Source organism: Toxotes jaculatrix, chromosome 4, assembly GCF_017976425.1.
Source record: "Toxotes jaculatrix isolate fToxJac2 chromosome 4, fToxJac2.pri, whole genome shotgun sequence".
Lineage (NCBI taxonomy): Eukaryota > Metazoa > Chordata > Actinopteri > Toxotidae > Toxotes > Toxotes jaculatrix.
The window spans coordinates 20906606-20963225 of record NC_054397.1 but is presented as its reverse complement, the minus strand read 5'-3'; the positions used below and the strand labels follow the sequence as shown (position 1 = coordinate 20963225).

At 41.0% G+C, this 56620-nt stretch overlaps 2 protein-coding genes and 1 long non-coding RNA gene across 7 annotated transcripts; 1 reads left to right on the top strand and 2 right to left on the bottom strand.

Moving 5' to 3' along the window:
* Positions 1–5020: 5020 nt before the first annotated feature.
* LOC121181043 lies at positions 5021–15205 on the bottom strand. The gene is made up of 3 exons (XR_005893984.1): positions 15085–15205; positions 12179–12322; positions 5021–5228 (listed from the first exon to the last, which is right to left on the bottom strand). It is a non-coding gene; the product is annotated as an uncharacterized LOC121181043 (long non-coding RNA).
* A 4304-nt stretch (positions 15206–19509) lies between these two features.
* Positions 19510–38614, top strand: jupa (junction plakoglobin a). The gene is made up of 16 exons (XM_041036225.1): positions 19510–19627; positions 30000–30051; positions 30454–30621; positions 30704–30957; positions 31181–31419; positions 32065–32266; positions 32639–32783; positions 32966–33069; positions 33167–33505; positions 34011–34163; positions 34307–34426; positions 34550–34700; positions 35438–35559; positions 35829–35868; positions 36694–36829; positions 37545–38614. Exons 2-15 carry the CDS (start codon positions 30039–30041, stop codon positions 36825–36827), a joined length of 2184 nt encoding a protein of 727 aa, XP_040892159.1. The 5' UTR covers positions 19510–19627; positions 30000–30038; the 3' UTR covers positions 36828–36829; positions 37545–38614.
* Positions 38615–39179: 565 nt separating this feature from the next.
* LOC121180641 (Kv channel-interacting protein 2-like) lies at positions 39180–51153 on the bottom strand. Of its 5 annotated transcripts, XM_041036227.1 has the most exons (10): positions 51136–51153; positions 50364–50934; positions 43310–43408; positions 42957–43081; positions 42699–42768; positions 42284–42354; positions 41996–42103; positions 41799–41903; positions 41126–41188; positions 39180–40996 (listed from the first exon to the last, which is right to left on the bottom strand). In XM_041036227.1, the coding sequence occupies exons 2-10, from the start codon at positions 50434–50436 to the stop codon at positions 40949–40951; spliced, it is 762 nt and encodes a 253-aa protein (XP_040892161.1). In that variant the 5' UTR covers positions 50437–50934; positions 51136–51153; the 3' UTR covers positions 39180–40948. The 5 variants fall into 5 exon arrangements, with proteins under 5 accessions (XP_040892161.1, XP_040892162.1, XP_040892164.1 ...); XM_041036228.1 differs by lacking the exon at positions 51136–51153 and having other exon boundaries at positions 50512–50970; XM_041036230.1 differs by lacking the exons at positions 43310–43408; positions 51136–51153 and having other exon boundaries at positions 50512–50968.
* Between the last annotated feature and the right edge of the window lie 5467 nt (positions 51154–56620).

Sequence of the window (56620 nt, the reverse complement as noted above, 5' to 3'; positions counted from 1 at the left end):
AATATATTTCTACCTATGTTAAAAGAGTGATCCCTTTTGTGTAATAAATAAAGGTGAAGTCCATAATAGTTCCAAAGTAACTGCTTTATTGGGGCCAATGTTTGCACAATTTCTAGATTATAATCAATTTAATCTAAGTCATATGTTCTGAGGATAAGATGGTTTCTTTCTGACATTATCATGGAAATCCCGGAAGTTGTCCTTCACCTTCTCTCAGTTTGGTTTTTATTCAAATCAAGACCAAATCACTATAAAGCACTTGCAATGAATTTTGCAGTGAACTTTACTGCGCTACAACGATCCACAGTCATTCTACACCCCGTCATCATATTCACTGTCCTGTCTGTCTTCCCCATGTCTTTGCAGTTAGTAACTCCAGACACAGCATTTTCATACAATCAAATATTAACCTCCTCATTCATTTTTCAGCCACAAACTGACTCTTTCCAGGTCAAACGCTGCACGCAATAGACAGCGGAGACACAACTTTCGCCATCTGTGCTATCCCATCTCTTCCTCTGTCTGTGCAGGCATTTGTTAGGTCCTGTGGGACATAAAGTTTGAAGACGGCAAATGAAACACATATTGTTGATGTGGAAAACATATCTCCCTCAAGAGGGACTGTTCAGTAACTAGAAGTTAACAGGCCAGTAAAACAATATCATAAGTAAAAATGCTACAAAAGAATACAGGCTATAAGGAAGTAATGTCTCAAGCACTTTGCCCACAATAACAAGCAAGGACGTGACAAGTGCTTCATCTTTGAGTCACTGCCCAGTAATAAAGTCAACATTCCAGCCCAGCGCTTTGATTCAACTTTCTCTAAATATTTCACCAGGATTATTGTGATGAACCTTGTATTAACTAATTATTAACATCTACATTAAGGGCAGTTTGTAAAAACCTTGTCAAAAATCCTCCTGGTGAGGGTATAACGAGCACCATATCAGCAGTGCAAACTGAGAGCTGATATGACTGGTAAAATATTTGTCTGAGGGAACACCCTGAAAGGTCATTTGCTATTTACTCTAGTTTTGGCCAACAGCATCTACAAAGCACCTCACAACAATCACAAATTGCTCATATTGCTGGTCTAATATCTTAACAGTCACAGATTAGATATGTTCTACTCTCAGTGCGTAGCAGCTCCCCACAACAAGAGCAAAACATGCTGCAAGATGCTTTTCATTTAACCAGACAAGTGAGCTTCCTCTACTGCATTACACGCCTGAGTTCATTCACAGGTATTTCTTACGCTCTCCTTGCTGCAGATAAGTGGTTTATAGGTCATAAATATTATTAGGTGTGGTTTAAAAATGTCTTTGAAAGTTTCCTCGAAATACTGGCTGTGTTATCTGATGAGATGGGATTTGTGATTTATTGTCTTCATAACTACAATGACATTTGGTTATAAAACTATATGTAAATATGAGACTAAAGATTTTTTTTCCCCCACTTTATAAAGCTGAGTGTGGTGAAAATGTTAGCAAGCCATTTACACACACACACACAGCAGATGTGAAGCAACATTAGCATACATTTGGAGAGGGAGGGGACAGGTCGTGTATGGTGTGTTTATCAGGGTTTTCTCTCTGAAACCAGCTGCCTGCTGTAACTGGAAAGCTGATGAAAGTGGTAACAGTGAACCAAAATAATGACTTTGTGGGCCAACAAACCAAAAGAATAAGCTGTAAGGCATTAAAACACTCTGCAGGGGATGAGAAGAGCTGTAGAGCCGTGTGAGTTCCAACTACAACCAACCCCTTCCACATTATGTGCAGTCATTTGATTTTTTTTTCTTAATATAAAAACACTGATCATTGCAGCTTTAACTATCAATCGGTTGGTGTGCCACAGATTTTGAAGAGCACTTAGATATATGAAGATAGCTATATAACACTGGTGAATACTGAGGACGAGCTCAATTATTTCTAAAAAGACAAAGGACAGGGACAAAATCATAAGTAAAATGCAACCCAAAACTTGAATGAAACCACAAACAAGTAGAACAGAGAAGGAAGCAGTGAGCAACACCATATGTGACCTGCCAAAAAGACACTAACACTGCAGCATGGCACAGCACGGGACAATCTGCATGGACAGGTTTAGTCTATAACAACATGTGGCTTGGCATCGCCTGGGCACAGCCTACCTAGCATTATGAGGACAGCCAAACAATCTGATGAAATCCTATCACTATGAACCAAGGTCTTCATGAGTAAGGGAACTCTTGGAACAAGAAACTGTACAAGAAAAGTAGGTTAACCCAAATACTTGACATGTATTATTTACGCTTGTCCCACTGTTGAGCACTAAAAAAACAAAACTTTATAATGGTAGTTCAGTAGGGGAAAGGCAGAAAATAAACTGGAGGTTTTCTTGCACGAGCACAAGCTCCGGAGCCTGCACAGCTGAGTTCCTTAATCGTTTCTTTACTTTAAATATGACAGATATTTGTACATTCACACGTTTGCCAAATGTTATGTGTCAGTGGCCCAATCTTTGATTTACTGGCTTTGTATTTTGAATGTCAAGCTGTTCTTAAGTGAGGCTCTTCTAACAATCAAAACGTATACTCCATTACATACACCCCAAGACTCACTGATCAACCTTCATTTTAAATCTCAGAGCAGACCATAGAGACGTTACCAACAGTCATATAGGAGTTAAGGTGAGGATGCTACAACCCCCCATCAACCCACAGGTCTAGACAACCTATACATCTAATTATAAACCCTTTCCGGGTTGCGGCGGCAAATGACATCCCAAAATGTCATCATGACGTCAGAGTGGCCAACAGGACGTGCCATCTGCGGAAACTGTTAAGGAAGCCAAGTGACAATAGGTTAATCGGCTTGCTGACTTTTTACATCTGTGACTCACAAGTGTGGCGAGTGTTTGGAGGAGAGGGGAGGAGATGGTAGGCTCCACAGACTCAAACACACACACATACACAGGAAAAGGCGGTTTTATCCCACTGATCACCCAAACAAGTTAATAAAATGTAGTGATTTTTATTGAAATGTGATGATATATCTGTACATATATAAATCCCGGTGTATTCAGCTTTACCTTCGGACAAACTGACAGCAACTCTCAGACCAAATTTTATCATCCAAAAGTGATTATAACACTGTATTTCAAAACGCTACAGACAACAGAGCCAGCGGCAAATGAACATGCTGAGCGTGCAGAGACAGGACTGTCTTCAGACGACAGCGCACATTGACCGGCTGGTCATCTCAGGAGCACAGCCCACGAACTGCTGTGATGACCACCGGTCTCACCAGACAGGCAAGCCCTCACAAATTTCCAAACAGATGTTATCTGGATTAACTGACCACATGTTTAGTTGGGTACATAACTATCTGTGTGACATTACTGTTTCAACTAGAGCCCATCACACTTGTGACAGTGAAGCAAATCTTGTTGCATGTGTTTTCCGTATCTGTATGTGTTTCATGTTGCACTTGCTTTTCTGGATTTGGAGCATACTTCCTTTAATGTTTGTGCTTTCTCTTGTATGAGCTTTGGCCTTTGGGGCCTTTAACATAATGTGCCAAACCCCTAGATAGGCTTTACAAATATTTCACATGTATTTTTTCTACCTGTGAATATATTTTGATATATCAGCAAAGATCCCTATTTCTTACATAAAGTGCAGAAAGTTGATCACTAGTTAAAAGGACTGTCCTCCTTCTATCCTACTCAAGCAAAAAAAAAAAACAACACAAAAAAAAAAAAAAACTGGTTTGCAACTGGTTTTGTCAGTTCAAAAACAGCTGACATCTTGGAGATCGTTTTCACCCACCTATGATGATCGGCACACCCTCTCATTTATGTTCATACCTTGCTCTGAAAATTGTTGAAGAGTTTTCCAAAAGAAAGAGCTGCTGTCACACATTTCTTGACCAACCACCAAAAATGACACATTAACTTTCAACAAACCTTCCAACTTCACTTGTGCAAGTAACTGTTGGCTAAAAGGCTGAAATGAATACAAAGGAAAACCCCTACATTCTCAGATTCACTTCCCTGTAAAGATGAGTCGATTTTGTTGTTACGCCCACGAGATTCTACAGACAAGTATCACAACAAAGAGTTACAGTCTGTCCACTTATAGAGGATGAAGTAAAGAGGGTATTTGCTAAACAGTAAAACATCTATAACAGGGAGCCCAGTAAAAAGGCAACAATACAGCAAAAAGAAATGAATGCATGTATTAAAACACAGGCCGCTAGCAAATGTCTGTATATTTGCTCTAACATAAGGTCTAATAATTTAATGTAGAACAAAGGAGTCACCCATTCCCAAAACATGTCACATTATGTGAGAACACAGAGTGGTTTTATTTTAATTAAACCCAAGGAGCTTTGATATTGGCAAACCCATCACTAACACACTAAACAGTATGTTTCGTGGAAATAAAACAATACTCACAGAAGTACTTGAGCGTCTCTTCGATCTGCTCGTGTGTGAGTCCCAGAGCGACTTCTGGTGGCAGCAGAGGCGTGTGCAGCCAGTCATCGTTGTCGTACCCAAACACACTGTCTGCTCGAAGAGTGTAGTTGGGGCGAGCCTCTGATAACAGGCTCACTATCTCCAACTCTGGCAGATCTGAGCAAAGGTCTGAAGCACGGGGAGTGTTTGTGTTTGAGCGTGTGTTTGAAGATTCGTAAGTGTATGGATGAGGAAAGAAAAACACAGAGAGGAAGAATCATGTCAACAACCATTACTAGGCTGACACATCACCTACAATAGCACACTGCCCTCTACTGATAAATGTAAGAACCTACATTATTCTCTTTCTCAAGTGTATGTATTTAAATGAGCCACATGTATGCTTTATGACCAACCTGTTAAAGTTGATACATCGTGGCTGGGCCGTTGTCCCAGATCCCTGAGGTTCCCAGGTGAAGCAAGCTGAAGAGGCTGGGGGTCCACATCCAGGGCCCCCGACGCCTCCCCCCGCCCCTCATGGAGGGAGAAGGCTGACTGGGAGTCCAGGTGGGCCTCTAGCAGCCAGGAGGGACGAGAAAGATGAGTGGGAGGAGAAGGAGAGGATGGAGGGGAGGCAGGGTGGGACAGCTTGACTGGGGCTGGAGGGTTCAGGTTGAAGGCAAGCTCAGAGCTGGGTGTCCCACTGTGGGACTGAGGCCCCCTGGTGGTTCAGGGAGAAAACACAGGCTTCCAGGGCATCAGGCTCTGACTTGCTGAGTGGAATATGACTAGAAAGAGGAAAACAGAAAGAAGAAGAGACAGAAGAAAATAGAGAGGAAACAATATATCTATGATTTAACAAAATAGCAAAGAAGGTATCATATCATTATCGTGTAAAACAGCAACTCCACTGACATAATGTACTACACACCACTTTCAGTCATATGCATAATGCATTGCCTCTTCTCATGGTAAATTTTAAGGTTATTATTTTCTAAAAACCTTCCCCACAGTTAACAAAAGAAGTCACACACCATAAACAACATAGTGAAAATAAACACACAGAACAACACTGAAGTTGTTACCTAGGCTGCCATTTCTAATACATCTAATTACAGTATGTAACTGAATAAGATTCATTTATTTTTCAAAAGATCTGAACTCTTCCAACATCAAACCTTTTGTCTGATCAAAGAGCCTTTCACTAAAAACAAAGCAGGGCCTGGCCTCCTGTCTTTGTTTCGGGGTCACAAAGATACAGTTACCACAGCGTAAAGATACACACAGATCAGGTTCCCGAGCAGAACTGTAACACTCCCAAAAACACACACAGCACATGCTATATGAATTATACACAGAACCATAAACACTACAGCTACAGCCAACGAGTCAACCATACATGTGGTAATATACAACAATATGCTACACGGATTACAACAAAACATGCATATGGAAGATCACAATCATTTAAGTCAAAATACACAGGTATGCTTACAACAAAGATTTTATACTGTACTTTTTAATAATTAATAATAAATACTGTATCTACTGATTTATACATAGATTATTCTCACACAGTTCAAATAGCTGTGTGTTATTGTTGGAATAATGCCTTTCTCATAAAGTGAAGTCACAGAATGGCTTCAGGCTTTACCACAGCTGGTAACAAAAGGACACTTGATATCTCAACCCAGTTATTGCAGTCAATAAAACATGCTGGCCAGAGGGCAAAGGATTAGGCCCAATTAAAACAACAGCTACTAGATGGCCATGAAAAGTACATATGCCCATGACACACACAGCTGAAGACCGCTGCTGTGTACACATCAAAACACACCCACCTGATTACCCAGGAATGAAACCCCACCCCCACCCCCCTCCTCATTTCTCCACTGCACAGTCCATTCAATCAGCTGAGTGTTTTGGTTTGTAGCCAACACTTCGCCATAAATCCTCTCTCTCTCTCTTATAGATGTCAGTGGAATCCCACCACACACATACATTTAAGCTTTTATATTCACCCGCTTGAGACCAACCATTCCTGGTTGTAAATCTACAGTGTGTGTGGTGTGTGCAAAGCATAAAGGTTCTCACTTACTCTTAGCCACAACAGAATAACACTCACTTAACACAGACACTCTGGGTATAATATCTTAATTTTACATGCATACAAAGCAGCAGCTATGTACTCGTTGAGAGGAAAGAAAACAGGCATGTCCAGGCTCTTCACATTAACGCTCTGTCATCTCCAATTTAGCCGTTAGTGAAACACACACTTGGTTAGTTAACTATGCAGCCAAGCGAGACCCTGTCAGCCACTTAGGGGTGACACTAGGGGACATGGTTATTAGCCATCTCCCCCTCTTTTGTATTCATGTCTTTTTACTGTTCTAGGCAGAAAGCCAGAGGGAAAAAAACACACTGTCAGCTGAGTAATCATCTACAGCATCATTCACACTGCCGAGCTGCAGAGAGGATTAGCACACCATCCTCAGAAACAACAGAAAAAATGGCCAAAACAGACTTTAAATGCCATCAGGGATTTTTGTGTGTACTGTAACCAGACTCAATGTGATAATAATCTAACAAAAACAGTAATAAAAATAATCACATGAGCCAGAGTAAGAAAGACTGGTGCTTCATGCTACTGGCCTGAGGTCACGTCTGAAAAGAAACTGCGAAGCAGAAAATCCTGCCTCTGACCTTGGAGCCTGGACTGGACCTGAGCTGAACTCAGCAGAGGTTAAGGCTGTTTGAAAAGCTCTGCGTTGGTACTCTGTGCAAACAATGCCCTTCCAGGAGGGTGTGTACGTGAGCGGAGGCACACAGGACTGAAAGAGAGATAGCTGAAGGAGGGGGAGGGAGGAAGAGAGGACGCCTGCACTAACGGGATAGAAGGAGGGGTGCATTTGAGACATGGGGACTTAAGAGAGAGAGAAAAATAATAATAATTGTTAACATTTTCTATTAAGTCTGTCAGTAGCAGATTGAATGAGCCACATTCTATAAGACTAAAGGCTCTTTTCTTTATCTTTTCTGTAACTAAGTGACGGGATCTACAACATTGAACTTATAGCTGCTCAGAAAACAGTAAAAACAGCAAGTAGTTCACTCATGCAAAGTCCCAGTTAACTTCTGTGGCTGGGACAACATAGCAGTGTTGGTCACACACATATCAGAAAAACAAGAACTAAAACAGTATGTCTTACAAACTTAAAATTAAATGTAGTGGAACCAAGGTTCAGTTACTTGGAGATCCATTTAGCAAATGTTTTTTTTTTTTTTTAACTCGCATGAAATGTACATTTGCAGAAGTACTTTGGTCCAAAAAACTGAAACCAATGAGTTTTAAGGCAGTCAATTTTAATCAGCGTCAACCATTTTCCCTTTGCATTTATTTTTTATTAAAGATTATCAATAAAAAATTGACAGATTGACAGAACATAATTGAGAGACAGACAGGAAATGTGAGTAGAGAGCCTCTCTAACGCTGTACAAATCACAGTACATCAGTATGTTGCCTGTTTCATGTTAAATAAAATTTACTCAAAAATTTGAATGGAACATACTATGTCACAATTCACAGACTTTTTGTAAAGTGATGTGAAATTCCCTAATGTCTAACTTATGAAATTGTTAGTCACATTTAACTGTAGCTTTAATATTTATCTCCAACATATCCTGATGTTTGTCTGCACATTTCATTTCAAACTCTTTTTAACACCTTACTATACTCCATAAGTTAGACTGCACTCAGTCAACACAGGCTAAGAAGTGTCCACATAACTAACATAAATTTGAAGAATGAGGACTTGCTGACTGCTAGATACATATTTGATTAATGAAAAGTTTCAGATTTCAGTTTGATTGCAAAATGTAATAAGGAACTGATAAGTTGCAAATGAGTCAGTACTTGAACAAGATCATTTATTTTGCAATCAAACTGAAATCTTTAAACTTTTCATTAATCAAATATGTATCTAGCAGTCAGCACGTCCTCATTCATCAAATTACATTTAACCAATGGATCTAACTAAAAGGATCCTCTGTGTATTGAAAAATAACAGAGGTGGGTTATAGGGAATGAGGAGGAAAATAAAAACACACTTTCTGTTGATTCAGCCCAGAGTACAGGAGCAGGCAGTAAGTGCTCTGTTTTCCAGGATTATTAATGTAACAGTAAAGTTAACAATATTCCATAGGATATGAAGCCTACCTTGAATCTACTTAGAAAATTAGGCCTACTTTCTCTTAACTCCAGCATGTATTACACTACACAGGCCTCCAGGGCACTAGAGAATAAAGCACACAAGGTCTGGATGATTGCAGCAACTGAATGATTAAATGTCATTAGAGTTTCTGAGGCTGAGCCAAGAGGCTCTGCATTACAGAAATGCAGAAATCTGAGTTATTCTGCTTCACAGCACTGATAAGCATAAACTACTTCAGAAAAATACCTCATCACATGATGATATTGGTAACCGCATAGCAACGTGGTGTGATATTACAAAGCTAGCACAACAGAAAATCATCAAAACTTTAAACAGAAACGTTCTTTGAAAGCTTTATTTCCCCTGAATTTATCAACATCACCTGACTTTTCTGTGGAAAATGCCAAGATCCAAACATCAGGTTGGAATAAATATTTGAACCTAATCAGCTAAGAGGATACAATGACCCAGCAGGGCATCTGCAGTGTGTTACACTACAGAGATAAGCAGACGTGCATCAGTTCACGACCTGAGAACATCATCAAGTCCACAAACAATTCACAATACCTGCAATCTGCTCACACTCTCAGGCACACATCCTTATCTTACATAGGTTGTGAGGACACTCAGTGACGTAATGCATTTCCTAGCCCCTTACCCTAACCCATCACAACTGCTAAAACAGCCCTAAAATTGTGAGGACTGACCAAAATGTCCTGACAACGATGGTTTAAAACCTAAATTTGTCCACACAACCATAGAAAGATGAGTACGCACACACACACACAGACATACACACCCACACACAGAGCATCACAAGACATTTATGGACCAATTTAACTGTAATATGATGTTGGACAAATAACACGTGTCTATCTGTATTGCCTACACGTTGATCCTTCACACCACTCCAACCAAACAAGACAGGGAAAAGACAAAAAATATTAGTGAAAAAAAAAAAGAATTAACAGCACTGTATGTCATCTTCAACTTATTTTCATACTGGGCTGAAACCTTTAAGTTAATGGAATTACTTCAATTCAAAATGTAACTATAGCCTCAGTGTCACACACACCGGTGTGTTAGACTGACAGTTATAATCCCATAAATGACATAATGTTTTCATTACTGGAAAATACAGTCGTTCTGAGCCACCAACTTCCTTTATGGTTAAATTAGGAGAATCGTTTGGTTAACAATTAACAATCCATACTAACTGTGCCACGTTCCCATGAAAGGACAAGTATATTAGTCATTTTGTGATATCAATCATAAAGGAGACTGTGGTAACAGTTGTGAACAAAGAATTCAAAGTCACACACGAGCAGACTATAAAGCCTGGTGTCATCTCGCCAAGTTGGTCATAGATCACTTTCTTAAAATGATATTTAGGCTGATATCTCTCATACTGTTAATAGCATCTTTTTTTTTTTATATCAGGCACAGCTTTTCACAACATATGTACAAAGCCCACATCACAACAAAAGGCAGGATGTGATGCCAGATACAAAACAAATATTGAAGTTTAAAGAGCGCTGGAGAGGTACGGGAAATGGACTGATAAAGACACAGTGGCTCACATGAAAACCTAGAAAGTGGCAGAAGAGAACAGGGCAACAACTAATGATTATTTTTAATATTGATTAATCTGTCAATCAGGTTTTTAAATTTATCAGTTACTCATTTAGTCTACAACATCATAGGAAACACTGAAAAAATGCACATCACAACTTTTCAGGAATAAAGCAAAATCCAAATATATTGTTTAGAATAAAAGAGAAAGCGACAAAGCGTCACACTGGAGTTAGTGAATGTCAACGACAAACTATTAAATAATTATTAAATCTGTATGTGATTAAGTGACTAATTACAGTACTATGAAAGAGTACAGCGTTCAGATGAATGAGAGAACAAATGGACAGAGAGACAGTCTGACAGCTAGACGGCATTAGAAACAAAACAGATGAACAGGAGGAAAAGAAAATAAGAAACAACCTGCCGGTGTAGGACCTTAACGTGAGCAAGAATGTCACCCTGACAACTGGGAGAGCTATATCTGGATAGCAACTCCACGTGAAAAGAAAGTGGTCTCAAAAAGCCAAATACCAATCACTCACTCTCTAAAGGGCAATCTGCTCTGTTCACTCGAAATGCAGTCCCTCAGATCTGCTCCAGGAGCTTATAAGGGACACACAAAACTCTGGTCCAAAACATTCGACCCATATTCCAATGTAATCACCTTATAGATCTTTGAGATTTATGCAGGAATAAAAACTTGTCGGACTCAGATTTAAAGATTAGGCAAGTGTACAGCACAGAGTTAACTGAGTTACTGACTGCCATGACCTTTAAAACAGAAATGCTACTGAGAGAATAAGAGGCAAGATTAACATAATTATTCCAGACCGCAATTCCCATCAGTAATATCAAAAGCTCTCGCTGTGTGTCTGCAGTAAGACGGCCAGGGGTGCTACTATTTTGCTAATACAGTAAAACAGATTCAGAAGGAGCCAGTGGACCAAAGGCAACCTAAGGCCCATTTTGAATCCAACCTGATGAATTTTAACATATTAAAATACATATTGCTGTCTTTAAGTACCAACCAGATTCCCTGAGTTTGAGCACTTCTCTTGAGTTTTCAAGAGCAACCTCTGAATGTGTAACTGACCTGAAACCACATTTAACATTAACTACATAAAGTGCACACCAGATTAAACTGAGGCTCGGCTGTGTCACATTCACTGTGTAGCAGGTTACTGTATAGCACTAAGTGTCTCAGAGACACACACACGCAGGACCTAACAGATTTCTGCATGCACACAAGGGCAATTATCAACCTTTAAAAACCCTTTCAAGAGGAGAGAACAGTCTCCACTGATAAGTGATTAAGTTAAAGACACAGAAAAGGTAAACAACGTTTTAAAGTACAAACTCTTCAGACGCCAGCTGTACTGACTCAGTCAGTCAGCATGATTTACCATGAATACCAGCATCTTATATTCTGAGTATTACTACAGAAATTCTCAAATGAATTGTCTTCTACATATTCTGTGGTGTTGTGTTCAGAAACAGCTAAACATAAAACAGCAACAGAGAAAATAAAAGAGGAAGTCTCCCTCACACTGTCACATCTGAAAGCTCTGATACAAGAATAAAAGAAGTCAGAACAGAATATGAAATCACCTTGGGACATCTAATCAGCGAGGTGGGTTCAAAAGTACAAAGAGGCAAGCCTTAAGTAAAATTTAAAAGTTACCATGACTGATTCAACTTACATGGTGGTAAAATCACACATAAATTCTTTTATTTTCCCCACACAAAATGGCACAGTTAGGCAGACAAAATATCCCTTTGATTTAATTCAGCTTTGTTGACATGACAAGTATTAGGAGGGGAGAAAAGCAAACAGGTAAAAGCCTCTGTGCTGGAACAAGGGACAGCAAGGGACAGCATGCTTAGCAAAATGCTAATAACACTGGACAAGCATGTGAGCTTTTGAATTAATTTTAAAAAACTGAAAGACTTACCCCTTCCACTGCAGTAGTTATCTTAGCATGTGATGATCTGTGTAGGAAGGCTATTATCTTGTTTAGTATATCTCCATCAGATTGAATAACCTCTGCTATTAGTGCTCTTTTACCGGCCGGCTTCTGTCCTGTCCTGAGTGTGTCCTGTCAGAAAGAGGGAGGGAGAGAGCAACAGTGAGGCAGGGTGGAGGTGGGGCTGAAGGAGGAATGAGAGGGGAGGAGGAGGAGGGACATACGGAAACAAGGCTTGCTGAGACACAATGGACAGACAGAGGCAACTTAAAAGAAGAACGAGACATTGGTCTGCGAGTCAGCACTAGTCCAGGTTATTGTAATACAGCAGCAGGTCAGGACTTTCCTCTTCCTCATGGACGCAGTCATTTGCATCAGTCATTGCAAAGCTCCAGGCTATGGTTTCTACTGCCAAATTAGACCTACATGTATAGTTCAACCTTTATCACAGCAACAATGCCAAGTCTGTTTTCCAGCACTGCTGGTCACTGATTTACAGACAGTAATCAGAAATTAATTACTAGCTATGTTAAAATGAACAAACGGACACTATTTTACAAATCAATCTTGTAGATGCTTTATCCTCTTAATGTATTTATGGATGTGTCGTTTGCTTAACTACAGCATTGCAGATTCCTCAGAGTGTCTACCTTGACATTGAATTTTTAATGGACGCTTACATTTGGAGGGCATTTACAGTATCTTGATGGCGAGTTTAGATTACATCTTGGGGGAATAATGAAAACCCAGATATTTTACTTATAGACAGAAGCAGTAGTGTGTACAGAACAAATTTAACATGCAGCTCACAGAGGCCTCTACTGTTTGTTAAATCTGGCTTAACTTAATGCTGGGGAGAAAATCACACTGTACTGATTCAGTCAAAACAACAAACAGGAATACTGGAAATGCATGAACTCTGAGAAACACAAACAGAGGTACTGTTAATGCTATCCAACTCTTCTGCCCATCATACTAATGTGGGACAGTTATTTTCGGTTATTTTCATGCCTTTGGAAACTATTACATTTGTAGTTAGTTCTGGTTTGTATGTTTATTCTGTAATTTTATTTAAGGATTGCATGTTCACCCAAAAAAGGACACTGTAGTTTTTTATGGCTCTTCTACTGGTTCTAAAATAGAATCAAGTCTGCTACCTCCTGTTATCTAACATACCTGATATAGCCTGCTACACAAGAAACAGCTAAAATATTTAATTACATCACACAAGATGTTGTCCAAAAAGTAAGCAGCTTGAAATTCCTCAACTTTGCTGTACTCTCTGAGCCGAATTAGTTCTTTAAGGAACCACTGCTAAACTCCACAGACTCATTTACTGAAAAGAACAGAAAATTATTTCTTAAAGTAAACTTTGAATGTTTGGGCAGTTTTTCAAGAAACCGAGTCTGCTACTGAGTCCTTTTGCATTTTAACCGTTTTTGTTTTTCGATCCCTGAGAAGAAGAACAGAAAAGCGAGAAAGATCGAGGAACAACTGCAAGAAACTGACAGACTATTTCTGGAAGATTATATAAAAGTGAAAATGAAACTAGATGTTGTTTTGCTCTGGTTTAATGTCTGTGTGAACTGCACCAAGGGAGAACAGACAGTTAAAATTACTCAAAAATACCAATAATAATGTTGGTAAGAGTGTTGCTGCCAAAGGCTATTGCTGAGTCTATCTCTCAAAATACTAAAAAGTCAAATAAACCCAGTCATATGATCAGAGGAGTGTTGGAAACAACAAGTAAACAAGTAAACAAGTCAAAAACTAAAACGAATTCAACTCTGTATTACTTCAATTTCTGTACTGGTTATATATAATCAGGAAAAAATAAAGCTATAAAAAGATGGAGAAAAAACTGTGAGGGAGAGAAATCATGTTTAAAAAAAGAGGCCAAGAGACTCAAATCTTATATATAATATAAAAAAAAGAGCCAAAGGAGAAAGAAAGACAGGCTGAGAGAGATTCATTTCCCACTGGTTGTACAAGAGGCGTAATCATGTGCTTCTTACCTCATACAATATTCCATACCTAGACTTCATTCTAGTTTGTATTTGGGTTAGCAGTGTTTTCCATTCTGCCTCTGTGTTGTCAGTACTTTCAGTCTCAACCAACTGTGTTGAACACACACAGTGAATGATGTGCAGTTTACACACAAAGATCCCATTCATGTCCCACCAGATTCTGTGTGTACAGACTGAGGGTGCACCTTCTGTCAGTCTCTGATGTCTCACTCTACAGCAGGAATAAAAGGTACACACAAGCTATTGTTAAGGATTAACAAGAAGGAGATGACTTTTTTTAAACTACAAGTACTGGAGTCACAAGTGTTATGACAGAGGAGGGTTTGTGGATGTAAGGTGATGTTTTGACTCTTAACAGGTTTTAATGGTTACTGAAAAGGTGACTGTGTTTTACACACTACTGTAAAATAACCGAAACTATCATTAGAACTCAAATTGACCTGACAGATGATTATTAATCCTTATTTCACAACAAGGCAGCAGCTCTCATTATGACAGACAACAAAATTAGCCAAACCGTACCGGAGAGGTCAAGCCCGACGATAACTTGCTAGCTACAACTTTATTTAAACAAAACATTTTTTTAATTACACGCAACTGCTTCATTCACGTCTGACCAATGTATCGACGCAGATGTTATTAAACTTAAGGTGTTGGTGAAGATGTTTAAAAAAAAAAAAAAAAAAAAAAGCAGGATAACTTTAAATCGTCTCATCAACACTTCCACCCGCGGAGGAATCCCACCCTGCAGCGCTGTGGAAATCTCCCCTCACCAAGTTTGGACAGTTTCGGGAGAAGCGACAGGTCTAATACAGAACTATCCATGAAATGACAGTAAGAGGTAAAGAAAGGAGGAGTTAAACTTACATGTTTATTTCACTCGTGTCTGTCCGAGGTCGTAGTCGGCGCTGGAGTCTCCCTCAGCAAAGTTGAAGCTCAGCTGTCACAACGGCTGGTCTGCTCTGTGTTCCATTTGGTCATCTTGAAAGCGAGGCATCATGGGACATGTAGTTCTGTTACGAAATGCATTTTTTTAAAATCACACATCCGTAGAGTTGTTTTTATGATTGTTTGTAGTGCACCATTTTTTATCTTCCTTTTTTGTTTGTTTGAAAAGAAGAAACCTGAACCTCTGGGACTGTCTCTTATCTTCTACACTCAGTCCACATAAAAAAATGTTGTTTTCCCCACTCAATCCTGCAGGAAGACCCTGACTATAACTTTCCATACATATCATTCTTCTGCATGTAATAAATACGAAAGGGTAAAAGACCCTCATGTGGAACCTGAACGAGGCTCTATACCAGCAACTGGTCACATGCAAAGTATTTTAAGCCAAAGAAATCACACACATCACATCCTTTGGATATTTTTGGTTGACCTATCTGACACAGATCATACAGACTGAGCCGGCACATGAAAAATGACAGATGACAAACTTTCATCTCTGAACCCTAAAGACTATAATCTGAAGCATAGTCTGCTAATAAATAAACAAAGATTAGCTATCATTTAGCAGATACAACAGATCTCACAGATGATTTACTCACGTATCTTAACCAGACTCACTTCCATTAGGAACGGAGACCTCTGCAAGCTTCACATCTGTCTGATTGTCATGTGTGCCAAGACAAGAACATCTGTAGTTATTTTTAGCTGCCTCTTTTACTTCCCAAACCAGCAAGGACGCTCATGTGTGGCTGGAGCAAATGCCGAGCTATTTTAACTCCGAGAACCATGCAGCAAACCGGTCTCAGTATGTGCACAGACATACTATGTACTCTCAAAGTTACACACACACACACACACACACACACACACACACACACACACACACACACACACACACACACATACGTCTGATCTGACCAAAACAGATGCCTCTCATCTTGTTGAGTGTGAAGTGATGATGATATGTGAGTCTCTGTCTACCTCTAGTGGTAAAAGTCTGAATGAACTGAAAGATTTTACTGTGATCAAAAGGTCTCTCTAAACTTTTGTGGATATCTTCATAAAATGCAAGAGTTCTAATTTTAAATACAAAAATACTAATTTGAAATCAACCTGGTAGATATGTCTAACCAAAGCTTTAAATTATACTAGACTAACTGCTTCTCTGCTACAAGAAATGTTGCTTGTTCTGTCCAAAAGCCCCAGGACAGGGATGAAGACAGCCACAAAACCATGTTTTAATATTCAAAGTATATAGTATCGCTCTCCTGGTACAGGTGGTCGGCTGCAGCTCTACATTGTTCCAAAAATATTCCTCAGTGGACAGCCGACGCTACAGTCTCTGCATGTCTTCCATTTGTAGGTGATGATTAATAATTTACCACAGCCTCCATCAATCCACTGAGCTAGTGGTCTGCTCCAGGCCACTTCCTCTCCCAAGGACAATGGGGCCATTTCCTGTGGGTTGCGAGGCAGAGGACCGGCGAGAGCAAAACAGGCGAGTATTGTAAAGCAGGGACATCATATCAGTGTGTCCTGCCCTTGGAATGAAAGACAGACTTAGCCATCCAGTTAGATTCATGGTCTGTTTGCTGGGAGGTTGCAGGGCAAGACTGGAGCCAAGTCCGCCAGACACGAATGCAGACATCTCTCTGACTCAGGACAACAGGATATCCAGAGAGTTTCTCTGGGCCTATGTCTAACTCTGTAAACACATTTCATATATTACAGAGACAGAGAATAAGAACATGTGGAGAACCTTCTGCACATGAGCTCAGTGAGTGTAAGCAAACAGCCTCTAACTTATTCTCAGTGAGACGAAAATAAGCTTTGACATAAAAATAAAGCCTGAACAAAAAAATGGACAGCAATGAGTCCAGATTATCAGAAGGTGAACACAGAGTCAGTGCTGAAACCAAAAAGACAGGTGGTTTTGGCAGGGTCGGCATGAGCTGCGGTCCCACAAAAATCCCACTCTTTTAATTCCTGGCTAATTTTCAAAATAAAGAGGCTGCTGTGTTCAAAACAATAGCACCATTCATGTCACTGCAGGCTCTGTGTCCACTACCCAGGGATATCTGAGAAAGGCAAAACAAGTCAAAGACAAGCAAAATACAAGAAAGAGTCATGGCTCTGACGGCAAAACGTAGATTCATATGGTCAGGTCTGGGGATATAAGAGCACAGTCCACTTCACTGAATAGTCTTAATAAACATCAAGCCACACGTGAAAACCCAAGAGGGTCAATTGGGCCTGAAGCTATTTTAAAGACAGGGCTGCCAGTCCTCACTTACTCTGACAAATATAATGGCCTATATAACTATCACCAGCCCCGCAGGCCTTGTCCCCCTCCACCCCTGTCTCTTTTAGTGGTAGAGACACAGATGATGACTGTCACAATGGCCACATACGACAGAGTCGTGACAGTATGCCCTGAGGCAGGACATAGTGTATAGCCTGACCTATCTGAGTCCATCGTTCAGTCTGAGCCTGTCTTACACTCAGCCAGACAAGTTCCTGTGCACACTCTGTTGTTGTGTCAGTCTTAAGTACACCACCAGTGTCTAACAGAGGAGGGACTGTTTTTTCTTCTTCTAACTTTTCACACCTAAAATAAGGAAGCAACAGACAGACACTTTTGCAGCTTGTAGTGTTTTAAAGTCTCTCTATTGTCATCAAGTTTTTCTTTTTCTTTTTTTCTCTGCAGGGAGGAGCAGAGATGGTGCTGTCACAGTGGTGTTCAGAAACCTCTTTATCAGCAGTTATGTTTGAAATAATTTTAGCTTCGGTTATGGGACCTCTCTGAACTTTCAATACACATCCATTAGAAACCTCACTCCAACATGTTTTGGATTCCTTACAGATCCCCCAACTGCTTTAAAACTCTTGTAATTAAGACAGGCACTCACATGTTAAATGGAAAGGTTTGGTTGCCTATAAAGTTTCCACAGTCAATCAATTATCAGTTATGTCTATTGATACAAACTGAATCAGTTGCAAGTTTTATAAAAGCTTAATCTTTTTTTTTTTTTTTTTAGCAAAAATGCCAAAAATTATTGATTCCGCAGTCGAAAATGTTAATATTTGTTTTTCTTCTTCTACATTAATAAAACTGAACATCTTTGGGTTTTGTACTGTTGGTCTGAATAAATCAGGGCTTAATTATATTTTAGAAGTTTTTGATACTTTAAAGACCAAACGACGATCTGAGAAAGAAATTTACAGACTGACTGAAGCCGTGAGCGATTATTACTTTCAGTCCGAGTCATCTTGGTGATTCTGCTAATTTCACAATCAATTTCTACAGAAGAAACTGTGAATCCCTTTTTTTTCCTACATTCATTCAAATGACGTAGCTCTGATACGAAGTCTCAAAATGCCAAGGTAGAAACATGCAGTCCAGATCTGTCTGTGATCGTTCAGGCTGCCTATCTCACTTTCATGTGACAAATCTCACCCTCTCCTCCCCACCGACGCCTCTTAAGGCTCCACAGAAGCTTTTGTCAAAGGAGGTAAACAAAACATTGTGTTAAACACATGACTCAAACACACGTTATCGAAATATCTCTCTCAAATGTATGATCAGCTCCTCTGACAGCGTGCTGTTTCCCGGCTGCAGTGACTCATCCGGTCGTCTGGTTTCGTGTTGTAATCAAGGTGTGGCCGCTCATACAGGTGCACGAAATGTTTGAGGGCGTGAGGCAGCGTCGCATTCTCCTTTAAACGAAACGAATAAAAAACACATTACATCATTATAATATAATCAGCGTGCTTCAAGTACTCAAGCAAACTTTCGGAGGCTGGACTACTAAACAGTTAATGCTGTTTTCTGCTGTATTCTCATCAGTGTTAGTTCATTCAAATGTCTAGTGAGCTTCGTACTTTGCTCTTACATTGCTGGGCTGGACCGGTGTGTTGATCATACTGTGTAATGTGTATTATATATGTACTGTCTCTATCTGCGAATAGTTTAAAATCAAGTTGCGAACGTATGAAATGTAAAAACACCTCAGACGTGCGATGGTTTCAATGCACTGTTTTCACTCTTGTAGCCTATTAAATCACAAGATGAACCTACTGCGTGGTCTTTTAAAGTTTTGCTGTGGTGATCCTTTTTCATAACATTATGAAAGGCGATGTTAACTAAGGCAGTTTTTTATCGAAGCAAGTCTCAATTTGCTGTTTATTTACATCGCACACACTTCTTTTATCAACAATAAAACAATGTTTAACGCCTCTCCCAGTGTGCGGAGCTGTGTGCAGGGTGGGGTCGGGATGAGGAAGGCGGAGTCTGGGGCTGAGGTGACGCTTCTTTTACTCATTTTTTTTTGCTCAGAGGACTGTCGGCCAGCGGCGGAGAGAGAGGTGAGAAGGGAATAGAGATACAGAAGACCGTCCCCTCCCGAAGAAAACAGCACTGACCAGGGATAATCTATATCGCTTCGGTGTGTTTCGACAGGTAAGAATAATTGAACATGTGTTTACTTTCTCCGACAGTTTTTAAACTGCTCATAGTTGTCTTTGTCTCTGACTTGTTATGGGGTTTTTTTTTCTGTTCATTCTTTTTACGTGTAGTAGTTTCTGTCCAGATTTCTATTAAAGTGGCGTATGTTTGTATGATATACTGTTTGATTTCATTTTCCATCTTTTACTTACCTGGGTGCTAATTCGGCCGTGAATTTAGAGTTCATTTCCGCATGCCACTGGCCACTACTGCCTGCTGTGTCGGAGTAATACGCAAGCTCGAGCACGAGCTCTCTAGCCCCCGAAAGTTTGCTTTCTCACGTTAAACAAATCCATTTTTTTAATCTCTGTGCTGTCAGAAAGCTCTTTCTGCCGAATCATAACGACGTTTGGCCGCAGTATCGATCACTCAACTTGACGTCACTTGTCAATAGTGTGCCACAGTATCATTAGTGGTGTCCAAGTTTGTGTGCGCGTGCACATTCCTGTGTCCGTACGCGTGCGAGAGAGGGCAGGTGAAGAGAGAGGTGCTATTAGCATCCATTTTGCCAATACCGACAATATCGCAGAATTTGTGTCAGTGATAGTGTCAGAAATTTTATAGACACTTTATATGTTTGCGAGACAACAAAGCAATTAACGCCAGTTCCAGGTTTACCTGTTCCAGGTAACTCATAAATATACAATAAAGCAGAGCTGAAACCATTAAAGGATCAGTGGATTGACAAAAAATGAATTGGCAAATATCTGGAAAAACGATTCATAGTCATTTTTAAAGTAAAAATTAAAAAAAAAAATACTCAGATGCTACTCTGCTCTTTTTCTTAATGCTCTATGATATTAAATGAAATATATTTGAAGACGTCAACCACGCGGTTTCCAGACTTACAGGCCAACTATTAATCAAAAATATACCACGTTAATTGATAATGAAAATCTTTTGCTGCAGACTTCAGTTTAACAATAACAGTAAATATCCTTAAATAATACAATCAGCTTACTGTGCATGGGGGAGTAAGCTCCTGTTCTCATGCACATCTGTAATGTATGACAGTGAATAATGAATCATAGCCCTAAATTTTGTTGGTGTGACTCCATCTCCCGTCCACTCCCACTCTACCAGCAGTGATGTCTCCAGGTGTTGCCAAATCTTCCATGATATCATAACCTTTGCAGATGCTCTGCACTTGACAGAACAGCCAATCATCTGCTCTCTGAACACTGGAGGACACATTTCTCTCATTTGATTTCTTGAGTAAATCCACTGAAATCAGCATCCGATTGAAATGACTTTTTTCTTATCCGCTTTTTACTTATGCGATTAAGTCATTTGCTGTGTCCTCCACCGCCAACACTAATATCTGTCAAAGTCAAACATGACATGGGTCACCTTGGAATTAGTTAAACAGCTTTCCTTAAAAAACTAAGTCTCCCCTTCATTAATCATTTTTCTGTCTGAATTATCAAGTTACACCAAAGCACCAAAAACAAGTCTGTGGCATCCAACTTTTTTTCTAGACCAATGCATCCAGCTGAGCTTGGTGAATGTGTGTCAGGTTGGATAAGACAGGGTGCCAATACTTTATGCCAGACAGGCCTCACTGAGCTTGCCCTGTGTCATCAAGTAGTACAGCAGCAGACTGCACCCTGGCTGGAAAGCTGTTCCCGTCTGGCCGCAGGGAAGAGGGTGAATGGGTGGTGGGATGGCGGAGAGGGGGGGGTGACTTACTGTAGATTTTGCAGCTACAGCTGTGGTAGCATGGTGATAATCCCCCCTCCTGCTTAATTCCCTGATACTGTCCTACATTAGCAGAGCAAGAGGCCAGGAGATCCTTCAGTTTATAAATAGGTCTACACTTTCCCAAAGGGGATTACTGTATGGTATATATCCTAACCTCTTTGTGTAGCTGGAAGGATTTTTTTTCTGTGGATTCTGTCTTACCTCGCCTCTGTCTCTGTCCAGTGGTGCCTGACTGAGTACTTTCCAGGGGCTCAGTTACAGCCACTCAACGCACACGCCGTGTGACCTGCTCTGTGTTTGCATATCGCCCTTCTTCTGTGTTTTACTGTTCCCATGGAGAAGGGGACACAGGGCGATAAAGTTTCCCATCAGCGACGATAGCGTTGTTTGTGGTTGAAGTCAAAGGGAAGGTGGTGTGACAGCATCAAAATCTCCATGGGGTTAACTTCCAGAGGCTTAAAAGGAAATCTTCATCATACAATGCTGTTGTCAAGCTAAAGCAGATTCATTCAGCCCTGCAGCCTCCCAGACACCTGGCGTTTGATTCATTATTATTATCTCCAACCAGCCAGAAATCAGTTGTTATTGTACTTTAAAATTTGATGTCTTAAGCTTTAATCTATAAAAGTAAACCAGGCACTTGCGATCAAACATTAGATATCCAGTAATGAGGTTAATTCATTCCAGCAAAAAGAACTTTGAGTCTCTTTGTTTAAAATTAATACAGTAATTGAATAATTGGCTGCATCGTCGAAAGACATTCATTCATGCAAAATATCTCTGCTGTCACAGACAAAACATAAAATCAGAAGCTTCCAGCTGAGCACAGTGGTATAATGCTGAGCAAGTAAAGTTGACATTGCCCAGCTGAGCCCTACCTATGACAGTCACTGAAATTAATTATTTATATTCAACAGTTCTCTGGGTTGGATCAAATGAGGGCAAGAAAATGTCCCGTACTTAAAATGTCAAAGGCCTAATGGTTGCTTCTTGCCAGTACTCGCACTTTAAAAACTGTATGAAAGTCTGCCAAGTTGGTCGTCTCAAGTCAGCTTCTATCGTATCAGTCTAACAGCATGCTGGAAATAGCTGAATCTGACTGTTTTCTTCATGAATACATTACCAATGATAATTTTTTCATTACCAACGACGTATCCAAGCAGGGATGGAGTGAACTAGATTCCAGCACTGACTCAAAAGAGAATGTTTTCACAGTTGGATGATTTGGCTGAGCAGTACTTCTCAGCATAGTGACTCTGATGAGTCCTGTGGTGTCTGTTTTTCTTCTCCTCCTCCCCCCCTCGTCCCTTAATTACACTTCTATGACAGATTGAGGAAAGTGAGGACAGCAAGGGTGTGGTTGAAAATGAAAGCAAATCACCGGGGAAGCTTGACTGGTTCAATGCGCAACTTGAAGAACGTCAACATCTCACAAGAAAGTAAATTTTGCATATTGTCACCGCTGAGTGAAAAACCTCATAACCCGTTGTTTTCTTTGTTCCGCTGCTTTTGAAGGATGTCATGCTCTCATGGGTTGAAAAAGTTGTGCAACCCTGGGGCCTGTGAACACTTTACAAAACAGTGGATAGAATGAAAAATGCATGGACGCTTTAGACAATCAAGGCTGTTATTCTTCCTTTTTCATTTCTTATTTGTTCTGTAGAATTTGACATTTTGCAGATTTGTATCTGACAATAGTAGTTTATAAACCAAATAGCATGACTGTTGTCAGGTCACTCAGTTTTTATTAATGCTAGCTCTTCACTCCTCAGATATTTTGATTTTATGATTTTGTTTTTCTTTTCTATTTTTGATGTGGTTTGTGTGCAGAAGAGCAAACAGTGAAGTTGTCAGTTGTACTCGCTCTATTCTTCGGGGTCCCTTTAGACTTTTGCCCTTCTCTCCAAAGCACCCTCCTCCCGCTCCCTCGTGCCTCTAATCTCCCTGAAAAATTAATCATCTGTCACATCGCCTCAGTGCTCAGCCACACACCGATGCGTAGCAGTGGCAGCTCAAAAAAAAAAAAAAAAAAACTCCTGGTCAGGCCTTTAAACAGGGCTTTAGATGCAGTGTTGGCCACTAAACTTGGCCCGTGAACACACAGAGCCATCTTGATGTGCTTCAGCCTTTTTGGTGACATCCAGTGGGGACACTTCAGACCCAGTTTCCTTTTCACTGTGACAGTAGTCAATGGGACAATGCGGCTACTCTTTTCCTCTCTACCCCAAACAAAGTAACACAGAAGCTCTCTGTGCTGCATCGGAGACTTAGTTCATCCTCTTCCTTCCTACCATCAACTAAACAGCATGGAGGGGGGCACATCCTACTCACTGTTAGCCCTAAGACAAAATCACAGCCCTGAAAACATTCTTACACTCAAAAACCTCGTAACTGACAGTGAAGGGTTCAAATTCTGGACTTCAAAGTCAAATGAAATCTGACCATTTGATTTCCACATCTTTTATGATGCATTGTTCTCCTGATATGAAAGACAGTCTATGACATACTTCAGTTCCTCCCACTGTATTGGATATGTGATGGGATGGACTTGTTTGTGAACTTTGTTGCTGTGCACTTTATTGCTACATGGGGTACACCCCTTTTTACTCATTCACTCCTTCTTTATCAGCTGGGTGTAACTCGATCCGGCTCTGCACTCAGCCGCCTCCTCCGAGACAGCTCACATTTCCTTTGATTCACAGCAAGATCCCACAGGGAGTAAACAACTACACACCAGTGTACAGCCACCATACTGGATCCACTGGCCTAATTCAGCTTATATAAGTGGCTGCAGTGAATCAACTGGCCATTATCCATTCTGCTGCTTATTTTATTCATTGGCTGTGGTTGACTGTGTTGTTGGGAATGTTTCCAGATCAGAGAAGGAAGGGGAGCACACTGTGCTGCATCTGCCACATTAAGACACACTCAGTTTGTGTGTTGCACAAGTGCACTCCAGCAGCACCTCGTTGTCTGTTTTTTCTCTGTGGGATCTTGGCATGGCCACGTTGCTATGCTCTGGATTTTATCAACTGCCTGTTACAGTCAATTGATAAATGTTCTCTCACACTCAGAGGGGGAGTGCTTTTACAAAATGTTGACTTCAAGCTTCTTTCTCAACTTAGTTCATGACGTGATACAGCATACAGTAGTTTGTCACCGTAGTTTTACGCATATAGTTTGTGCCCATAGTTGTGAAACTACAGCCTACAACTTCAACTTCCCGTTTCTGACCAGACAGCCCAGCTGTGTTGGTGAGTCAGATAATGTTGACCATCACTTCCTGTCACCCACCACAATAAATCCATTAGCTGTGCACCACTTCACATCCTCCCTTATTGATTTATAACAAACAGCTATACAGTTGGCCCCCACTGCCTCCATTACTATAACAGCTATTGTTGCAGAAGTGTGTGTGTGGGGGGGGGGGGGGGGGGGGGGTTTGGGGGACCAGGAAGGTTAGTATGGGTGTTAAGCTGGATCCCAGTTGGACGACCATACCACAACTCTGTGGGGAAAACATGCAGAGAGCACAGTGCAACTGCAGACTGGAGGCTCAGCTGGCTGCACTGGCCATTTACTGTGTCAGGAGGATTGGACTGTGTGAGTGCAGGGCGTTGTGTTAAAGTCATCTGGGAAAAAGTAAGAGGAGTGTGGGTTGCATGTCAGGGGACATATATGTGACAGGGTGTGTGCATGTGTGTGGGGCTGGCATGTATGTCAGACAGTTGATCTGTGACTGTGCAGATGGTGCAGGGAGCTTTACAGATGTGTGGTAATATAATCTGCTTTATTTGCATGTCAGCCTAAACATGACATTAGCAGGCCTGTTAGTAATCACAGGCCACCAGATGAGGTTAAGTTTTTACAACAAAGCCCTAATCTTCTGATAACCATGAGAATGTGCCGTTAATTTAAACAAATCATTCACTCTTGCTGGAAAAAATTTATTTTTTTCTTCAAGAAGAGAGTTAAAGGAATAGCTCGACATTTTGGAAAATATTCTTAATCACTCTCTTGCCAAGAGTTATATTAGAGAGAAGACTGCTACCACTGTCGTGTCAGTAACTACAGATATGAGCCTACAGTCAGGAAACCTTTAGCTTAGTTTAGCACAAAGCCGGGTTAGCTTAGTGTAAAAACGACAAGTTGCAGTTTTACAGGGGATTAAGTGATGGATTATTTTCCAGACATTTTTACTCTTCAGTTTTTGTGAGGATTAAACAAATGACATATAACATCTTAATTAATGACTTTATGATGTGCTGGTTTGTGTATTTTTATTCTTTGGACAGAGCCAGGTTAGCTGTTTTTCTAGTTTCTGTGCTAAGCTAAGCTAACTGGCTGCTGGCTGTAGCTTAATAGTCACCATACTGACATTAGAATGGCATCAATTTTCTCATCTAGCTCTTGGCAAAAAAAAAACAAAAAGCATATTTCCCCAAAATGTCAAACTGTTTCTTTAAACTTGATGCCAATTTTGCAAGCTTAATCTCCTCAAGCAGGCATGTAAAACCCTAGCAGAACAAACAGCAAAAACCTGGCGACATTTTATTTGCACCCCTTTCTGCCAAGCAGGCATGAGGCTAAATAACAAATCACTGCAAACACTGCAATGTATGTTAGGAGCCACTCTGGAATACGACCAGAGTTCATCTGCAGCCCCCTGGGGCCTCTTCCCTGACCTGATTCATTCCTGCTGTGGTACAAAGAAGAGCTTAGGCCAGCTAGGTCAAAATCTGGCTTGCTGCAGTGTTTTCATAACTATACTTAGTTTGCATAGTGCATAACATATTAACGTATTATTGGGAGGATATAAGGAGGATAATAAAAAGTCAGATCTACTGTTTAGACCCTCTAGCCATTAGGTGTATTTAGCCTCACCCAGTTCACTCGTACACCCACACACTCTGCCGCCACGCCCTTGTTGAGAGTCTGTCACTGCTGGGGAGACACTCCCTGTCTGACATGCCTGTGGGTGAGGGGGGGGGGGGACAAGATACTCAATCTGTTCTCATGACTAACAGTCATCCATTGTCACAGCAGCCATGTACTCTTAGTAGCTTATTAGCTAGTTTCAGTATTTAAGGAGTGAGTCAGTGAAGTTTTGTGTCAGAAGAGTAAAATAGTGTGCACTTTTTTTCAGCACAAGATTTACAGTGGGACACAGTTGGACAGATTGAATATACTGTGTTAGTGTGGAATGTCACACTGGCGTTTCAGCATCAGGCACTGAACAGTATCCAGCTCTGCTTTTCTGTTGCAACTCACTGGCAGCTTTCACTGATACGCATTCCTGGTTTGGGTTTTTTTTTTTTTTTTGGTTTTGTTTTGTTTCTGGAAGAAGCCCACTGGATTCATCCAGAGAGGCTGTTGCCTAACAAAATAGTTGGAGGTGACGGGTGTGAGATGTGTTTTCATGGGTAAAAAGTGAGGCTTCCATGTTACTGTGCGTTTGTGTGGGTGGATGGAGGGTAGAGATAAAGACAGTGATGGAGCAAAGTACAGTGAGAGTGAAAGGATGCGTCACTCATTAACTGGAAGGGAGCGAAGTCCAAGTAGTACACAATACAACCAACAGCTTTTCGTTGGTACTGAACAAATGTGGGAGGGATCGGCAGACAGAGAGATTAGCCTCAGTATTCAATTTTACTATCTCCATAATACACAATTTTCTTTTTGTTCAGCTTAATTTTTAACGTTTCTGTAAATTACTTTAAATTAACACTTTTAATGAGTTTCTTTGTTTGCTTGGACTACAGTCACAAGCATTGTGGATGAGGGGGGAAAAAGGAAATTATGAGAGAACCCAAGAGGGACCAGCACTTACCAGCAAACAAGCGGGCATAGCTTCAGATGGGTCAGCAGATAAAACCCCCACAGTACAGCGCCTGAGCAGAGTTTTGGTTACCTAGGCAATATGTGGGGCGTGTCGCAGCATTGCAACAGTTGGCTGAGCCCGCTGCCTCGCCCAGGAAAACAAAGACTACACAAACACTGTCCCTGATTTACAGAGAACAGGAAAGTTCTGTATGCACGCCATGTTTGGTGTGGTTCTGCTTAACAGAAGTTTGTGTGGGCCGTGTTTTCTATCAGCTGTATCTGTACCTTTAGTAGTGGATCAATAAAGTTTTCTTTAAAAAAAAAAAGTTGGAAAACAGAAAATTTAAATCTGAGTGTGAGTCTTACATTTCATTTGTCAATTTCCCCATTGTTCTACAAATGAATAGATAGCAAGCAGTCTTAATAGAACAGCTCTCAAGCTTGTGTTTAATGAGAAGCCACGCCTATGGTTAGAAAGGTAGGAATACACACTGTCTGATTGCAAGCATAGTTTCTGTCCGTGGTCTGATGAGTCAGTGCATTATCTGTCAGGTAGCATGTAGCTGCAAGCACAGGCAGTCCTCTGTGGCCTGGTCCTGCAGGATCTCATGCCAGACTGACTACAGCTGAAACTCACTGAGCTGCTGCTCCCTGTGAAGGCATGAGCAAGATAAAGGGACATGTTGGGACCTTACAAGAACAGTACATTGAGGTGAACACATTTTGACCAAGTGCATATGTGCAGTAAATAACACATTAAGTCCCCGGAAAACAAACAAACAAACAAACAAAAAACCCTGGGGACTTGCAAGTGAGTTTCTAGTGCATCAAAGTGCCACATAGAGAGAACTGAGGATAGACAGCGACTAATGAGGAACATGTGGTGCACACACACTATTGTCAGTTTCTTTTCTTCATGCAAATTCTAATGGAAGACAAAGCCCCCTGCAGGAGCTACGCTGATGTGCACGCACACATACACACACACACTCACACACTCACACACAGTATGATGCCTGGGGGAGAAAAAGTGGGCTGGGCCAGCTGAGGGACTGAAACGCAACAGGACACATCCTTATGCAAAGCCAGAGGGCAAAAAGATGAGGGAGTGGCGCTTTTTCTAATACATCAGGAACAGCACCAGTGTAAGGCAGAGAGACAAAGCACTCCCTCCAAATCCACTGATCAACTCTGATTACAGCACTCGCCTCATTGTTGAGTTGTGTTACTATGAATTTGTTCAGAGGAGTTTTATGTAAGTGCAGGTAAAGGTGGTAATTTAAGTGTTCATAGTTCATTTCAACACGAGAAGCTTGACACACTGGATCTTAGCCCCAACTTGTTTTATTAGTGGTGAAGACAGAAGGTAAGCATAGCTTATTGTGCTGAATCACTTTGTAAGCTAAAACCAGCTGTCACATAACAGAGCTTTGAGGATGGAAATATTTTTCCTTTATTTGTCAGCTGAAGCCTTTGTTTGTTGACTCTGCTGTGTGTAGAGCTCCACGGTACTTTCAGTGCATCTGCAGTGCCTGCAGAAATGAGTAAACACACTCTTACATGTGTGCACACACACACACACACACACACACACACACACACAAAAGCCCAACACGTCCCAGAAATGTGCTCTGCAGAGAATCCTGTCAGTTACAGTCAAACATCTGAAAACACTTGTAACAAACACAGTGAATGCATTGTACTGTATCGGTCATATGTCACATGCAGTGGCAGGCAGCTGTTAGAAATGCTGATGATTTTTTTTTTTTTGTGATGAAGAGAATTTCTGTGGTGGGTGACGAGGAAGACAGAAAATGATGAAATGTGGTGATAGAAAACATCCATGCATGTTGTGAGAGTGAGCCTCCACTAAGGATAATCTGTTTTTAATGTTTGGTCTTTGTAAAAATAAGGGTTTCAATAAATGAAAGATCCTTATGCACAAAGGATTTGTGCATGGTTGATGAAGCATTTCATAATTATTAGATTTAATATTTAACTATTATTTAGCTTAGAGCTACAGTAAGATGTCTGTGAAGATTGAATGAACACCTGAGTTAATGTAGCCTGAAGAATTTTTGGGGGTTTTTTTATTCGTAAATCAAGCTGAATTAGGAGGTATAGAATGGACGTGCACAAACAAGTACCGTGGTAGTTACACAATCTTGAGCACTGTTACAACAAAACTACAGAAGACACATCAGGATGTTGGATTACTAGAAACCTGTTTACTGAGACCCAGAAAGCTAAAACATGTTATAGATACGTATGTGGTAGTATTTGAAATAATAAAAACAAATGTTCAAGTTGAGTTCCAGGCATTTTCTCTGAGGTTTAGGCCTGTATGTGGCGAGAAGTATGCTCGCTGTCTGCCAGCGCACACATACGCCCACAGGAGTCGAAACCTGACGGGCAAGTTCCTGACTGCCGTGCGTCAGCAGCAGACTGCTCCCACGGTTACATGGGTGGAGGCCCGGGGTGAAAGGTCACTTGGGCTGGCTAGCATTCCTGACTTACAGCTGTCTCTCCACTCACTTCGCCCTCCCTCCCCTGTGAGCCGCTGCTCTGTGTTGTCATTTTAAGGTCAGGGTTAACATGTGTGGGGGGGTGTCATCTGGTGAGCTGTCATGCTCGAGTGGCATATAAAAACTGAATGATGGCCCTGTGTAAGAGAGCAGGGACCTTGCAGGAATGTTTATTAATTCATGAAAAAAATGTAGGCATGTAAAGAAGTGTATCTTTGTCATTTATAGGTGAAGACATGTTGAAAATCCTGACTCTGGCTTTCTTCTGTGTTTTTTAGGTTTGCTCCTTCACTGTTTTTTGAGAACGGGAGGCAAGGATGGCAATGCAAAGTGAGTCATTCAGCTGTTCTTTTAACTCTTCCTCCTTTTTTCTGCAGATTTATGTTAATAATTTTATGTTGATTTTTATTAGTGTAATTTCTTGGTTCCCTTTTGTCTATATCAGTTCCTTCTACAGTGCTTTTAAAAGAGTACTGAACATTTTCATTGCGACCTTTCCAACTTCCAACTATTGTTTTGATGTATTTATAATGTTACTTCCTTTAACGATAACTAAAGGTTGTTCCTTTATGTGGCCTAGAAGTGAAACACTGTTCTTCTCTGAGAAAAAATGGGGGCAAATACACATAAACCTGTTATGGTGTATTTAGGAATAGAGAACTTAAACAAGATATAACGCATAAATATCCAACATTTCTGATGTCCAACAATTTCTCCCTTTGTGCTTGTCAGTGGGTGAGCTTGATAGTGGCATGGTGAAGGTGGCAGAGTGGCAGCAGACAATGTATAGTGTAGACTCAGGCATCCAGTCCGGAGCCACCACAGTCAGAGATGACGACGGTGAGTTCACCACCTCCAAGCAATACACCATGACCACCACTGTCACAACGGAACAGCCTGGTAAGACGACAACCGAGGGTCAGTAAGCATATATATTACATTTTTCGCCATAATAACATGCGATCCGTTCACTTCTCGTTAGACTTGGATGCCCAGTACACTATGACCAGAGCCCAGCGGGTGCGGGCTGCCATGTTCCCAGAGACGCTGGAAGAAGGCACTACTATCTTGTCTACTCAGACAGACCCGTCCCAGATGACCAACGTCCAGCGGCTGGCTGAGCCCTCACAGATGCTCAAGACCGCCATCATCCATCTGATTAACTACCAGGACGACGCCGAGCTGGCCACACGCGCCGTGCCTGAGCTCACCAAACTGCTCAACGATGAAGACCAGGTGATGAACCGAGAATAGCCAAACACACACGCAGAGTTTGAAATTAGCACAGCATTTTGGTCACGCTTGATTTTATTGGATGTATCAGTGAGGATCTTATGCCTTATCTTAAAATCGTAATAAAGCTCTCTAACACAAGTGCCATTTTAAAAACAGGTAGTGACTTTCACTCTTATTCCCACCAGTAAAAATGAACCCTTCTTTTCCCCCTTCATTTCATCAGGTGGTGGTCAACAAGGCCGCACAGATTGTCAACCAGCTTACGCGCAAAGAGGCATCGCGCCGTGCTCTGATGCAGTCCCCTCAGATGGTGGCAGCTGTGGTGCGTGCCATGCAGAACACAAGTGACATGGAGACAGCACGGGCCACAGCCAGCATCCTGCACAACCTGTCTCACCAGAGAGAGGGCCTGCTCTCCATCTTCAAGTCTGGAGGCATCCCTGCTCTAGTCCGCATGCTGAGGTACTGCTGGGCCCAAAAGAAAAACATACTCTTTATTATAGTCTGGGTATGAAAGGAAATATCCATCCTTAAACACAGAAAAGACCTTTTGGCAATATCAGTTGCATTTCTTGGCCCGTTTTGCTGTTACATGGGTTGTTCATCTAATCCTTGTTCAGACATGCCAAGCACACACTGTGAAGTCATGTTGAGGTATTTTCCAGTGTAGCTACAGTGGAGTTCAGTTGAAGAAGAAAACAAGAGCTCCTGGCTCACCTGTTTGTACTGACATTTGATGGATGTAACAGGAGAAAGATGTTGTAGAAGAGAGAGATGTTCATTCCTCCACCAGCATTAACCTCAAAAGACGATATTGCAAGGAAAACACAAGGCAGTGTAAATCCCACCGTTTCTCCCACTCCCAGTTTAGTGTAGACACATTCTTGGGAGAGTGCTGAGTGGCATTCTGGGAAATGTAAGAAATCACAGACTCAAGTAGAAGAAACTGAGGCAGGCAGATTAAATTTGGTCCAACTAAAACGTCAACCTAAAATGATTTAATGGTGTCTAATAGTGAGTAAATCAAATGGTGGAAGTTTCCTTTAATGAATGGCAACTCGATGTGCCATTTATTTTGCTCTTAACCCAGCTGTTTCTCTCCCTCAGTTCTCCCATGGAGTCTGTGCTCTTCTATGCCATCACCACGCTCCACAACCTGCTACTGCACCAGGAGGGAGCTAAGATGGCCGTGCGTCTGGCTGACGGCCTGCAGAGGATGGTTCCCCTGCTGAAGAAGAGCAACCCCAAGTTCCTGGCCATCACCACAGACTGTCTGCAGCTGCTGTCCTATGGCAACCAGGAGAGCAAGGTGTGTGTATAATTGTCAGTTAGATGTTGTTCCAGTACATGTAATACAACGGCTGGAACACTTCATAGCAGCCAAGTACTGTAACGTGAGACAGCTCAAGCTGTCCTGCTTGTGTGTACATGTTTTGTTTTGGGTGTGGCATGTGAACAGAGGTGTTCAGGTGCAGATACAGAGAGGGCATGGGTGTGGTTATTTGCTGTGAGTAGTAAAATGAGTGAGCATTAACTGGCTATGACCTGCCTGGACAGGGCATGGCTTTGTTAAGTGTGGTGCTTTGGTAAAACCTAAGGGTTTCTTCTCAAAGTGTGCCTGAAGATTGATCTGCACTTTGCATATACCGACACATACTCACACCGTGCCTCTGTTTCACAGCTGATCATCCTCGCCAATGGGGGTCCTGAGGGTCTAGTTCACATCATGAGAAACTACAACTATGAGAAGCTGCTGTGGACCACAAGCCGTGTGCTCAAAGTCCTCTCTGTGTGCCCCAGCAACAAACCCGCCATTGTAGATGCTGGTATGTAATGTATGCTTTCTGAGTCAGCACACACCTGTGTGTACCTGGCAATCATACAGGTGTGTCTTTTTTGTTATATGAACTATAGCTAATGGCTCCCTGTCAACCACAGTGCTGCATGACAGCTCAATTTATGAGATGTTGCTGAGGGCTGAGTGATTTAACTTCTCTGTTCCCTGCAGGTGGGATGCAGGCTCTGGGTAAACACCTCACAGGCCCTAGCCAGCGTCTGATGCAGAACTGCTTGTGGACGCTCAGGAACCTGTCTGATGCTGCCACCAAGCAGGTCCGTGTCCACATTTACTGTTTGCATTTACTTTTCTTCAGGGTTGTTTTATTTCCCATAGTTCTACACACAAAGAACTCTCTCTTCTTGTTTCCAGGAGGGTATGGACAACCTGCTGCAGGTTCTGGTGGGCCTGCTCAGTTCAGATGATATCAACATGCTCACTTGTGCCACCGGCATCCTGTCTAACCTCACATGCAACAACTCCCACAATAAAACTCTGGTCACCCAGAACAATGGCGTCGAGGCTCTGATCCACGCCATATTGCGCGCCGGGGAGAAGGAGGATGTGACTGAGCCTGCCGTTTGCGCTCTGCGCCACCTGACTTCACGCCACCAGCACGCTGAGGTGGCACAGAATGCTGTGAGGAGACACTATGGCATCCCTGCCATCGTCAAGCTGCTCAACCAACCTTACTACTGGCCTGTCATCAAGGTACAGAGAGGGAGGGAGGGAGGGAGGGAGGGAAGGGTGGAGGGATAATGTAGCTTGAGGAGGAGAAATGTGCTTCTACTGAGATATGGTGGTTTCAGGAAGATGTTGGAAAGGATCCTAGACTGGAAAGCAGGGGTAGACTGAGAGCAGGTGATGTGAGGGAACATAAGTTAAGGACTGTGAAACAAACACGTTGAGGAGTTAATGGGTTTGCTCCAAAGAAGAAGACTGGGGAAAATGGGTAGGGCTGGACATATGGACAAAAAGGATGGCAGATAGGGCAGAGAGCCAGAGTATCAGTCAGCCTGAACAAGCATGAAATTCACATGACAGCAGGAACAGTATGTTTTACAGAACCAGGCTGTAGAGAGGAAAACATATTCTGTTTAACACACAACCACACAACTCAAGGTCTTGAAGTTGTTTGCCAGCCTTGTTTTGTTTGCTTGCCGGTAACAGTGAACAGTGTCATGATCGTGTCTTTGCGTCTCCTCCCTGCCTGAAGGCTGTGGTTGGCCTGATCCGTAACCTGGCCCTGTGCCCAGAGAACCAGTCCCCACTCAGGGACGCAGGAGCGATCCCCCGTCTCGTCAACCTGCTGCTCAAAGCCCACCAGGACGCCCAGAAACACGGCTCATCCGCCCAGCAGACGTACCAGGTACATGATGGGCTAGTGTCAAAGGAGGCCTGTGGTCATTGTGTGTGTGTGTGTTTAAGGGATTGTGGAAATTAGTAGTTGAGGATTATTTACGTATTTTCGTGTCTTTTACTAAAATTAATTTTTTTCATCTTTGATATCAGGATGGAGTGAGAATGGAGGAGATTGTGGAGGGCTGCACAGGAGCTCTGCACATCCTGGCCAGAGATCCCATCAACAGAGGAGAGATCGCCAACCTGCAGACCATTCCTCTGTTTGTGCAGGTAACGGAGGAAACCTACGCTCTCACACTTTCATGTCTTGATAATTAACTTACTTTATATTTGTGGGGTTAGTTTTGTTTTTGTTTTTTTTTTTTACTAATTTTCTTCCTCCTCCCCTTCCAGCTTCTCTACTCTCCAGTGGACAACGTGAAGCGCGTGGCGGCAGGCGTCCTGTGCGAGCTGGCCCTGGACAAACCGTCAGCTGAGCTCATCGACAGCGAGGGAGCGTCGGCTCCACTGATGGAGCTGCTGCACTCCAATAACGAGGGCATCGGTAGGACACCCAGATAATGCACTGTGATTAGCTGACCGTAATGCAGCATTTAGTCATAGGTGAAAAGCAACAAAGTCAATTTACTCAAGTGCTGTACTTACTGTAAGTGCAGTTTCCAGGTACTACCACTGGACATGACTGTGTCCATTTTATGAGACATTATACTTTTACCCCTCAACATTTCAGAATGACCTATCATTGGCCTACAGTTAAAGAAAACAGTGCAAACATTCAAATAAACTGTGTACGAGTAGTTTGACTGTTTGAATGATAAAATACTCATTATTAATTATTTAACATGACACATTCTGCTGATTGATTTACATTTACAGCCAATATGTTTGGATCTGAGTGACTGGCAAGATTTCGATATCACGCTCATGTATGTATGGTAACTATGAAACCACTGCCAGCAAATAACTTTTTTTATCAGATTAAATTGACAAGATATAGCATGTTAAAGATTAATTTAGAGGTGCTGGCAGCCAATTGTGTTACCTCTGGACAGAAGCTAACAGGCTGCAGGTTTTAGCTTCATATTTAGCGTACAGGCACATACAGAGTGGTATCGATCTTCTTATCCAGCTCCCACCAAAATGTCCCAATCGTTTAAGTAAAGTAAGTTTGAGTTTTAGGTGGTTATTTGCCCGAGACGTTGAGTGTGTTCAGAATAACATTTTTTATGGCTAATTTTAGCATCCCTTACTTAATCAGGCTTGTCCCCCTTCTCCCCTCAGCTACTTACGCTGCAGCTGTGCTCTTCCGCATCTCCGAGGATAAGAACTCAGACTACAAGAAGCGAGTGTCTGTGGAGCTCACACACTCTCTGTTCAAACACGACCCCGCTGCCTGGGAGATGGTGAGTGTCTGGCGCCCTCCTCTGACAGGACGATTAAACATTAAAGTAGATTTTTAGACATTTCTTTATTCCCTTCAGAGTTTCAGGTTCAGATCCCACACACCACAACATCTTTATGTTACGCTAACAGGAAAACAATGTATAGGCTGTGAAATTAGATAAAGTGGTTATCATTAAATCGTAAACGATACTTTAAGGACAATGAGTAAGCTTTCTATATAAAAGTTTTGGCTTTATTTGACCTTTGTCCTCTTGTGACCTCTCTGCAGGCCCACAACACTGTCCCCATGGATGGACACTATCCAGAGGGTGAGTAACTATGGCTGAAATGTGCTCCTACAGCACATTCCTCAGCACTGGGTCACTCCACCACAGGGAGTGACCACAGTGTTAAAATGCTGTAATGTGTGAGCAGGTTGCCTCCCTGCTCCTACTCATTCACTATCATCATTTGGTGGCCAAAGGTTTGCTTAAAAATACTCTGATTACTCAATACCTCGAGCAGCACAGGCCTAGCTTGTATTGATTTTTAGTAATCTTTCTTACTTTCATGTCTTCTGCAAGCCGTTCACAAACTTGGCCTCTTCCATCTGTCCTCTTCTACTCTGTGGGCTGTTCTCAGTAGTACATTTTGTGGTTGTCAGAGTCTTTTGTTCCTCTTTTTTCCCACCAAGTCAAACTGTGCCAGATAATAGTTTTATTCTTGTCTTATTCACTTCAGCCTTTGGCTTTTCTTTATTCTTAATGTTTCAGTCTTTGTACATCACTGTCTAGTCTTCATTGCCAAGTCTGTCCAAAAGGTTTTCTCTCCATCAAGCTCCATCTCCATCCGTTTCCTTATCTGTGTTTGCATCTTTTTCTTAATCCCTGTTCTTTCCTTCTCTCGACTTTTCTCCTTTTATGGCATTGGTATTTTCTGACTCCTTCTCTGAGCAGCAAGGCTCAGAGTGAAAAGGGATCAGCTTCTCTTCTCTCAATAATCACAGTGTTCTAAAAATGTGCCTTAAATGTGGAAAATACTCTATTTCATTTATTTATTTTCACAACAGACACTCAGGGTACAAGGAAAGCTAAATGACGTATGATCTGTTGTTCCTGTGCGTAACTAGTAACAACAAATGTAATCTCTTACAGAGCTGGATCCTGCTTTCCAGGACTATCCACAATATCCAGGTGACATACCCATGGACAGCATGGCCGCAAACATGATGCCTGACGATTACCCAAGCATGATGTATGACAGACAACCTTTCAGTGAACATTATTAAAGGTCAGTACATGCTTATGTTACGTCAGATCATCAGGACATGTTGGTCATACTTTAAAGCCACTGAAAAATTTGTTTCTGATCTTGAATTTTTCAGAATACCAATAACATACTGATAAGAAAATAAGATTAAAAAATGTATAGATATCTGTAGTTATTACTTATTAAGAATTTAACATTCAGAAACTCAGCTGATCTGCTTCCTCAGGATTGTGGGTATGTGCGGTTTCATCAGACAGACAGTGGTCTGGAAACATGCAAACAACCCCTTAACTGTCAGATGTTTTTTGTGTTTTTAAACAAAACTTTATTCAACAATTAAGTGTGTGTTGCACATCAGGTGCACAACAAGAACACAATACAAGGTACGAGACTGCTAGTAACATCTGCAACAATATAAATAAAGTATAGTAATAGATCAAATAAATTAATGTGGTGAAATAAATACAAAACAAGCCCAAAGTAAATGTGTAGAAATGGGTTTTTAAAGAACTTGCAGATAATAAGTAAAATGGAACTTACTGCTTGATTGGTGAAGTGAAGCATGTGACTTCAGCTCACGTGAAATAACAAAAACTGTTTGAACACTGGCGGAAAATTTCATTTCATGTCTAAGCCCATCACTTGTGGTAAGAAGCTGCTTGAGAAAGCAGTCAAAATCACCATCAGTTCTGTGGACTTTTCTTTTGCTTATCATGTCTTTCTGCTCTTTTTATAGACACAGAGGAGAAAGAGAAGTGGAAGAAGAGGCAGAGGAGCTGGTGTGGGACACGATGGGACAAAGAAGAAGAGAATATAGTCGTCAGTAGAGATTATTTCCTCTGCTCTCAGCCTGATGTAATATATGCAATTATCAGCGAGTACAGGACCCATACTCTTAACAGGGCTCAACTTTGTTTTATAGCCTAATTTTGCTGATTATAATTATGACAATGACAATGCTTTTAGGTTTCGGTTAGAGAACCTTCTAAGAGTGTGTGCATGTGAGTATGTGTGTGTGTGTGTGTGTGTGTGTGTGTGTGTTTGTGCTTTTGGGTGGGTATTCTATGCCAAAGAGATTTTATTTTGTGATGATAATCGTGTAGCTTCCTTTCCTTTTTTTTTTTTTTTTTTTTTAAGAAAAAGAAACAAAAAAAAGAGAATTATAGTTGAAAACACTGCCAGAGGTGGATCAACGTGCACGGTGCACCTGCTCACCACTCTTTCTTTCTTTAACGCCTTTGTAACAGACACTGCTGTCTATGCTGTAGTTTCGACAATGTATACTGTCAACTTTCTCCCTCTGTCACCCAGGAGTCGGTGAAGAGTTAGTTAACACGGACTCGTTCTTCCTCTCGCCATTAATTCAGTAGGACAAGAAGAGGTCTGTGACAGACCTTTGAAAGAGCGGAGTAGGGCTGCCCCCACTCTTATATAATCATCTGACGTGGATTATTAACAGTGTAGGTGAACAGGATGGTTGTTTGTTTTTTTTGTTTGTTTTTAAAGTGTTTCTTATCTTTTGTAAGTTATTTACTGGGAAAGGTTCACATTATCTGGCATCACCGGAATATTAACCAAGATTCCTTTGATTAGAAACTGAACTTCAAAGATCATATGTGACTATAATAATTTGCAGGAGAACAACAGTGTGGCTAAAGCAGTTTTACAGATTCAGATTGTACAGAACAGACTGACTGGGGACGGCCCTACAGCTAGAGCAAACTACTGACAGGGAAATTTGTCTTTCTACTTAATAAGAGTTTTTACTGAAATTTTGTTAAATAAAAATAAAGGATATATTACATGTATTGTGTTCATGTTTATTGAGTTACAAATAAGAAATGTCGGTTCTTAACCTTTTAAAACACACCTTCCCACCTGTGCAACACTCAGGCCTTGGTCGTCCTACTGTAGGTGTGCTTTGGTCTGAGCTGGACTCAGTCTTAACCTTGACAAAGTTTTCTGATTCTATCTGTGCAAATAATTTGAGGATCACTGCAACAACTGTTTACACTGCATTGTTTCAGACCTCTGACTATAGCTCTACAGGCCTTGTATTCTCCTTTTTTTATCCCAAAAATAAATAATAAGTGAAGCAAAGAAACCAAAAACGTACATTTCTACAATGTTTGTAACTCTCTGATTTTGAATTAGTATCTCTTACACTCATTCTGACTTTTTGACTGCAAAGTTCAAAAACCTGCCGCTCAAAGGAGACCAGGGTTATGCATATAATCAAGACTTTTAAAGAACAGTAACCTTTATTGCTAAAAATTATTTTCAGGCTTGTGCACAACAGTGGGGATGTTGCTTCCTTCAGACTTTTTTCTGTCTCAGCTGAGGCTCAGTTTCCCTGTTTTGTTTCTGTTTTCTTGCCAGTGTTTCAGTTAAATCTGGGTAGATTTTGGAGACCAATGAATATTTTCAAATATTTAGTTTGTTGTTGATTTTAGTTCTGTCTTTTCACAGTTAACTTTAATCATTACTTTCCTCTTCACCTCAGACTTTTGTGGGGGCTCAGCCAGTTTCTGTTTCTTTATATTTTTCCAGTTTTCAGATCTGTTTTGTGCAGCTCTTTTATGTCTGTCTCTCACTCACAAACCATTTTTGAGTTGGCAGCAGTGCATCTTCTTTTGTTGTCTTTCTGCTCTGACTACAAGACAAACTTGTGTTTTTATTTGGTCTCCTAATAGTAGCCAAAACTCATCGTTTTGCCTTGTTGTGCTCCCCAGCTGTTCTTTCTCTTATTTACAGTGTAAATAAGTCATGGAAAGGCGGCACGGTGGTGCAGTGGCTAGCACTGTTGCCTCACAGCAAGAAGGTTTGAATTCAGCTGGGGCTTTTCTGTGTGGAGCTTGTTCTCCTCATGTCTGTATGGGTACTCTGGCTTCCTCCCACAGTCCAAAGACATTGCAGATGGTAGGTTAATTGGTGACTCTAAATTGTCCATTTGTGTGAATGTGAGCGTGAATGGTTGTTTGTCTCTATATTGTCAGCCCTGTGATATGCTACTGGGATTTACTCCAGCCTCCCCCATGACCTTTAAGAGGATAAGTGGTATAGATAATGGATGGATGGAAGTCATGACAGCAAATTGTAAGATGGGGAGAAACACAGATGAAGTGCGAATTATTGAAATTGATAAACCAATTGAGGGAAAAGCTCCTCTAGTCCTACTGCAGCTCTGATGTCCAGTATGAAATGCCCCCGCCCTTTGTAACATAATGAGATAAATAGAGTGTTTGTTTCACTGCACACAAGAAAAAACTCTCAGGAGAGTTCAGAACATTCTGCAAAAGAAAAAAGAAACAACTATAAAATGCGAAGGATGACCTCTGAACCTGTGGCTGAAAAATCTGTGACAAGAAGTGGGTGTAATGTTCCTGTTGGTCAATAATACATTAATTATGCGCTTTTGCATAGCAACTGTGTGGTTTTATTCAATTTCATCATCATTGTGACCATGTCCATATAGAAAATATAGTCCCACTTTTCAATAGCCAGTCAAAATAGACAAATCATGCAGACACAATATACAGTTGTATAATAAATGTGAGAGGTGAGCTCCATAAGAACACTGAGGAGAAGATTTGATAGCATGTTACTTTAAGATTATTGCTAAAATTCATACTTCCCATAATTGGTGTTGTCCCTTAATGTAGTATAACTGAGTGTAGAAAGTGTGTGATATTATTCCATTTGTTCCATGTTTCCTCATTCAGTCTCTCTCTCTCTCACTCATGTGTATCATACATGCAACAGAGAAATAACCGTTGTTTGCATGAGTGGAGAAGTCACAGGATGCTGAAACTGCAGTTGACTCACCGATGCTTATTTATACTGAATCGCTCTTATACAGTTTCAATCATCAATCATCAATCTTTAATTTTCTTAAACGCCATAATTCACCTTTTCATGCCTTCACTTACTCTAACAAAAAAGCTAAAACTCCATTTCACGTGAGTCATTTAGGAGCAAGACTTCATCTCATTGATTCTGCCCAATCAGTTCACTGACATAGTTTAAGAAAAGGTCACCACTGTGCCCAGAAACGCCACCCACTCCGGCGGGTGGCTGAAGAACTGTACTACAGAGGAGCTCCAAGCAGGCGGGAAATGTCATATCTGCGTCTGACAAGCTTTAGATCACGTTATCAAACATGTGCATGGACTGTAAGATGTTTTCATCCTGGACAAGAGGAACAAAAAGGGACAACATTTAAATTATTTCTATAACTGTGGATCAGTGTGGTTTCCATTAGTCACATCATTGAATGTGTATTTGACATATTGTTGATATAATTCAGTTTCAAATGACCTTTTGGCATGTTTCCAGGAACTCCTCGATGGTGACCACCCCGTCATTGTTCTTGTCCATTTTCTGTGAACATGTAACAAGTAATCACAGAACTTAAAGGTGCCCTCTGGAGTTTTCTTGTAAATAAAGAAATATGTGTTTACGTTCTCACCAAAACACAATGTGTAAGCACTTGAGGCCTGACAAGCAGGTTGATTGCATGTCCTTTCTCATGAGACATTTATGAAGCCAATTTTTAAGGGTTTTGAAAACTACATTGTTTACATTCATGTTTGCTAATGAGCAACTGCAAGAGATATAAACTGCAGACCTGCTCCTAAAAAACTTGGTTCCATAGAGCTACTAGTGCTTAAAAACACCACTTGGTACCTTTAAATAGCCTGAACAACATATAGTGTTTTAGGTGTTTATTTTCTATTTTCTATTTACAGCACATGTCGATGAATAGAGTGCAAAACACTGTGAACATGTACTTCATGTGATGTTGATACTGAAACACTTATTATTTTATATAAAACATGACTGGACTCTTAGAATGCACACAAACTATGTAAAAGAAAAATTAAAAGTTAAAACAAAGAAAAAAAAGAAACAAAACAAAGTCAGGGACTCACTTTGAGTTCAGTGTCAGGAGATCCTGGAGTGTACTGCTTTGATCATTTGTGAGTTTTACCTGGAAGAAGCTGTCGACATGGTCCTTGGGAGCGCTGTCCTTCATACTGGGGAAGGTGTACTTCCCCATCATGTCATAGATGGAGTGCATGATGTCTGTCATCTCCTGGACAGAAAGGAGAGAGGAAAAGAAAAAGACATGAGTTGATAATATAACACAGGACAGTTCACACAAACGAAAGGCAATGGTACGAGTACCTCTCTGGTGATGCAGCCGTCCTTGTTGAGATCGTACAGATTAAAGGCCCAGTTGAGTTTATCAGTGACGGAGCCTCTCAGGATGATGGACAGACTTATTACAAAGTCCTACAGCAGGGGAGAACAACATTTAGGCATGACTGAGATCAGGGAAGCATACAGGCAAAAGGAAGCAGAGGAGCACTGTATATTTACAGCCATATACCAAGAAATGTCTTAGTGCTGTTCCTGTTTTTAAATCCATGCTTGGATAATCATGTGGTTTTGGGATGGGACTGTGGTTCTCACCTCAAAGCTGACCGCTCCATTGTTCTGGGTGTCAAAGGCCTCAAACAGGAAATGTGCGTACATACTTGAATCTGAAGGCAAATCAAAACAAAGTGAACACACTAAATATACTAACATATTATACAGTTTCTGTCCTGCAGGCGTTTCTGCAGGACAGAAACAGTTGCATGTCTCTGTCCTGCAGGTGTTTCTGAGTCAAAAGGATGTTGAGTTTGTGAAATGATCTTTGGACATCATTTTCTGTGGTTTTTAAATCACATTGAAGGTGGAAGATACAGGATCTTGCTTTATATAGAGCTTCTTCTGGTTTGAAAAACCAGCCTCCATTCGGACTCTTCGTTTTTGGGACAGAAAAACTGTTAGTAAAACAAATGTTGAGTTTGGTGGACGATGAAAGGAAGCGAGTCTGACTGACCTCCCTGAGGGAAGAACTGTGAGTAGATGTTTTTAAAGGTCTCCTCATTCACCACACCACTGGGACACTCCTGTGGAAACCAGAACATTATCATGTCAAAAAAAAAAACACAACACATATGTGCTCACATGAACACACTTTATCATGCTCATACATAATAGAAATAGGCACAAATCTACAGTATTAAGATATTGCACATTCATATTCAAGGTTATCCAACAGTCAAGAGTGAATAATTCACAGGAAGCTCTGACTGACATTTTTGAATCCCCGGTAAAGGACCTGCAGCTCTTTCTTGCTGAACTTGGTCAGCTCTACGAGACGGTCAAGGCCCTCTGGTCTGTAACACACTGTTGACAGTTCACCATCATCAGTTATACTTCCTGCATGGAGAGATGGAGAGAGACATCAAACAGTTACTCTGAGATGAACCAGTGTGTCCTTGAGGTGCTGCATCCAGAGGAAAAGGTGAAAGTGCAGAAAATGAAGGAAGGAAAAGAACGACTAGAACGAAGCTGATGTGTAAAAGGATGTCGTGTTCTCGTGGCTTAGTGACTAAATCCATATCAGGGGAATCTGAGTGATGAAGGAGTGTGTGTCCTGACACTTGCTTTGATTAACTGAAGGGCTGGAGCCAGAGCGACAGCAGGGAAGCAGTTTGAGGAATCGCTGCTTTATGGTCTTTTTATTGGGTTTGGATGGAGGATTACCTGGAAACAACCAATCACAGCAAAGATTAGAAGCAGACACAGCGAGCCACATGGTGGACACCGTGTTAAATGATTAAAACATGAGCCAAAACTCAACTCAAATACTCCACTTGCCCACTTGCCCATGCAGCTTAGTGAGCATAAATTAGTTTGCTGACCTGGCTCTGAACCAGTGCGGCGCATCAGATCGAAACTGTTCGGGGAGCATCAGCATGTGAGGGCTGATTGAAATGATGCTGAAACAGTCTGAGCTCTGAGATACAGAGGTCAGACAGGGTGTCATTTACATGACAAAGGTTGGTTTTCTGATTTACCCTGGAAAGAAATTCAGTTGCCTCTTGAAATAAAACACATCTTTCACAAGAAAGACCTGGCCACTAATAGATACATTCAGTTTAGTTTGATGTTAAATCACAATTTCAATGACTGACAACAGCAGCCTCTTTAATTCAAACAGGGTGGAAATGCTGAGTGATTTCAGTGGGTGTGTCAACATCCATTTCTCTGCTAAATTTCACGGGAAACCATCCAATAGTTGTTGAAATAATTCAGACATCAGCTCCCATAACACAGTGTTTCCCCTTATTTTCTCCTAAAGTAACTTATGTAACAGTGACAATTATATTTAAATTCTTTATCATCTTGTTCCAACTATTTTACACAGAGTAAAATAATCAAACAAAACAAACAAGACTTTTTTTTAATCAGATGTAAGGACATCAGATCTCAGAATAGAGTTCAGTGAGGTTGAAAAGTGTTTGGCTGCACAGTGTGTGACTGACCCACCAACAGGTCAGGCAGGTTTAAGGGGTTAAGTATAAGAGTTTCAACAGGAGAAGGAAGGATAAAAGTGGCAAGGACAGCTGAGAAAGGTACACGCACACGCACACACACAAATGCTACAACACAACTTTGTCACTTGACCTTTTAGAGTAACATTCAGGATTTCCTCCACCACACCTATAACCAGTCTGTGTGTGTGTGTGTGTGTGTGTGTGTGTGTGTGTGACAAACATCTAGCAACAACTAAATGTTGCTATATAATAAAAACAGCAACTAACAATAGGTGACATTGACAGAATACCACTTATATGTGTAAATCACATTCAGCAGGAACATTAGGTCTCCAAAATGATCAATGTTTAACTAATTAACATGTTCTCTCTCAATTATTTATCTAACAGCATATTTAAACCTCCAACAACTGAATCATATATTATACATAAGTTCTCACTCTGTGGTCTTTAAACAATGATCTCAGTCATAGAAACATTTTTTCCAATATCTTTGCAGGCTATGTGGAGCAGGGTGAGATGACACCACTTTGTCTGTGTTTAAGAGTAAAATGAATGACAGGGAAAACGTTGTCTCATCTGAAACATATTTCTCTGGTGAACTCTTTCCTCTAAGTTGACGGTACCTGTTGACAGGGTGCCAGTCAGCCAGCTGCAGACATGTCTGGCTGTCTTCAACAGATTCTGATATCTCCTTTTTCTCTGGTCCATGCTGAATGTGTTTGAGGATTGTCTCTGTTTCTCCTGCTCTGAGATCAGTTCTCAGTCATACCCAGCTATTGTCTTCATCTGCTAGTTCCCTTCACTCTCAGCCTCTTAACTTTTGTCTCTTCATCACCACTCTTGAGCTTTCGCTGTCAGTCGAAGAGCTGATTAGTGTCATCTCCTCTCTCTGCTCTCTTTTATCATTCAGTTAACCATGAGGATGCATCTACAGCAGCTGCTCCTTCAAAGAGAGCACATATAATCCCCACTTTGTCCAGCAGAAGGAGCTTTTCCAGATGTTCATGAGTCCTTCCTGCCACCAGAGGGCAGTGTTGAACTACAAACATATTACACTCAACTGCGCAAGGTCTCCAATTTAGAGAAAAGATAAACACAGTTAAAGGCAGGAAGCAACTATCAGTACTGCAGGAGACCATCTAGACTATCTGGAAGTTTTCATGCTTTATTGTAGTTTTAGTAGATTTAGGTTTAAACATAGAGTGAAATTCATCCATTCATTCACACCTGAGAAACGTACAATAACAGTCTTGTACTGAAAGCTTCAGTGCAGCCGGACAGGCATTAAATGCTTTGCTTCATGAGCAGCAGTTAGTTAAAAAAAAAAAAGAAGTAACTTCTCACTTCTTCCTTTATGTTGTATCACGGAAAAATGAAATTCAAATCTGCTGACAGTGTGCACAAAGCTATAAATAAGCATTCATTATTAATATAATTTCACTGTTAGAACAAACCAGCTGCCCGCCTGCCTTTCACGCCTTTAATATCTTATATTTAGTATCCTTTATTTCTTCTTCTTTTAATCCCACAGTAAGTGATCTGATCAGAGTGATTACTCTAAGTTCCAGTTTATTATAGGTGTGTGTCCTTGTTTATTGTAATTGTATCATGGGAATAACTGTCAGTGGATACTGAGGATGTGTCAGTCCTATGCAGCAGCTGCAGCTGCACCATCATGTGACTTGCTCGCACAGAAATTCATCAAAAACAGGGCGACAGGTTGTTCTTAGAGAGACGGCGCAGCTTATAAATGTCTTGCTCAGCTGAAGCATTATTCCATCTGCTTGTACGAGTTACGCAAGAACATAAACATTAGCATGACAGAATGTAAAAAAGCACAGCTCTCAGCCTGTCAAGAGTTTGTTCGCACTCTTCGTGATGCTACGGTGTGAGTAAGTTACTCACAAAAAGCTTGAAAAGAAACCTTTTAGCTGTCCCACAGCACAAAATGAACAGTGCACATCTGCAGGGGTTTGACGGAGATGTTTTTAGATGAATAACATTGACTCAACAGTTATTCAGGAGGTGCTGAGATTTCAGTCTATCCAGCAGCCTATGCTCAGTTCTGGAGACCCTCTGGGTGACTTTGACTGTGTGAATCAATGTGAACAAATGCAGTTCTCTGAGGCCGATCAATACACTCCTCCCTGCTGTTATTAACACATTTAAAGAGTCTTTCAGCTACTGGTGCAATCAACTCTGGCTGAAAGTAGTTAAACTGTGGAAGAGCCACTGAAAGAAATTCATAAGAAGAAACAGGAGGACCCAAGTATTTGTTAAGGACTTTGTAAAGTCCCAAACCTTTCCATCAGATTTCAAAGCCTAAATCATTGCAGATCATTTTGAGGCCAGTGCTGCTGATTTCAAACCTCAAACTTCTGAAGTGAGTCTAATCAATGGGCTTTAGAGGAGCTGAATCAGGGAAGCAATGAAGAAAAAAAAAAGTTTAAGTGCTTGAAAACACTGACTTGGAAGATAAAGTAAATCACAGTGGAAGGATTCCAAAGTGGCAGCTGCGTGTATGTTTTATGCATAATGACTTTTTCTTGGTTTTCTTAGACTAATGTCCAACTATAGATTAAACGTTCATACACTCAAATTTTCAGACAGGTTTCTCACTCATACCCCGAGATCCACAAACAAACCACAGAGGTCATGACCTCAGTGTCTTCTATGACAAAACTTTCTTCCTAAAACTTAATTTAGCTTCCTGACCCTGAGCTAAAAAGACAAAGCAAGGTTATAACTAAAGAGAGAAACCTTTGTTGTCAGTCCACTGTAAGACATCATTAATAATCTGTGGAGTAATAGCCAGTGATTTATCAACCACAAAATAATTGATAAAAAAAAAATAATTGTGACTGCGTCTAAAGATGCTCAAACTGGTGATGTTCATTATGTTGTGACCCTGTCCTTCCTCTGTGTGTGTTCACTGGCAGCATTTTGTGTTTGGTCTGCGAGGTCATGGCAGCTTAAGGAGGGTCATGCAGCGCTGAATGAATGTAAGTTAGCGTTGCTCAGGAAACAGCCTCTCTACTTACCATAATCCTTCAGAAGGACATGGTTCAGATTATAGACGTCCATTTTATACAACCACAGACACACAAACACAAATATATTCAAAATTACACACACACACACACACACACACTCTGTCTCCCTACAGACATCATGAGCTCCCCAGTGATTGTTACAGAGGTTTATTTCAGTGCAGGTTATCTCCTGTGTTCTCACACAGACACAAATGTGTTACGTAGGAGTTACGTAGGATCAGCTTTGATTTTTTTTTTTTTTTTTTTTGGTTACACAACATTGATCTTATTACAACACGATTTATCAGTCTAGACTGAAGCCATTTCCATTTGGCACCTGCAACGTGAAAACTATTTCAGCTTGACAGGCTTTTATTTTGAAATAAGCTGTATAACTCTGTTATGCAAAGGTATATAAAGGTAATATTCCAGTTATTAGTGCTGATAGTTTGATGTATTTCAGAACAAAAAACCTCTCATGACTTAAAACATATTGAATAGTTATCACCTTTCCTGTGGTGGAAACTGTAATATAATAGGTGCAACGTTATGTTGCATGTATTGGATGTTGGAAAGCACATTCACTCAAGTACTGTACATAAGAAGCCTACAGTTTTGGGGTAAATTCAGAAGGCAATTATTACAAAATGTAATCCTGTATTATTATACATTAAGCAAGTGTACTGTACAAGTGGTGTATTTTGGCATAATTAGCAAATGAGTTGTGGGCAAAAATGTGTTTTGTGACCTATGACCTTTGAAACAGACAATCAGACAACCCATAAATATCCCAGAGGCATAATGTCTCTGGGATTGGTTGTCACCAGAGGCATCATTAGTACAAAAGACGTGAATCTTAAAAGAAAAGTTTTGGAAATTACACCCATTCACTTCTTTGTTGACACTTCTGAGATACCGCTACACAGCCACTTAGCTTAGCTTAGCATAAACACAGGAAACAGGGGAATAGTTTTTCTGCCTCTGTCCAAAAGTACCAAAATCCACCCACCTGCACCTTTAAACCTCAGACAGAGCCAGGCTACCCATTTCAGGCTTTTATGCTAAGCTAGGCTAATTGGCTGCATGCGATAGCTCCATATTTGCTGTACAGATATGAAGGTGTTATCAATCCTCTCAACAAGAACGCAAATAAGCGTATTTCCTGTGGAACCGTTCCTTTGAAAAACATAAAAACAGTTTGTTTGAATGGCATCATGGCTCAGCTGCACCACAGCAGTCAGTCAGTCAGTCAGTCAGTCAGTCAGTCAGGGTCATTGTAACATGTGAAGTGTAGTGTAGAAAATGATGACTCGACAAAGATCCAGTATCTATAATGTATGAACACAGGAGTAAACAACCTGAGGTTTTCAGCAGCAGAGCAGCTGGACATGACGACCATTCAGTCTTTAGTTCGAATACTTTTTTTTAGAAACAGCTGATAAATCTTTTAAATGCATTTTGACTAACTTTTTTTCCACAGGCATTGGTTGTTGGCTCCTTCATCAATATGTCTATTGTAAGTATAGATACAATAGAGCCGAACAGTAGAGGCTGTAGTTACACAGCTTTATGCCTGAGGCTGTCGAGCACCTCGACACCGCTGTGCTTCACTCTTTCATAAAAAGGTTTGTTTGTGTCTCCTAAACACCCCCTAAAGCCTCTGTGTTCATGCACCTGTTCACTGTTTGCTTAACCTGCTGCTGAATGGGTATCACACTGGCTATTGTGGCAGCAACAGCTATCAGCCATTAAATAAAGCTTCATCTATATACCATCCATCTGTCCATCCATCTATTTAAAACACGGAGCTTTAGAAATGTCCTCATAACGCAGTGAAGAAAAACACTGTGCTGCTCTTGTAATATTAAAGAGGTTATTTATGTAGTTATTTTTAAAGGAAAAGACTATTTTGGGAAGTTGTCACCAAAACAACAGACCAGCCTTACAAAGAGGAAATTGCGTGTGTTTGTGTGTGTGTGAAGACACTTGTCTTTGCAAGCATTCAAGAGGAAAATAAAACACTGAAAAAGTCTGACAAAGAGCCTCACTGATCTAATCTGACAATAAACACACACCGACAGGTATAATTTTAGACAACACATGACTCTTCTTGTGTTTTTCTCCTCTCCTATCTCTCCTCTCTCCTTCAACTCGTGTATTTATTATTAACTATCCCCATGTTGATAACAGCCGAGTGATGAGCAAATTTATGACTTTACAAAATGAAAGTTTTTTTCACATCCTTGTTGAGCACATTAGCTTTGAAGTGTTTTTTTTTTTTCTCAATCTTCATTTGAGTGCATTTGGTTATTTGCTGCATTTTTTTTCAGAGCTGAGCGGATAAAAACAAACATCAATATAATACGACCAACATTAATGGTATGATTATTATTATGACTACAGAATAACACTTCATGTGGTTATGACTCATATGAACTCATATTGAAACAACATGCTCTCTCTGCAGTGTCCTCTGAATCTAACCAAAGCTTTTTTTTTTCTTCCTCTTCCACATTTCCAGCCTAGCAAAGCTCAGCATTTGATTATACTAATCTGGCAGGTTTTAGGTCTGTTTGCACAATTTGAAACAGTTGGTAGGTGAAGGTAATGATGTAAAGTTCATCTTGAGGTAAAGTACTTGTGATATCAGACTCAGAATCACACAGAAAAAGCAAATGAAGCAGCTGTTGGGAGCAGCTGCGGTGTTGAGTGCCCACATTTACACACACTGACTCACTGAGTGTTGAATTAGATATAAACCTGTTCTCCCCTTAGACTCACTAATACCTGTCATTTTAAATATTATATATCAATGAAATACTGCAGAGAGAGTTCAGCTCTTTTAAAGGCTTTGTGTCTTTGCTGATTTGCAGAGGAAACAGGATCATAGTGCATTTTTAAAAAGCCCTTCAACACTATTTACTTATCAATTAGCCTAAGTCGGCTTCTGCATACAGCAGGTTAACAGATGCTCTTGAAAAGCCAATGCAAACTTTCATCAGCGCAAAGCGACAGGAGATTTAAGCCAGGCCAGCAAACAGCAACCAAGCGACTGTTCAGTTTCACACACTTTCAGAAAAAAAAAAGAGTAGAAAAAAAAAGACACGATGAAAAGCTTCCACCTACCTGTAAGCGGGTCGTAAGATCTGTCCAGCTCTCTGGAGTCTGACAAACTCTGGTCCTGACTCCTGGATTTCATGTTTTGTTTTGTTTTTGTTTTGTTTTTTTGTTGTTGTTTTGTTGGTTTGTTTTTGCTTTTGTTTTCAGTTCTTACCAGACCGCCGAGCTGAACCTGCGGGATCTGTGCGTGCGTCGGAGTCGCAGCTCATCTACCACTTCTGCGCCTTCATCCCTGTTTGCATGTCACTTTTCTTCAAGCATCAGCCTGTGTGAGCTGCAAACGGAGGGACGACAGGGAGGATAAGTCCGGGCAAAGCGCGTCTTCCCTGCGTGCCTCTCTTCTCCAAACTGAACTCCCGCTCAGCATCAGTGCGCACTCACATCCACAGACCAGTCTGCACAGCCACGCTTTGAGGGGTTTCTGTGCTTTTATGGTTCAGATGCAGTGGTGATAGACAGTGGCTGACTTTGGAGAAACCTGCTGAGTTTACAGTGCTGAGTGTCCAAACATCCTGAAATGAAAGAACAAACGAAACAAAATCCGCCGGGACAGCTGGAGCATCTGGATCTGTCCGATCTGTGAGACGAAGACAGAGAGAGAGAGAGAGAGAGAGAGAGAGAGAGAGAGAGTGTGAGGAGACAAAAACCATCGCAGCTGACAGGAGTGATGAAGCAAAAGAGGGAGTGCTCCAGACAGACAGACAGACGGATGTGTGAGTGAGTGTATATGTGAACGTATATATCTGCTGATCTGTGCTTCACTGATGGATGATCTCACCTTGGCTCAGGACTTGAGCAGCTTTGGCTCGGTATGAAGAAATAATCCCTGCGGATCAATACCTTGTCAGCTCCACGTCCTTGAGCTGGTTGAGCAGAGTTAACAGATGACTCTCATATTTCAGAGAACGCAAGCAGCAAGGCGATGATTAGAAATAAATAAAGTAAATAAATAATCATTTGAATAATATATCCATAAATACACAGCATAAGCTGGATGGAGACAGGGGAGGCCACAGGCTGGTTTATGGGATGAACTTCAGCTTTGTTTCCCATCAGAAACTTCTGTTTTAAACACTGAGGTGATGCTTTTGAGACATCATCAAGGTTTAAAGTAGGGAAGAAGCTTTTTGTTGTAGGTTATATTTAATTCTTTATCTGAGTTCATTTTAGAGTCAGTGGCCTCATTCTTCTTTCACCTAAGCCTTTTGTAGTTTATAAGTCTTTTGGACAGACATGACTTACAAGGTTGCTGTCAAAGAAACAATGGTCATCACTAAACTTACATTCAGGATGTCACTGTGGTCCTCGACTTTTGGACTCAGCATCCCAAGGTCTTCTCTTGGATGTTGTAATCCCCTCTGAGTGCTTTTCCTTTTGCATGATGTCCAAGACTGTCTTTCTTCAAGATCAGACAGAATCAACCCATCAGATGTATAAAAATTTCATGGCAGTTCAACCGATAATTGTTGGGATAATTCAGCCTGAACCAAAGAGGTGGATCGACCGACAGACCAAAACATACATCTGTTTTCAAAGGCTTCACAGCCGTACTCATGATTTGTAGATTGACATTGACGTTAAACAGTTGGAGTGCCCCTTTAATCCCAGCTCAAACCCCAGATTTAAACCCTACTCAAATTATTATTCAGTGAATGTCACAAATCCCTTAATTTTTTTAGAACACAACTCACAGCAGATGAAATATAAAACCAGCCAAGTAGAGTGTTATTATGTGCTGGTCTTTAAATTAAAGTCTCTGTCACATAGGAGAAAAGTGAACTCACTTTGCCAAAGAAAAGCTAAACGATGCTTGCTGGGGGATAAGCAGTGTGGTGAAGCTTCCTTAAAGACGGGCAGACGAGTGAGGGATTATTCAGTCCCCCCATCAGAAGACTGATGCGGAGGAGAGGAAATATCCATCAGCTGCTGGAGAAAGAGCAGCATAAAGATGAAGATGAAGACGAGGGAGGACACACTGAGTCTGATACAACACAAAGTTGTAGCAATGATAGTAGACGATGCTTCAAATATGGATGTTACTGCAAAGTAGCTACAAATTCTAAAACATGGATGCTTCATACTCATCTTCCACCGGGTTTGAAGGAGGGGACCCAAGACCAGTGTCACCAGTTCAGTATCTGATCATATGTGAAATATGGTCACAATCTCCTGTTCCTGAGTTATGCTGTTGAATAGTGGCCATAAAAGTGTTTTTGCAGGACATTATTATGTCACATTGAAGTTGACCTTTGACCTTTTGGATATAAAAATTTCATCACTTCATCATTTTATCCTCTTTTACATTTGTGTGAACTTTTGTCCTAATTAGCAAATGAATTCTTGAGTTATGGCTAAAAACAAGTTTTGCGAGGTCACTGTGACCTTGATCTTCGACCTTTGGCCTCCAAATTCTAATCAGCTCGCTGACTCCAAGTGAACGCTTGTGCCAGATTGGAATAAATTCCCTCAAGATGTTCCTTAGATACTGTATTAAAGAGAAGGACAGGGATGGATGGACGGATGGACAGCCTGAAAACATAATGTGCCTCTGGGCCACGGCTGTCACCAGTGTGTAGAGGCATAAAAAAAAAAAAATTCAAAGAGAGTTATAATGGTGCATCATAAGATGAGAGTGAGGCAAATCTGTGAGAGAAAAAGAAAAAAAACTCACAGAAAAACAGGAGAAGACAGAGGGAACACAGTGGAGAGGTATTTGAAAATATTAGGTGCCTTGGGACGGTTAAATCTCACAGTATTGATGGTGTTTATCTCCCGCAGGGCTTTACAGAGGAGTTTAGTGTTGCTGCGGGCTGGAAAGTGGAGCTGACAGATAACCAATAATGAGCTCTGATTGATGCCTGGAGTCATACACAGTGTGGAGCGATGATACAGGTGACAAATAACGCACACACAAATAGATACAGTAGGAGTGCACACAGACAGGTGAGCTGGCACAGGCTGTTCAGAAAAAGATGTTCTGTGAAAGACACAAAAATAGTGTCCACGTGTCCTCAGGAGGTGTGTTCCTGATTACGTGCATCCTTGGAAAAAGGCAGTTTGAGTTGATTTACTTGTTTTCATATTTTCTGCAGACGCAGACACAGACGAGGACACACAAACAGAGAAATGAAGGGGTGAAGGGATGACGGAGGGAGGGGGAGGTTCAGCCGAGACAAAGTAGGCAATCTCCCCTCAAATGAATATTTGATGAGAAGGCTGATATGCCTAAATGAAACGTTATAAATACACAGCAGCATTAATGGGTTGTCACACCGGGCTTCGCTCTGTCTGAGCGTCTAAGCTGTCGTCCACACACACACACACGAACACACACATTGCACAGATTATATCAGGGAGTTAATATACTGCCCAACATACAATATAGCCAACACGAAATGAGAGGATTTGGAATAGATTTATGTCAGAGGATTGAGATCTGCCTCTATTAAAAAGACATTGCACAAAGTAATCTCCAAAAACACTCTCTCACACTTTTTTGCTGTTAAACACACAAAAGCAAACACACACACACTCTACAAGTCCACTTTCCATGCCACAGAATCATTCCCTGTAAAAAAAAAAAAAAAAAAAAAAATTATCATCTCTGGAACAGGGTTTTTGCACTAACAAGATGTTGCATGTCCATTTGAGGCTATCAGTGTAATTTCCTTCAGCAGACACACAGACACAGACACAGACAGACACAGACAGACAGAGAGACACACACACACACACAGAGCTTGAATTAAGTGTTTGAGATATGGAGAAATGCAAAGACAAAAAGAGAAAAAGGGGGTAAAGAGTGAGGTGGTAATCACTGATGTTTACGGTCTCACTGCTGCTGCTGCTGCTGCATGTCCTAACCCCTCAACTACAAATGAATGAACAAGTACTCCTTATTGTTAAAGTCAGGCAGTCATGAGGAGAGGCTTCTTTCAAATGGGTTCCTCTCTGGTACATTAAAATTGCTTAAGGATTTTAGGGTTGACTGATGAACAGTAAAGTTTGACTGCAAGACACAAACGGCGGTGGACTGGTCAGGGAAATTTCTCACTTTTACCGTCAAGAAGAAAAATGTCTGCCAAGTGGTCTGTTGTTTTTGCACACACCTTTCATCTTTATATTCAAACACCTGATAGACTATGGCCCTGTTCAGACCTGGCATCAGTGTGTTTTAAGTGATCTTCAAATGCATCTTCAATTAAATGCATCTTCACACGCATGTCGAGTTGCTCGACAACGCATGTTTATCTACCATAGAAACCCAGTGACTTTTTTCACTGGGAACATGAAAACCGATCAGGAGTCTCTCCTCCTCCAAATGTGTGCATCGTTTCAGGATGAACTATGCTTTTTGTTACCTCATGTCAAACTAGCAAGAGAAATGGGAGAAATTAGCAAAGAAAACGTGTATCTATCAGCTTTATTTACCTCTGGTTCACTTTAATCCCATCATCACATTTTTTTCCCATCCTCCTTTCTGACCTCCGATTGTTCTTTTCCTCCATCCATGAGATCAGGTTACTTTGAATAACTTCTGACAAACAAACGATTGGGGCTGGTGTTGTTTGTGTGTGCCGGAGGGCGCAGACATCATTACAAAGTAGCTGGAGGACAAAGTTTATCAGAGATACTGGCTAATTACTTTCACAACAAGAAGAGACGGGGTGGGGAGAGGATGGAGGAACAGCAGACAATAGCACAGGGACAGGACAGAACAGAACAGGGAGGACAACAGAAGAGAGGAATGGGATATTTCCCACTTTCTCAGAGTGATATCACCTTATCAGCTTTCATGACCTGACATTGACAGTTCTCATTTATTCACTTCTCAGATAAATATAGAATTGATTGATTCAAATATTTAGTAAAGATGCACTTGCACTACTTAAGCAGCAGAATACTGATTTGAACTCCTCCCTCCTGTTTGCTAAATCTTTAACAGTTTTAGCTGCAATCCTCCAGGCTGGACTTCTAGACTTCTTTGTGTTTGTTTTTTAAAATGTGTGTACTAAGATGAGTGTGCCTCCTCCATTTCACAGCTTATTAAACATATGAGCCGCAATTTTGTTACTTACTAACCCAAATACTGAAATAATGAAAACTTTTAAATGTGTTGTTTGTATGGTATCCTATACTTCTACTTTATTCATTCATTAAGCCAGAGTTCCCTGCTTATCTAATATTTCTCGTAATGGCTTTGAATACAGTCCCTTACTTTTAGATTGCCTGTACGCCTACACTGTTATTTTCTCTGAATAGACCCCTATTCAGGTTGAGATTGGGCTAAAGTTGTGCAAAGTTGTGCTAAAAAAAAAACAAAAACGAAAAAAAAAAAACGAAATATAGGACAACAGAGAAGCCAATCAAGCACAGTCTGCAAACAGGCTCAAATCAGGTAGACTACGTTTTTGAGTTTTTGAACATACTTCAACAGGTATTGTTGTACTGTTTCCTGTTGTCACAAACGTTTGTATATCTAGGTTTGTGTATTTACTCAACATTTTTTCTCTAATGTAGAGTAATTGCACCATATAACTTGTTCGAACAGTGACTGCAGATTGACACCAGGTGGTGTGGTGAGTATTAAATCTGCTCTGATCAATATTTTTACATAAACAGTGGGTCAAATAACTGTGTCATGACAAACCCACAGAGAATTATTTTCAACTCTGCCCTTCCTCTCAATGTTTTCGCTCCTTTTAGCTCATTGTTTTTATTTTATGACTCTCATTGCTCTCATCTGTGAGGCTTCCAGCTGCAGCAGGTAGCCAGCGAAAAGCCTCCGGCACTTCCACTGTACTCTATCTGCCCAGCACCAGACATCCACTGTCACCTGGAGGAACACTGTGGCTAATTTAGCAGCTAAAGAGCCAGATGTTTCCCTCAGGAGTTGGAAGCGGAGATCAAAACAGTTAAAACCAGAGTGAATATTGCTCTACTTCAAATATTGCAACTATTATTCTGTCCACTGGAAGTGTAAATAATCAGCTGTGGGCTAACGTACGAAACAGCAACTTCAAAAGGTGGAAATACAGATGTTCACAGATTGTTCGCTGCCCCCGAACAATCTGGCTGTATCTGACACCTGAATGCGGTCAAAATCACAGTGAAGAAAAAAAATCATTGGACTTTAATGTGCAGATGAAAACTTCTTACTAACACACACTCAGTTGAGTGTAGGCTGCTTGACTTTCTAGTCACAAAGTTCATAAATGCTCGACAGGACAAGAAATAAAGAAACGATGAAAGACAGAAATATT

Excerpts from the sequence above, each read along its gene's own strand:
- jupa (XM_041036225.1), top strand. Across the intron at positions 30,622-30,703 it reads TGTCACAACGGAACAGCCTG|ACTTGGATGCCCAGTACACT; the intron begins GTAAGACGACAA and ends ACTTCTCGTTAG. Across the intron at positions 35,560-35,828 it reads ACCCCGCTGCCTGGGAGATG|GCCCACAACACTGTCCCCAT; the intron begins GTGAGTGTCTGG and ends ACCTCTCTGCAG.
- LOC121180641 (XM_041036227.1), bottom strand. The coding sequence starts at position 50,436 with ATGAAATCCAGGAGTCAGGACCAGAGTTTGTCAGACTCCAGAGAGCTG. Across the intron at positions 42,769-42,956 it reads TTTACCGGGGATTCAAAAAT|GAGTGTCCCAGTGGTGTGGT; the intron begins GTCAGTCAGAGC and ends TGGTTTCCACAG. Across the intron at positions 42,355-42,698 it reads ACAGTTCTTCCCTCAGGGAG|ATTCAAGTATGTACGCACAT; the intron begins GTCAGTCAGACT and ends ATTTGCCTTCAG.